This window comes from Triticum aestivum, chromosome 1A, assembly GCF_018294505.1.
Source record: "Triticum aestivum cultivar Chinese Spring chromosome 1A, IWGSC CS RefSeq v2.1, whole genome shotgun sequence".
NCBI classification, from domain to species: Eukaryota; Viridiplantae; Streptophyta; class Magnoliopsida; order Poales; family Poaceae; genus Triticum; species Triticum aestivum.
Window position 1 is genome coordinate 32,135,509 of NC_057794.1, and position 72,089 is coordinate 32,207,597.

A 72,089-nucleotide genomic window follows, 5' to 3' on the forward strand; every position below is an offset into this window, starting at 1 on the left:
CATGATGTAAGAAATTATATTGCATCCATGGATTATAATAAGTCCATTGAGGATAACCAATCATACCTGATGACGAATTTCATGGCATAGGCATCAATGACATAGTTGAAGAACATGGATAATGTGTGGAACGAAGATGTTGAAACCTTCGGCTTGGTCCTTCATAGTTTTCACTCTTTTCCTTCTTCATCTTTGCCGCACGTCGTGTAATGGATGCTTTCACATAATTCTTATTTTGAGCACTTCCTTTGGGAACCCATGCCATGTTCCTTTCTTCAAGTTCATGTGCACTAAGTTTTTGTAGTTCCCTCTTTTGCCAATAGGATAAGACGAGTGAGCATCTCGGCTGTGATTCTGTTTTGACCAATGGCAATTCCTTTTTGGCCTTGTGCACTCTCAACTTCTTTTCTTCAGATTTGGCACTTCGACTCTCAATAATTGGTTGCTTTGTCTCATTGTCTTTAGTAGCCAATGTCAACACATTAATTGGCTCTTTTTCATTTGAGATCAAATATGAAGTTGCACTCTTACGACCATCTCTTTTAACACGGTAAACTTGCTTGACCACCTCTTTCTTCTTTCTTGAGCTCTGGACCAATTTCTTATGACTGAAGCGGTCTTTAACATGTGATTGTTCAAATGTTGATCTTCTCGGAGCTGCATAATATTGGTGATATGATCTAAAATAAGATGGAGAATGTGCCCTTGTATCATACCTGTCCCATGATGGATATGGATCTATATGAGCATAGGGAGGCATCCACGACATTGGCATTGATGGCTTAAAATAAGGATATGAATATGTTGCATTAAAATTCTCACTTTGCCAATACCAATCCTCATATTTGCGCCTTGGGGGTGATCTTGGTTTCTTTGCCTGATTGGGCCGATAAGCATTCTTCTCTTCACTCTTCTTTTGATATTTCTCCAATAGTTCAGCGAAGGTGATTTTTGATCTTTTACACTTGCGCTTATTTCGGCCTTTGTTTTCTTTGGTTTGCTTTCATCGATCGTTGGATTTCTTGTTGCCCCCCAGTCCTTGGCGTCTTCATTGTAGCTTCGATGGAATTCTCGCCCTCAAGATTATGTTCATTATGCTCTTCAATAACTTCTTTACTTGAAAGCTTGATCCCATCACCTGCAGTTTTTACCTTCTCTTTAAATGGATCGGCTTGAAGCAGCCGATGCAAAAACTTTTTACCATCGGGACCAATTGGAATAGAATCATCATCTTTTGGTGTCTCAACAAATGTCAATCGTCCTTTATCAATGGCCGATTTAACTATTTGACGAAACATGTTGCAATCCTCAATACTATGCTCGAATGAATCATGCAACTTACAATAAATTCGTCCTTGGATAGATGGCTTGACATGGTGATCAAGAATTCTAATTTAATTATTTTTCAACAATAAATCGAAGATTTGATCACACATGTTTGAATCAAAGGTATACATTTTGTTTTCTAGCCGATCTTGGTGTGCGAACGGCTTTGGAGGTAAGCAAACGAATGATTCAGATTTAGAATCTTCCCATTCGGCTATACATTGTGTTTTGCACTCTATCTCCGATGTCTTTGGATAAGATATAATATTAGCATCGGATTTCTCAAAATAATTTAACCTTGGCTTTATATTTCTGAAACAAAAATAGTTAAAACACACATGTCTCAATTGAGACCATGCGTAAGCCAAGTATGAAGCAAGCAAAGCTACCCAATTAGATATGAACTCTAAATAAAGCAATGGGATAAGCTTTGGCTTCAATAATAAGTCATTATCAGTCTCTTCGAATGGTACAATGTATTGACCGATATGCTTTGTAACAATTTTATTGCTAACAAGTAAATTACCCTTCATCATTGGTCTTTCAAAATTACTTACGAGATTTTTTCTAATAGATGCATCAACAATAAAGCTGTGACCAAATCTGAAAATAGGCAAATCACTTGCTAGACATACCTCTTCATACACGCTGGGAGAGCATGATGGTTGTGATACTTGAATAATAATTTACTCCACTTTTAAATGACTCTCCAATGCCTTGGCGTCCTTTTTTTCTTCAATAAATTCGGTACACATACTATTTGATTCGGCTTTTTTAACAACCGAATTAACTTTGTTATCCGAATCACCACTCTTTCTTTCTTTAATTCGCAAGGTTGCTTGTTCTTGTCTAAATTCAGCAAACATTGTAGCTAGGCTATCTTTAAGCTTTTTTCGACCAATTTCTGCCCAATCTTCATCGGATTGCCCCCCAATACTTTGAGACGCTTTCGACAATGGTGTGTTGCCGAAATTCTGTAATTGTGCGGGGGCAACGTGATATGCTACGTTACTAGGTAAAGACACTTGCGTGGTAGAATTCTCACTTATTCGGCAATGAGCATGAAGGTGCGGAGCCGAATTATGAACATCTACAATTGCGTATGGTGCCGAAAAATTAGTAGCATGAGGTGTAGCATACGATGTTTGAGGGTAATTGGCCGAATAACTAGTAGTAGCATGGCCAATTCCCCTATCCACCGGCATGTTTGGATTAACATGTTGCAAATTAGTTGCCGATGAATAAAAAGATGAATCACTATGTTGCATGCCGTTGAAAGTTCCTACATGGGGTGTTTCAACTTGATTAACCAAACTCATCATGTTGTTCATCGGCATATAGATTTGTGGGGTTGCCGATGCATGGGAGTTGGGATACATATGTTGCATGTTGCTAAAATTATATGAAGTTGAAGCATGAAGATTATTCTGAATCGGCTTTTGCACATAATTAGATGCATGATTGATAAAATTAGGGCTAGCCGATACAATATTCTCATTAGATGATCTAGCAACAACATACGCATTATTTGCATCTACATAAGTAAATTGGGTATTCATATTACCTTTGTAGATTGCAAACCCTAGATGACGATCTCTTCGTAGCAAGAACGGGTCGGAGACCGTTCAAAGCTTCATCCCCAGCGGAGTCGCCAAAAAGTGTGTTCGCACACGAACACGTCACCGTGTACCCTCGACGCCGGGGGTGATGCACCGCAGCTCACGTCGAAGGAGACCTGCCGGAAGCGCGGTACGCAAGACAATCCGGCGGGCACTTTTGAGGACCCGAAACCCCACACGCCCGGGAGGGACCCCGTCAGGGCGCGTAGCAGCTATGGGCTGCCCTAGGTCGACCTGATCGCCCCTAGGGCATCGAAGTTCGCCTCCCTATAATGAAGAAGAACGAACGAAGAACGAGGAAGAAGAAGAACAAGGGAGGGAGATAAAGGTAAAGGTAAAAGATGATAGATTGATGTGTTCGATTGTGTGTTGTTTCAATCGGCCGTCACCCCCAACATATATAAGAGGCGGCTGGACTTCCCGAACAAGAAAAGGACAAAAAATTCTGTCCAAAACATCAAAAACCCTAACCTAACTCGGATAGGAGTCTTTGGCAATTTCGGGATCAATCTCGGTCTCACCGATTGGTTTGCTTCGGTCCCACCGAATGAACGTGGTCAACTTTCTGTAACTTTCTGGATCAATCTCGGTCTTACCAATTAGTTTGCTTCGGTCCTACCGAGTCAACATTGCCAACTCTCTGGTAAATTTTCGGACAAACTCGGTCTCACCGATTAAATCAACTCGGTCGGTCCGAAATGACTCTGCAGCTTTTGTTTCTGACCTTGTTTTGCCTCCACAGGTTGCATACGAACTTGGATTAAGACGAGTTTTATATCAAAATCAATCGTTTCGACGAGACGCACAACTTTCATGTTGAAACAGATTCCACCAGAGGCCATCTTGATTGAGTTTTATGCCTTTCTTTACTCTGGTGTCAACATGAGCATCTCTGAACTTGTCATAACTTTTGAGTCCGAGCTCCGTTTTAGACTATCTTGATATCCATCTTGATCTTCTCGAAGAGAGACATTCCAAGGTGACTTCCAATCATAAGTTTGAATTGTTCTTGATATAACCTATGCTAATTTTATGACTGTGCCAATTTTGAGCGTCAACAGCCCTCCGTATCCAATCATCCTCCCTCACCTCCCGTGCCAGTTCGCTCCCTCGCTACACTCGGGGGCTTAGGGTTTTGTCACCGCGAGGCTTCCGATCTGACCGCGGGACACCAGCTCCCGGATGTCGATTTCATCTGTGATTTAAGCTTGAACGCATGCTGAGGCTTGATGATTCCTCGGGGGATTTCTGTCATCGCGACTTGTGGCTGAAATTGGCGCTTCTTAAGAAGTAGCAGTGGCCATTTCTTCCCGATTTGGGGGTAAAATTGGCCACCTTCTGTCATGGTCGATGATTCCAAAATAAGAGATTGCACCCTACTTTGTGTCAACTTCAGAGATTGCAAAGGAGCTGGACGTGCACGGGCACGGGATCTCGGTGACGGTGGCCAGCACGAGCTACATGGGCATGAACGCGCTCCACACCGCTGGCGGCCGCGGCAGGCTGCCCGCGTACCAGTACCTCGTCGAGGAGGTCAAGAACTCAAGATGGACATCAACAAGCCTGACACCTCCCGGGGTAGGCAATTTGTTCGTTTTCAGTTCACGCTTGTCTGGTTCTAAACCATAGTTTCGTGACACGATCATCATCAGTTATAGCTGGGCTGTCTGCAATGTGCTCGTGTGGATCTTATTGCCAGATTATTCACCCGTGGAGCAGGCCGTTACCTATGGGCTATGGCAACCTTCCTGCCGTCAGGTACCTGCTTGATCATGGCGCCGGTCTGCATCAACAACGTTCAGGAAACATCACTCTTCTTCATTCAGCTGCAGCTCATGGTATAAACACAAGGATCTTCCCTTCGTTGTTACTTTCCTCTGTCGCAAGGCAAGACTATGCCTTGGCTTCATGCTCAGGTTGCCTTGCTCCCTTGTTTTGTGCTGGACCTTTTTATGTTTGAGCATTGTCTTGTGTTATACAGATCATGCATGTAGCATCAGATGTTATGTTGGAGAACCTTTAGCTGAATCTGGAGGGAATGCCATCCCGATAAATATAAGTTGATTTATTTTACCAAGCCCAGCCAACATAATATAAACAATTGTCTTTTTTGGCGAGAAATATAAACAATTTTCTTGTTGCTGTAGATATATTAAAACAAGGCTGATATTATTTGCTTCTCATGTCCATCGGCTTCTGAATAGTGATTAGCTTTATGAAACTCTTGTTAGAGTAGTACATAACTACATATATAGCCATGTAGCCTTTTGTGTTTACCCCATTGTATAAGGGGTTTCTTGCATATGTCCTGCACCTGTACATGTATATATACTGGCATATGGCCCTACGGGAATACAAGTTGCATATTCCTAACAACTCTAAACATAGTTGTCATATTAGTTTGATTTTTCTGCTCATATTGGTGTAAAAAGTCCATGTGGCATCTTGTTGCGACCAATCTATTTTGGCACTGTACTATTTATCCTTATAGTCTGTGGAGCTTCTCTCAGGATATCTATTTCGTATGTTATTTTGTTTTAGCCATTGAAACTAGTTTCCCAAGCAATGCCTGCTTACTTAGATGATATGCAAGTTTCCCGGGTATTTGTTTCATACACTATTTTCCTCACAAATGGTGTTCATTTAGTATGATTACCTGCTTCTTATGGTATCTGTTTATGGCAACTCCTTCCGTGTGTCTGTCAGGGAAATGCGAACCAGCCAAGTTGCTTCCCACCAATAGTAATTGAAACTTTGTTGCACAAAAACGTTTTTGTTCATATACTCTTCATAGTGTTATGACCTTCATTTTCTTTTCTTTTTTCAGGGCACTCTGAAATAGTAAAGTATCTTCTCTCTAGAGGAGTGGATATTGATGCACAATCAATTCTTGGGACACCACTCTCTTTTGCTGCTTAGAAAGGATATGCTACTGTTGTGAAGATACTTTTGCAGCACAAAGGACACCATAAATATAACTCTAACACCCCCCTCAAACTCATGGTGGATCCACAACACTGAGTTTGGAGAGATAAAATCCATGTTGCGCTCTAGTCTGGGCCTTCGTGAAGAAGTCCGCCAGCTGTAACTCTGAAGGCACATATTGAAGAGCAATAACATGGTCCTGCACGCCAGCACGCACAAAGAAAGCATCAACACCAATATGCTTGGTAAGCTCATGCTTCACTGGGTCCCACTCAATACTGATAGCACCTGTACTGTCTGACAAGAGTGTAGTAGGTGCGGTAACAGTAACACCAAAATCCTCAAGTAACCAACGTAACCAAGTCACCTCTGCTGTGAGAAGAGCCATAGCTCGCAACTCAGCCTCTGCACTTGAACGGGAAACTGCGGTCTGTTTCTTCGCCTTCCAGGCAATGAGAGAACCACCAAGAAAGACACAGTAAGCAGAAAGTGAACGACGATCCGAAGGATCACTAGCCCAGGTAGCATCCGAATAGGCTTGGAGCTGTAATGAGCTAGAACGAGGAAAGAAGAGACGGTGAGAGATCGTGCCACGAAGATATCGTAGAACACGAAGAAGGTGACTATAGTGAACCGAAGTGGGAGAAGAAACAAACTGACTCAGGATATGGACAGGATAGGAGATATCCGGACGAGTGACAGCGAGATAGACAAGACTCCCAACAAGATGACGATAACGAGTCGGATCAGACAAGGGCTCACCATCAGTAGCACGAAGGTGAACATTAAGCTCCATAGGAGTCTCAACAGTGCGCTCATCACTAAGAGCCGCACGAGCAAGAAGATCCTGGATATACTTTTCTTGGGAAATAAAAAAAGCCATCAGAGATGGAGGAAATCTCAATCCCAAGAAAGTAACGAAGTGGACCAAGATCAGACATAGAAAACTGCTCACTAAGACGAGCCTTGACAAAGGCAATGTACTCAAGATCACCGCCGGTGATGATCATGTCATCAACATATAGAAGAAGAAGAGTGCGACCACGAGCAGAAAGGTGGACAAACAGCGCTGGATCATGAACACTGGGTGAAAAACCAGTTGCCGTGACAACCGAGGCAAAACGCTCAAACCAGGCGCGGGGGGCTTGCTTAAGGCCATAGAGAGAGCGACGAAGACGACAAACCATGCCATCGGGAACTGAATACCCAGGTGGTGGCTGCATATAAACTTCCTCACACAACTCACCATTAAGAAAAGCATTCTTAACGTCAAGCTGAGACACAGACCAGTGGCGAACAGAGGCCACGGCGAGAAGTGTGCGAACAGTGGTCATATGGGCCACAGGAGCAAATGTCTCATCGTAATCACGACCATGCTCCTGCTAAAAGCCACGAGCCACAAGACGAGCTTTATAACGCTCAAGAGAACCATCAGAGCGAATCTTAATCTTATAGACCCACTTACAAGTGATGGGGCGAACACGGGGAGGAAGAGAAACCAGATCCCACGTGCCGGTGCGTTCAAGGGCAGCAATCTCCTCTGCCATGGCAAACTGCCATTCAGGATGAACAATAGCATCTTGATAAGAAGTCGGCTCAACAACGGTCGAAAGACCATAGCGAGAAGGAGAATATCGATCAGGGGGTGGACAAGGCCAAGAACGGAGACCATAAGTCGGCTGAGAGGAGGAAGACGACACGTCAGAAGTAGAGGGCACATCAGTAGACTCATCCACAGCACGGCGACGACGAGTATAATGGAATGGAAAGGAGGGGAGAGGTGGAATCACTGGATGTGGAGACGGGGAATGTATCGGTGATGAAGGTGGAGAAGAGGAAGGTATCGGTGATGAAGGTGGTGAGTCATGCGATGAGGGAGGAGAAGAAACCATAGGAGAGGATTGCGTCAGATCTGCAACAGCGAGACGAGGAGTAGGAATACTATTGGGCACAAAGGAAGGTGTATCCGGAAAGGTAAGAAAGGAGATGTCCTCCGTGGAAAAGGCCGAGGAGGATGGACGAGGGTAGTAGGGACGAGACTCATCAAAGGTGACATCCCGGGAAATACGCACCCGACGACCGGCAGGATCCCAACACCGATAGCCCTTATGCTCATCACTGTATCCGAGAAAGACACACTCAAAAGACTGAGCGGTCAGTTTGGTGCGTTCACGAGGGGCAAGCAAAACATAGCAAACACAACCAAACAAGCGAAGCGCCGAATAATCAGGAGAACGACCAGAAAGACGCTCAAGAGGAATACCACCCTGTAGAGCAGCAGATGGCTGAATGTTGATGAGATAGGTGGAAGTGGTAATAGCCTCAGCCCAGAAGTGTGGCGGGAGAGAGGCAGCGATTATCATCGCACGTGTCGTCTCAAGAAGGTGACGATGCTTGCGCTCGGCCACACCATTCTAAGCATGAGCACCAGGACAAGAGAACTGAGCAAGAGTACCTTGCTCAGCAAGGAATCCCCACAGCGCATGGGAGATATACTCACCAGCCGAATCTGCACGAAAAACACGAATAGGAGTAGAAAACTGGGTATGAACCATGGTAGCAAATTTTTTATATATAGATAAGACCTCACTACGAGAAGACATGAAATAGATCCAAGTGTACCGAGAAAAATCATCTATAAAGATAATATAGTAGCGATGACCCCCTTTCAAAGCGAAGGGAGCCGGACCCCAAACATCAGAGTGAACAAGATCAAAAGGGCACTCGGACACTGACTCACTATGAGGATAAGGTAGTTGAATCTGCTTACCAAGCCTACAACCCAGACAATCCAACGAAGCGTTACCGGAGACAAATCCCAGAACACCAAGGTGAACCAAAGACGAGAGACGAGAACCACACGAATGGCCAAGACGATGATGCCACTACTGAAAAGAGCTGGTAGATGCAGCAACAGGAGCTGCGAGACTGGCGGCGGTGGCAGCGGAGGGAAGACGAAGCCAGTCAAGCTCCCAGAGACCATCAGAGCGTCGAGGGCCAGCACCAAGCAGAGCGCCCGTGCGACGATCCTGAACAGAACATGAATCAAAGTCGAGAATGACCCTACAACTAGAGTCAACAATCTGACCACCAGATATGAGCTGCATAGTAAGTCGAGGAACATGAGCGACAGAAGGAACATGAAATGAAGAAGTGTTAAGAGTGCCTCGACCAGCTACAGGGAGGGGAGTACCATCAGCTGTAAGAACACGAATAGGAGACTCGACGGGTCGAACGAAGGTCAAAGTAGAAGAATCATAAGTCATATGAAAAGATGCTCCAGTATCAAGAATCTATGGGGATGTACCTGAATGAGTAGAAGGTGGTTTCTCAATGCCAGAAGAGTCAGTCACAGAACCTGCAGAACCAGTTGGTGAAGACTCTGAAGCAGCAAGCAGACTTCGGAGCTGCGCAATTTCGCGCGCAGACAGGGACACAGCGAAAGAGGTCGAGGTAGGAACACCGGCCGCTTGTAGAGTCGACCGAGAGTAGCGAGTCGATGTAGAACGACCACCGCCACGCGCGGAGGCCGCGAGAGGAGTCGACGTAGAGCGACCACCGCCACGCGCGGAGGCCGCGAGAGGAGTCGACGTAGCGTGACCACCGCTGCGCGCAGAAGCCGCAAGAGGAGTCGGCGTCGAGCGACCACCGTCGCTCGGAGAAGCCGCGAGAAGAGTCGACGTCGAGCGACCACTGCCGCGCGCGGAAACCGCAAGAGAAGTCGATGTAGAGAGATCACCACCGCGCGCGGAAGCTGCAAGAGTCGACGAAGAGCAGCCACCACGACGTGTAAAAGCCGCAAAGGGAGCCGACGAAGAGTGACCACCACCACCTATGGAAGCGTCGAGAGGAGTCGACACAAAGCGGCCATTGCCATCCAAAAATATGGGAGTGACAGAGTGCAAGGCGTGAGGAGGGGCACCGAGTAAAGATGGAAGGTGCATGTGTGAGCTGATGTTGGATAGACAACCAGCGCCTGAAGACAACGACATAGTACCTTTTCTTTTTCTTTTTCCTTTTTTTCTCTCTTTTTTTAACACAGAAAAACGACCAGCAAAATCATCCAAAATGCAGCTGAAAGGTAGCGCACAGGCACGAGGCAGGAAGCCAGCGGGCCGAAACAGCCCGATCGTAGCCGCCCAGCCAAGCGCCTCGATGGAGGAAGCGGGCGGAAAGCGCCCGATGGGCAGCAGGCGGTGGCCTGATGAATGCCCAATCTGGAGGCGGCCGGCGACAGGAACCGGCGGCGGCGGCGGGAATCAGGTCTGATCTGAGCAGGCGGCGGCCAGATGAGCGCCCTATCTGAAAGTGGCCGGCGACGGGAACCGGCGAACGGCGGCGGGAATCAGGTCGGTGGCGGGCGTCTCGATCGAGTGTGACGAAATCGGGAGCGCGTCCCGATCTGAGCTGCAGCGGGCGGCAGAAAATCGTCTAGGAACGGCGACTTGGGGCGGAACCGTCGCCGGCAGCAGAGAACCGGCGAGCAACCGGCAGCAGAGATGGAATCCGGGTGGGAACGAAGATCGTGACGTCCGATAGCAGCTGCTCCGTTTTCCAGTTCAAGATCGATCTCGCACGGACGGGGACGAGAGTAGAGCAGCGGCAGCAGAGAAAACTGCAGCGCAAAGGCAACGGCCAAGCAGAGGGATGAGAAGATTTGGAGCAGCAGAGCCCAACGGCCAAGCAGAGGGATGAGAAGATTTGGAGCAGCAGAGCCGGAAAAGGATGATCGTCACGACGTGATTGGATCTAGCACGAGTTGCAGCGTGCAAAAAAAGAACCTAAAGCTTTAATACCATGTTAGGAAACATGCAACTTAATATTATCAGGAGGCAAACGCCATCATATATACATATATACAGGGAAGGCCAAAGGCCAGAATGCAAAAGGCCAAAGGACACCATAAATATAACTCTAACAGTAGGAATCTAGATTTCTATAAACTGATGTTTGATTTAGTCATTTTTGTATTAACAACTAAACAAATGATTGGCTTTTCATACTTGCATCTCATAGGGTGGAGCTAATATGAGTGGTGCTGGTCCTTGTTATAATCCCTTGGTAACGGCTGCAGAGAAGGGGTTAACTGAAGCTATCAAGTGCTTGTTGGAAGCTGGTGCAAATCCAAATGTTCTTGACGAGGTCAGAATGCTCATTTTGTCACATATTCGTGTTTTCCTTGGCTCTGTAGTGATATGCAACAACTATACGAGTTATGTGAGTACACCTACATGATGCTATATGTAATGTAAAAATAAAAGGCTGTGCTAAGTTACCTTTCTTACATAAGCGTGCTACTGTTTCGCCTTTCCCACTTTGTGCCATCTTTTTGTTAATTTGGTGGGATAGTGAATCAATAGACTTGTCTTACACTGATATGCAATGACCATAACTATAGGAGTTATGATGCAAGTAGACCTACATGATGCTATCTGTAGTACTATGAAAATAAAAGGCTGTGCTAAGTGAACTTTTCTGAATAACCTTGTTACAGTTTCACCATTTCACCTTTATGCTCTCTTTGTAAATATGTGTCATGAACATTTGCCTATTTCCTAATGTTGAATATTACTTTTTGTAAAGTTTTTGTTGTTTCTCAACAGTTTGGTAGATTGCCAATGGAGTTGGCTGCTGAGTATGGTACACGGGAAGACGTTGAGATGCTCTTTTCTTCCACCTTGCCAATTTCAACTGTGACAAATTGGAGCGTTGACGGAATCATTAGTCATGTGAAGATGGAAATCAAGCAGCTTGAGGTATGTCATGGTAGCAAATTTTCTTTGCACTCATAACAATTTTGTCCCATGTTAACTCTAAGCAATGTTGGCATCAATATTTAGCTAAAACTTCATGGATCAAGAACTGGTCAATGCGCCCATGTTTTCGCTGTGTGCGGTCTAAGATCCGTTCCTGAAAACTCATCTGATGTGAATGATGCTTTATTGGATAACTTATTTTGCTTGCATGTTAATTCATTAGGTGTACTAATTAATTTCACTACAACAGGAACCCCCCTTTAGCAACGCATCGATGCATTGTCGTATGTCCATATATGCGTTGCTAAGGTCTACACCAACGGATTACGATGTGTTGCCGTAGGTGGCGTTGCTAGGGTATACAACAACGTATATGCATCCGTTGGTAAACAACATGTAGAAGCGTTGTAATGTAGCAACGTATAGAGTTAGAGACTAACAACACAACATAAGCGTTGGTGGCTACCCTGTCCAATGACATATCATGGCAACGACTAGAGCCTTCCCTACATAGCATGAATAATTGATGATATTTTATAGATAGCTATCCGGAATTATTAGGTCAATATCGATAGTGTACATGAGCCACAATATTATAATGAACAGGAGGGTCTCATATATTGAATCAAATATGTTGCATTACAAAGAACACGATCCAGAGATTACAAGATGTGAAACTATCTAGTAGTAGCCGAATTCTCGACCTTGCCATCAACTATATATTTGAAATGTTGTCTTGAAAATTACATTCTAATTATCTAGTAGTAGCCCCATTCTCATCCTTGCAATCAACATTGGAGCCATGCATCATCCAGTTTATCTTGGCAATCTACAAAAATAAATAAATGAGATGAGTAACTTACTCTAGAGAAAATCAGGTTCAACATTAACTATGTCAAACATAAAAATATTTTTGGGGATCAACATGTACATCCGATGACATATTTAAATGAAATACAGTCAACATTTTTCTACCCACTATATTCTCCTCATAAATCCAAGCGACAACTATAAAAACAAATGCTGAATTTTGATAAAGTGCCATTTATCAAATGAAGGTACATAACTAAATTTCATCATATGTGATTCAAACCAAACCAATTTCTACGAACAAGTTAAAAAGGAACAATATAGGCATTAAGTATACTCTACTACATACAGTTATACATCTAGATGTCATGTGTCCTAGTGCAATTCTATCATGAATTATGTACTCGCTATGATTTGTGAGTTATGTGAAGGTCACATCTAAGTGCATTTTGAGTTAACTTCTCCTGTCTCACTACTTTTGCTCCATTGGAATTCTTCCTACCCACTCAATGGTTAAATTTTAATACAACAGTATCAAGGCAATTTTAGTAGTATAACAATGCAAAAATTAGTCACAAGATAGTTTAGTAAAACAAGGTAAATTTTAGTACAAAATTGATATACTAAACTTTAGTACAAGAAGTCTAACTATGTTGACCAAATGGGATATTAGCCTCTGTAAGCTAAAAGACCCTTAGCAACTCCGTATTCAACTGTACAAATAAGTTTGTATAATATTTAGATAAACATAAAATTTATAGGGAACGCTAGAAGATATCAGATGTAGCATTGCATCAAAATAGCATTAGTAGTACTGCAGATAGAGAAATTACACACTTCTTTGCTCAAATATCATCAGCACATGCGCTTACAGAACATATTTGAGATATTTGTTATTTCTGCATCAGTGCGCGCGTACGAAAGACGTTAATATTTGAGAGCAAGCCAAAAGAAGTTATACAAAATGTCAGTACAGAGATCACACCACAGTTCACCTCGGCCTCGACCTTTTCTTTTCTATATTGGGAAATCGCATTGTAATCTATAAACCAAACTAGCGTTGTGAAACCATCTTCAATTTATTAAAGATGCTTTGCATTTAAAATAGCTCAATACGGTTTACTATGCAAAGTAGGGTGAATTACCTTGAGCATATTGATGTTTATATCAACTCCTAATCTGGGAAATTGATAGATGAAGAACCAGTGAGACATCAATATTTCATGATCTTGTGAATAATTAGATGTCGATTGAAGAAAAGTTGGGAGCCAGCAACATGTAGAACCACAAGTTCTGATAAGAGTAATTGGAGAAAGGTGAAATCAATCTTACAGGGTTCTGGCTCATGCACTGAAACAATACAAGAAACAACAAAACGTGTTATAGTCATAGTATACCATAGTTCCTACATCAAGTAACAACACCATCTTAAATCCTAGGGGAACACAGAACCTTGCAACCTAAGAAATCTGTACCATAGTTTTCTCTCGCCATGTTGGCACTGATCGAGGGCGCCTCAAGCAGGCCAGTAGCTCCAGCAGGCTGGCGGCTCCACAGCCTGTGAGCACGATGAGAAGAGCTGTGATGTTGCTCGCCATCAATAATTAATTGTGCAGTGCTGCTACGACGCCATTCTGCAAGCACCGTAATGAAAAGGTCAAACCAAAACATCATGCTCATCAACTCAGCTAGCGGATCAACAATTGAAACTGAGTCAGCAATTAGATGATTATAAGGGAGACAATGTTTTGGTAACGCACAACGATCCTGCAGCCTCACGTGGATGTTCATCAACACAACAGATCGAACTACTACTAGAATGACAATGCAATCCAACAAATACGCACATGTTGGCTGAAGCAAGGTCAGTTTCAGAACCTGCAAGTGAAGGTGAAATTAAGGATTATATAGACAATAAAGAGGAATATTAGGACAGATGGACCGATGCGAGACTAATTCCTATAGTATTACACAACATGCAACAGTGAAATTGGCGAGGATTCTTTCAGAATAAAACATATATGGACTCAAACATACATCCAAATAGATCATCCGAACTGGAAACGACTGGCTTGCATGTGCAGAACTAGATAGCAGTGCACACTGAAAAATGCAAGGACGAAACTAAAATACCTAGATTGATGAAGTGAGTAACATTAGGTAGCGCAGATCACGTTTGTGATTTCTGGCAAAGAAGCAAACCATGGACCGATGCCATGTCAGCACAAAGAATCAGAGAGGGATAGAGGGTACGAGCAGAGGAGAGAAGTGCCTTACTAAATTGTCGGTGTCAGAGGCGATGTAGCCGAGGCGGAGCAGCACCGGCGAGCCCAAGCCATCACCTGCGCGTGCGGAGACGCGGGGTAGAGGGCCTACGCGGGAGTCGCACCGGCGGCCCGTGGCGGCTAGGGTTGCTGCAGGGCATGTGCAGCAGCGCGAAGGAAGTTGCGACGGCGGAGGGTCGGAGGAGAGGACTGCGGGCCAGCCGGGCTAGTGAGCGACGCCGTGGAAGAGCGCCCGAGCTAGCTGCAATTGCTGGTGGCGATCAACATCCTGGATTCGTGGTCATGGAGCTTGAGTGAGAGGAATCATGGGGGAGGGGAGATGGGGAAAATTTGGGAGGGCGTGGGTAGGTACGTCCGTATAGGAGGTTAGATTTTCCCTAGGAGAGGAGGTTAGCGCTAAGTATGGGTGGGTGGGATAAGTTCGGGAGGTTGGAGATTAAAACAAACAACACATATTGTTATTTCGTTGGTAGATATGCGTTGGTATAGGTGGGTTTTTGTTGTACTTCATTTCCCATCTGTAGCAAGTGACAATTATCATTGATCAAAACTATCTCTTGTCTTTTTCCTTGAGGTTGAAACTGCTAACCTGTATATTGTACATGTTACATCTGACAGATTCTGTAGGATCGTCTAGGCAAGACTGTTAAGAGCAGATAGGAGGAGTAGGATTAACTACCTTCTCCCTGAGCCGATGAACTCCCTGTTCCGGCCATGGCGGCGAGTGGACGGCAGTGGTGAGGAGACAGAGAGTAGTGGCGGCGGTGGAGCTTCCCGTGAGCACCGCGCTAACCCTAGATCGGTAGGGAGTGTCAGTGGGGATTGTGGCAGCGATTAACCTCGTGAGTCGTGCCCCGGCCCCCATCTCTGTTATATAGCGCGGGTCACAGGGGCCCACCAACCATGGTTTGGTTGGGCGCCCCTGATCAGGGCGCGAGTCATGGGCCCGTTCGACCCGTTGGGTTCGAACGGGAGAGAGACCAACCTAACATTCTCCCCTTTGATCTCAATTTTACTTTTAACTCTATACTTTCTAGTTTATTTGTTTCATCACACTAGTAGAAAACAGGGCTTTGGTCCAGGCCGGGTCAGCCCATTAGTCCCGGTTCAGTCCAGAACCGGGACCAATGGGGCATTGGACCCGGTTCGTGAGCCCAGGGGGCCGGCCGGGCCACGTGGGCCATTGGTCCTGGTTCATCTGGACCTTTTGGTCCCGGTTGATGGGACGAACCGGGACCAATGGGCCTCGCTCCTGGCCCACCACCATTGGTCCCGGTTGGTGGCTTGAACCGGGACCAAAGACTCCCCTTTAGTCTTGGTTCGTGCCACCAACTGGGACCAATGAGGTGCCTATATATACCCCCTCGCGTAAGAGCAGAGCACACTGCTCTGTTTTTTTCTGGCCGAGGGGGAGAGGGCTTGGTGGTGCTCTAGCTCACCTCCTATGCACACAAGGTGTTCGATAGAATGCCCGAGCCACACTACTTAAGCTTTCTCCTCTCCAAGCTCGACCTCCAAGCTCCATTTTCCACAATATTTGTCTAGGTTTAGCGGTCTGTCATGCCCCGTCCCTGTCTTCACCGTCGTCGATTACCCGCGCCTAGCTCATCGCCGGCACCACCGTGGTGAGCCTCTTGTTCTTATCTTCTTTCCGAAAGGAAAAATATTCTTACTTGTATGTTTACATAGATACTTATATTATTTTCTTACTTTTATTATTGCATCTTATATAGTGCGATGGTTTTGGTATCCGCCCCTGTCGGCCCTCGTCCTGTCTATGATTCGGATGTGGTATATATATTATCTTTATAACTATTGGTTCATTTATTGTTTATGAAAATTATGCCGACCAACATGACATAGATTTTATTTATGTAGGATTTATGTGAATCGGAAATGCCAACCGACCCTATTGTCGAGAGGTTAAATTTAGTTGAAGAAGAAAACAATTTGTTGAAGGAAAAAATAAAAAAATTGAGGAGGAGAAGATGATATTGGAGTTGCATGTTGCGGATGTCGTCGATGATCACAAGATCAAGATGGATGCAATGCGCTTGAAGATTAGAAAGATTAGAAAATATGCCATTCATACCGAGGCTTGGTATCATTATGCCGTTGGATCAATTGTTACCTTGGTTGCGATTATGATCGCATTTGTTTTCGCATTGAAATGTTTTACATAGTTTCAATGTATGGTTTAATTAATTAGATGCTCTGGAGAGCTATATGTTGTTAGATGAGAACTATGTATGCACTTTGGTTTTAATGTGATGATGAACTTCTATTAATTTGGACACTTAATTATATATAATGCACGCAGATGAACCGGCAATGGATGTACGGTGACAGACACACCTGCGAGTACATTAAGGGCGTGCATGAGTTTCTCGATGCGGCTGAGGCAAACAAGCAGAATGGTTTTATGTGTTGTCCATGCACTGAATGTGGGAATACGAGGTCTTACTCTAACCGGAAAATCCTTCACTCCCACCTGCTTTACAAGGGTTTCATGCCACACTATAATGTTTGGACGAGGCACGGAGAAATAGGGGTTATGATGGAAGACGGCGAAGAAGAAGAGTACGATGACAACTATGTGCCCCCTGAATACGGTGATGCTGCAACGGGGGGAGCTGGTGAAGATCAAGAGGAACCAGACGATGTGCCCAATGATGCTGCAACGGGTGAAGCTGCTGAAGATCAAGAGGAACCAGACGATGTGCCCGATGATGATGATCTCCGCCGGGTCATTGTCGATGCAAGGACGCAATGCGAAAGTCAAAAGGAGAAGCTGAAGTTCGATCGCATGTTAGAGGATCACAAAAAAGGGTTGTACCCCAATTGCGAAGATGGCAACACAAAGCTCGGTACCGTACTGGAATTGCTGCAGTGGAAGGCAGAGAATGCTGTGGCTGACAAAGGATTTGAGAAGCTACTGAAAATATTGAAGAAGAAGCTTCCAAAGGATAACGAATTGCCCGACAGTACATACGCAGCAAAGAAGGTCGTATGCCCTCTAGGATTGGAGGTGGAGAAGATACATGCATGCCCTAATGACTGCATCCTCTACCGCGGTGCATACAAGGATCTGAACGCATGCCCGGTATGCGGTGCATTGCGGTATAAGATCAGACGAGATGACCCTGGTGATGTTGACGGCGAGCCCCCCAGGAAGAGGGTTCCTGCGAAGGTGATGTGGTATGCTCCTATAATACCACGGTTGAAACGTCTGTTCAGAAACGAAGAGCATGCCAAGTTGATGCGATGGCACAGTGAGAACCGAAAGAAAGATGGGAAGTTGAGAGCACCCGCTGACGGGTCGCAGTGGAGAAAAATCGAGAGAAAGTACTGGGATGAGTTTGCAAAGGACCCAAGGAATGTATGGTTTGCTTTAAGCGCGGATGGCATTAATCCTTTCGGGGAGCAGAGCAGCAATCACAGCACCTGGCCCGTGACTCTATGTATGTATAACCTTCCTCCTTGGATGTGCATGAAGCGGAAGTTCATTATGATGCCAGTTCTCATCCAAGGCCCTAAGCAACCCGGCAACGACATTGATGTGTACCTAAGGCCATTAGTTGAAGAACTTTTACAGCTGTGGAATGGAAACGGTGTACGTACGTGGGATGAGCACAGACAGGAGGAATTTAACCTAAAGGCGTTGCTGTTCGTGACCATCAACGATTGGCCCGCTCTCAGTAACCTTTCAGGACAGACAAACAAAGGATACCACGCATGCACGCACTGTTTAGATGACACTGAAAGTATATACCTGGACAAATGCAGGAAGAATGTGTACCTGGGCCATCGTCGATTTCTTCCGACCAACCATCAATGTCGAAAGAAAGGCAAGCATTTCAAAGGCGAGGCAGATCACCGGAAGAAGCCCGCCATGCGTACCGGTGATCACGTACTTGCTATGGTCAATGATTTACACGTAATCTTTGGAAAGGGTCCCGGCGGACTAGCTGTTCCGAATGACGCTGAGGGACACGCACCCATGTGGAAGAAGAAATCTATATTTTGGGACCTACCCTACTGGAAAGACCTAGAGGTCCGCTCTTCAATCGACGTGATGCACGTGACGAAGAACCTTTGCGTGAACCTGCTAGGCTTCTTGGGCGTGTATGGGAAGACAAAAGATACACCTGAGGCACGGGAGGACCTGCAACGTTTGCACGAAAAAGACGGCATGCCTCCGAAGCAGTATAAAGGTCCTGCCAGCTACGCTCTTACGAAAGAAGAGAAAGAAATCTTCTTTGAATGCCTGCTCAGTATGAAGGTCACGACTGGCTTCTCGTCGAATATAAAGGGAATAATAAATATGCCAGAGAAAAAGTTTCAGAACCTAAAGTCTCATGACTGCCACGTGATTATGACGCAACTGCTTCCGGTTGCATTGAGGGGGCTTCTACCGGAAAACGTCCGATTAGCCATTGTGAAGCTATGTGCATTCCTCAATGCAATCTCTCAGAAGGTGATCGATCCAGAAATCGTACCAAGGCTAAGGAGTGATGTGGCGCAATGTCTTGTCAGTTTCGAGCTGGTGTTCCCACCATCCTTCTTCAATATCATGACGCACGTCCTAGTTCATCTAGTCGACGAGATTGTCATCCTGGGGCCCGTATTTCTACACAATATGTTCCCCTTTGAGAGGTTCATGGGAGTCCTAAAGAAATATGTCCGTAACCGCGCTAGGCCAGAAGGAAGCATCTCCATGGGCCATCAAACAGAGGATGTTATCGGGTTTTGTGTTGACTTCATTCCTGGCCTTAAGAAGATAGGTCTCCCTAAATCGCGGTATGAGGGGAGACTGACTGGAAAAGGCACTCTTGGAAGTGACTCAATAATATGCAGGGACGGATATTCTTGGTCTCAAGCACACTACACAGTTCTACAGAACTCTACCTTGGTGACCCCGTATGTCGATGAACACAAGAACAGTCTGCGCTCCAAACACCCGGAGCAGTGCGACGACTGGATTACATGTGAACACATCAGGACTTTCAGCAGTTGGTTGGAAACACGTCTCAGAGGTGACAACACTGTTTGTGATGAGTTGTACTTGTTGTCCAGGGGACCATCTTTGACTGTATTGACTTACAAAGGATACGAGATAAATGGGAATACATTTTACACGATCGCCCAAGATCAAAAGAGCACCAACCAAAACAGCGGTGTCCGCTTTGATGCAGCAACCGAGAGCGGAAAGGACACATATTATGGTTACATAGTGGACATATGGGAACTTGACTACGGACCTGATTTTAAGGTCCCTTTGTTTAAGTGCAAATGGGTCAATCTGTCAGGCGGCGGGGTACAGGTAGACCCACAGTACGGAATGACAACAGTGGATCTGAAAAATCTTGGGTACACTGACGAACCGTTCGTCCTAGCCAATGATGTGGCACAGGTTATCTATGTGAAGGACATGTCTACCAAACCGAGAAAAAGAAAAGATAAGGAAGCGAATACATCATACGATGAGCCAAAGCGCCACATAGTTCTTTCAGGAAAAAGGGACATCCTGGGAGTGGACGGCAAGACAGACATGTCTGAAGATTATGAAAAGTTTCATGAAATTCCTCCCTTCAATGTCAAGGCTGACCCAAGCATCCTGATAAACGATGAAGATTATCCATGGTTACGGCGCAATAAGCAAATGATACAAGCGAAGAAAAAGTGAAGACTTTCTCCCGCAACTATTATGATGATACCATGCCAACTTTGTAATACACGAGTATGCTATGCCAACTTTTTCAGAGTTCATTTGAAAACTATGAATTTAGGTCGAATTTTCTCTATAGGTGCATCTATGTTCATTTTTTAGTAAAGTTAATCACAAACTTGTGATTCACACAAATTTCAAAGAATTCAAATTTTAACTATTCAAATTTGGAAACTAATGGCACTAACAAAAAGTATATAATTTTTTTAAAACTAATGGCACTAACAGAAAGTTTATAATTTTGCTGACCTAAAAGCAAAAAGAAATAAAAAATAAAGCAAAAAACAAAAGAAAATAAATAATCTAGAAAACAAAACAAAAAATCTGGAAAACAAAAAAATAGCAACAATAAGTATTTTTTTGTAAATAGAAAAAAAAATAAAATAAATTAAGCAACAAAGAAAACAAAAAACTAAAGAAAGTGTTTTCAAATTTGAAAACTAATGGCACTAACAGAAAGTTTATAATTTTTCTAAAACTAAAAGCAAAAAGAACTAAAAAATAAAGCAAAAAACAAAACAAAATAAATAATGCAGAAAACAAAACAAAAAAACTGGAAAAAATAGCAATAATAAGTATTTTGTTGTAAGTAGAAACAAAATAAAATAAATAAAGCAACAAAGAAAACTAAAAAACTAAAAAAGTGTTTTCAAATTTGAAAACTAATGGCACTAACAGAAAGTTCATAATTTTTCTAAAACTAAAAGCAAAAAGAATTAAAAAATAAAGCAAAAAACAAAAGAAAATAAATAATGCAGAAAACAAAACAAAAAAAATGGAAAAAATTAAAAATAGCAACAATAAGTAGAGAAAACAAAAAAAAACAAAAAAAGTGTTTTCAAATTTGAAAACTAATGGCACTAACAGAAAGTTTATAATTTTTCTAAAAACTAAAAGCAAAAAGGAATTAAAAAATAAAGCAAAAAACAAAAGAAAATAAATAATGCAGAAAACAAAACAAAAAAACTGGGAAATTTTTTTTAAAAATAGCAACAATAAGTAAAGAAAACAAAAAAACAAAAAAATGCCTCCTACTGAGCTCCCACGGCCCGAATACGACTAGAAACCCTACCATGGGCCAGGATTCAGGCCCGCAGGAGACCTAGTAGGCCCATAGGCACAGACAGTGGATTTAGGCCTGTAAGCCTGCAGTAGAGAGGAGCTCAAAGTGGTCGGCTCGGCAGAGCTTATAAACCACTCCAAGCCCCTCTCGGCTAGCGAGGTGGGACTAAACATCCCACCGCACTGCGCCAGTTCTAGCATAAGGCCTTTGGTCCCGGTTGGTGCCAGCAACCGGGACTAAAGGGGGCATTGGTCACGGTTCGTGGCACAAACCGTGACCAATGCCCCCCTTTAGTCCCGGTTGGTGCCACCAACCGGGACCAAAGGCCACCGATTCCCGCCCTTTGGGGTGCTGAAAAGAGGCCTTTGGTCCCGGTTGGTGCCACCAACCGGGACCAAAGGCCGCTGGGACTAAAGGGGGGCATTGGTCACGGTTTGTGCCACGAACCGTGACCAATGCCTTTGGTATATAAGCCATCACTTAGGAAATTTTCACATTTCCCTCGCAGTTGCCCCCGACGACGCCGAGCACATCAACACCGCCAGGCTGCCCCAACGTCGCCCGCTGCCCCCGCCGTCGCCGTCGCCCGCACCCCGAGTCGCCGTCGCCCGCACCCCGAGTCGCCGTCGCCCGCGCCGGGACTAAAGGGGGGCATTGGTCACGGTTTGTGCCACGAACCGTGACCAACGCCTTTGGTATATAAGCCAGCACTTAGGAAATTTTCACATTTCCCTCGCAGTTGCCCCCGATGACGCCGAGCACATCAACGCCGCCAGGCTGCCCCAACACCGCCCGCTGCCCCCGCCGTCGCCGTCGCCCGCGCCCCGAGTCGCCGTCGCCCGCGCCCTCACCCGACGCTGTCGCCCTCGCCCTCGCCCGACACCGTCGCCACGCGCCGCCGTCCCCTGCCCCGACGCGCGCCGCCCCTGCCCCGTCGCCGTCGCCGTGCCGCCGTCCCCTGCCTCTATGAGCACCGCACGTCTGCCGCCCCCGCCGCCGCCGTGCAATTTTTTTATTATACATGCTATTTTTTACATGTTTTTAGATTTTCATATATATATGTATGTATGTATTTTTTAGATATATGTATTTTTTGATGTATGTTCATATATGTATGCATGTATTTTTCACATGTTTTTTGTATGTATGTATGTATTTTTTCAATTGTAATGATATTTTAAAAATACATATATGCAAAAGTTAGATTTTTAATTAGAATTTTTTTATCTATATATGTTCTCTGATTTAGTACATTTTAGGTTAGTTTCATTTTAAAAAAAAATTATATATTTAGGAAGAAGGAATAGAAGGAAGAAGAAGGAAGAAAATGTTTTATATATGAGGGTCGAGAGGGGGTCGACGGTCGAGAGGGGGTCGTCGAACATGAGAGGAAGAAAAGGATGACAAAAGAAGAGGAAGAAGAAAAAAAGAGGAGAAGAAAGAATAGAGGAGATCTTCTCCTTTATTCTTTCTTCTCCTCTTTTTTTCCTTCTTCTTCCTCTTTTTTTATGAGGAACGAGGGTCGTCGAGGGTCGCCGAACATGAGAGGAAGAAGAGGGTAAAAAAAGAAGAGGGAAAAGAGAAAAAAGAGGAGAAGAAAGAATAAAGGAGTTCTTCTCCTCTATTCTTTCTTCTCCTCTTTTTTTTCTTCTTCTTCCTCTTTTTTTATCGGGAACGAGGGTCGCCGAGCGGTAGAGGAAACCCTATATAGCAAGTATCGTCGGTGTGAGATACATGTGGCCGTCGGTGTCGGACAGTACATCCACGTCCCACAAGTGACGCGGGCTTCGACGCCCACATCACTTGTGGGACGTGGATGTAGTGTCCGACACCGACGGCCACATGTATCTCACACCCACGATACTTGCTATTTAGGGTTTCCTCTACCGTTCGGCGACCCTCGACGACCCTCGTTTCCGATAAAAAAAGAGGAAGAAGAAGAAAAAAAGTGGAGAAGAAAGATTTCTTCTCCACTTTTTTTCTTCTTCTTCCTCTTTTTTTATCGGAAACGAGGGTCGTCGAGGGTCAGGGTCGCCGAGCGGTAGAGGAAACCCTAAATAGCAAGTATCGTCGATGTGAGATACATGTGGCCGTCGGTGTCGGATAGTACATCCACGTCCCACAAGTGACGCGGGCTTCGACGCCCACGTCATTTGTGGAACGTGGATGTAGTGTCCGACACCGACGGCCACATGTATCTCACACCCATGATACTTGCTATTTAGGGTTTCCTCTACCGCTCGGTGACCCTCGACGACCCTCGTTCCCGATAAAAAAAAGAGGAAGGAGAAGAAAGAATAGAGGAGTTCTTACTCCTCTATTCTTTCTCTTTTTTTTCTTCTTCCTCTTCTTTTTTTATCCTTGAAGCGTTGTCGAGGCCACCCCAAACCCTAGTGAAGCAGCGTCGAGGCCACCCCAAACCCTAGAGAAGCAGCGTCGAGGCCACTAATTAATATTAGTTCTACGTTTGCCACTAATATATCCATCTGTCATGTTTGAATAATAATTGCCGTGTTGTAAATATTTGTAGAAACTATGGACACCGCCCGAGACGAAGTACAAGTAGAGTTGTTGGGGGACATAATCGCACGAGGAAGTGATGCCGTCTGCTCATTGTTTCTCAACGACACCGATGGTCTGGAAGCAGCTGGCTATGATTATGATGGCTCCGGTGACCTAATGCCGGTGCAAGAAGGAGACCGTGAGGACGGCTTCGGTGACCCAATGCCAGTGCAAGAAGGAGACCGTGATGACGTCTCCGGTGACCGAACCGAGTCCGGCCAGGTATTGTTGGGGAACGTAGTAATTTCAAAAAATTTCCTACGCACACGCAAGATCATGGTGATGCATAGCAACGAGAGGGGAGAGTGTTGTCTACGTACCCTCGTAGACCGAAGCGGAAGCGTTGACGCAACATAGAGGAAGTAGTCGTACGTCTTCCCGGTCCAACCGATCCAAGCACCGTTACTCCGGCACCTCCGAGTTCTTGGCACACGTTCAGCTCAATGACGCTCCCCGGGCTCCGATCCAGCAAAGCTTCGGGGAGGAGTTCCGTCAGCACGACGGCGTGGTGACGATCTTGATGTTCAACCATCGCAGGGCTTTGCCTAAGCACCGCTACAATATGACCGAGATGGAATATGGTGGAGGGGGGCACCGCACATGGCTAAGGAACGATCACGAAGATCAAATTGTGTGTCTATGGGGTGCCCCCTGCCCCCGTATATAAAGGAGTGGAGGAGGGGAGGGCCGACCCTCTCTATGGCGTGCCCTAGGGGAGTCCTACTCCCACCGGGAGTAGGATTCCCCCTTTCCTAGTCCAACTAGGAGTCCTTCCAAGTAGTAGGAGTAGGAGACAAGGAAGGGGAAGAGGGAAGAGAAGGAAGGAGGGGGCGCAGCCCCTCCCCCTAGTCCAATTCGGACTAGGCCTTGGGGGGCGCGCGGCCTGCCTCTCCCTCTCCCCTAAAGCCCAATAAGGCCCATATACTTCTTCTCATGTATTCCCGTAACTCCCCGGTACTCCAAAAAATACCCGAACCACTCGGAACCTTTCCGATGTCCGAATATAGTCGTCCAATATATCGATCTTTACATCTCGACCATTTCGAGACTCCTCGTCATGTCCCCGATCTCATCCAGGACTCCGAACTCCTTCTGTACAACAAAACTCATAAACTCATAATATAACTGTCATCGAAACCTTAAGCCTGCGGACCCTACGGGTTTGAGAACAATGTAGACATGACCGAGACATGTCTCCGGTCAATAACCAATAGCGGAACCTAGATGCTCATATTGGCTCCTACAAATTCTACGAAGATCTTTATTGGTCAGACCGCATAACAACATACGTTGTTCCCTTTGTCATCGGTATGTTACTTGCCCGAGATTCGATCGTCGGTATCTCAATACCTAGTTCAATCTCATTATCGGCAAGTCTCTTTACTCGTTCCGTAATACATCATCTCACAACTAACTCATTAGTTGCAATGCTTGCAAGGCTTATGTGATGTGCATTACCGAGAGGGCCCAGAGATACCTCTCCAACAATCGGAGTGACAAAATCCTAATCTCGAAATACGCCAACCCAACATGTACCTTTGGAGACACCTGTAGAGCTCCTTTATAATAACCCAGTTACGTTCTGACGTTTGGTAGCACACAAAGTGTTCCTCCGACAAACGGGAGTTGCATAATCTCATAGTCATAGGAACATGTATAAGTCATGAAGAAAGCAATAGCAACATACTAAATGATTGGGTGCTAAGCTAATGGAATGGGTCATGTCAATCACATCATTCTCCTAATGATGTGATCCCGTTAATCAAATAACAACTCTTTGTCTATGGTTAGGAAACATAACCATCTTTGATTAATGAGCTAGTCTAGTAGAGGCATACTAGTGACACTCTGTTTGTCTATGTATTCACACATGTATTATGTTTCCGGTTAATACAATTCTAGCATGAATAATAAACATTTATCATGAAATAAGGAAATAAATAATAACTTTATTATTGCCTCTAGGGCATATTTCCTTCAGTCTCCCACTTGCACTAGAGTCAATAATCTAGTTCACATTGCTATGTGATTTAACACCAATAGTTCACATCATTATGTGACCAACATTCAAAGGGTTTACTAGAGTCAATAATCTAGTTCACATCGCTATGTGATTAACACCCAAAGAGTACTAAGGTGTGATTATGTTTTGCCTGTGAGAGAAGTTTAGTCAACGGTCTGCCATATTCCGATCCGTATGTATTTTGCAAATTTCTATGTCAACAATGCTCTGCACAGAGCTACTCTAGCTAATTGCTCCCACTTTCAATATGCATCCAGATTGAGACTTAGAATCATCTGGATCAGTGTCATAGTTTGCATCAACGTAACCCTTTATGACGAACCTTTTGTCACCTCCATAATCGAGAAACATATCCTTATTCCACTAAGGATAATTTTGACCGCTGTCTAGTGATCTACTTCCTAGATCACTATTGTATTCCCTCGCTTAACACAGTGTAGGGTATACAACAGATCTGGTACATAGCATGGCATACTTTATAGAATCTATGGCGGAGGCATAGGGAATGACTTTCATTCTCTTTCTATCTTCTGTCGTGGTCGGGCTTTGAGTCTTACTCAATTTCACACCATGCAACACAGGCAAGAACTCTTTCTTTGACTCTTCCATTTTGAACTACTTCAAAATCTTGTCAAGGTATGTACTCATTGAAAAAACTTATCAAGCGTCTTGATCTATCTCTATAGATCTTGATGCTCAATATGTAAGCAGCTTTACCGAGGTCTTTCTTTGAAAAACTCCTTTCAAATATTCCTTTATGCTTTCCAGAAAATTATACATTATTTCCGATCAACAATATGTCGTTCACATATACTTATCAGAAATGCTGTAGTACTCCCACTCACTTTCTTGTAAATACAGGCTTCACCGCAAGTCTGTATAAAACTATATGCTTTGATCAACTTATCAAAGCGTATATTCCAACTCCGAGATTCTTGCACTAGTCCATAGATGAATCGCTGGAGCTTGCATATTTAGTTAACACCTTTAGGATCGACAAAACCTTCTAGTTGCATCGTATACAACTCTTCTTTAGTAAATCCATTAAGGAATGCAGTTTTGTTTATCCATCTGCCAGATTTCATAAAATGCGGCAATTGCTAACATGATTCGGACAGACTTAAGCATAGATACGAGTGAGAAAATCTCATCGTAGTCAACACCTTGAACTTGTCGAAAACCTTTTGCGACAATTCTAGCTTTGTAGACAGTAACACTACTATCAGCATCCGTATTCCTCTTGAAGATCCATTTATTTTCTATGGCTTGCCGATCATCGGGCAAATCCATCAAAGTCCATACTTTGTTCTCATACATGGATCATATCTCAGATTTCATGGCCTCAAACCATTTCGCGGAATTTGGGCTCATCGTCGCTTCCTCATAGTTCGCAAGTTCATCATGGTCTAGTAACATGACTTCCAGAACAGGATTACCGTACCACTCTGGTGCGGATCTCACTCTGGTTTACCTATGAGATTCGGTAGTAACTTGATCTGAAGTTACATGATCATCATCATTAGCTTCCTCACTAATTGGTGTAGTAGTCACAGGAACAGACTTCTGTTATGAACTACTTTCCAATAAGGGAGCAGGTACAGTTACCTCATCAAGTTATACTTTCCTCCCACTCACTTCTTTCGAGAGAAACTCCTTCTCTAGAAAAACTCCGAATTTAGCAACAAAAGTCTTGCCTTCGGATTTGTGATAGAAGGTGTACCCAACAGTCTCCTTTGGGTATCCTATGAAGACATATTTCTTCGATTTGGGTTTGAGCTTATTAGGATGAAACTTTTTCATATAAGCATCACAACCCCAAACTTTAAGAAATGACAACTTTGGTTTCTTGCCAAACCACAGTTCAGATTGTGTCGTCTCAACGGACTTAGATGGTGCCCTATTTAACGTGAATGCAGCTGTCTCTAATGCATAACCCCAAAACGATAGTGGTAGATCGGTAAGAGACATCATAGATCGCACCATATCTAATAAAGTACAGTTATGACGTTCGGACACACCATTATGCTGTGGTGTTCTAGGTGGCGTGAGTAGTGAAACTATTTCACATTGTTTTTAACTGAAGGCCAAACTCGTAACTCAAATATTTTAATTCTGCGATCATATCGTAAAAACTTTCATTTTTGTTACAATGATTCTCCACTTCACTCTGAAATTCTTTGAATTTTTCAACTGTTTCAGACTTGTGTTTCATTAAGTAGATATACCCATATCTGCTCAAATCATCTGTGAAGAAAAATAATGATACCTTCCACGAGCCTTAATATTCATCGGACCACATACATCAGTATGTATGATTTAAAACAAATCTGTCGCTCGCTCCATTGTTCCGGAGAACGGAGTCTTAGTCATCTTGCCCATGAGGCATGGTTCGCAAGCATCAACTGATTCATAATCAAGTGATTCCAAAAGCCCATCAGCATGGAGTTTCTTCATGCGCTTTACACCAATATGACCTAAACGGCAGTGCCACAAATAAGTTGCACTATCATTATTAACTTTGCATCTTTTGGCTTTAATATCATGAATATGTGTATCACTACGATCGAGATCCAACGAACCATTTTCATTGGGTGTGTAACCATATAAGGTTTTATTCATGTAAACAGAACAACAATTTATTCTCTTACTTAAATGAATAACCATATTGCAACAATTTATGCTGAACGCAAACACCAAATAACACTTATTTAGGTTCAACACTAATCCCGAAAGTATAGGGAGTGTGCGATGATGATCATATCAATCTTGAAACCACTTCCAACACACATCGTCACTTCACCCTTAACTAGTCTCTGTTCATTCTGCAACTCCCGTTTCGAGTTACTACTCTTAGCAACTGAACTAGTATCAAATACTGAGGGGTTGCTATAAACACTAGTAAAGTACACATCAATAACATGTATATCAAATATACTTATGTTCACTTTGCCATCCTTCTTATCCGCCAATCACTTGGGGTAGTTCCGCTTCCAGTGACCAGTCCCTTTGCAGTAGAAGCACTTAGTCTGAGCCTTAGGACCAGACTTGGGCTTCTTCACTTGATCAGCAACTTTCTTGTTGTTTTTCTTGAAGTTCCCCTTTTTCCCTTTGCCCTTTTCTTGAAACTAGTGATCTTGTCAACCATCAACACTTGATGCGCTTTCTTGATTTCTACCTTCATCGATTTCATCATCATGAAAAGCGCGGGATTCGTTTTCGTCATCCCTTGAATACTATAGTTCATCACGAAGTTCTACTAACTTGGTGATGGTGACTAGAGAATTCTGTCAATCACTATCTTATCTGGAAGATTAACTCCCACTTGATTCAAGCGACTGTAGTACCCAGACAATCTGAGCACATGCTCACTAGTTGAGGGATTCTCCTCCATCTTTTAGCTATAGAACTTGTTGGAGACTTCATATCTCTCAACTTGGATATTTGCTTGAAATATTAACTTCAACTCCTGGAACATCTCATATGGTCCATGACGTTCAAAACGTCTTTGAAGTCCCAATTCTAAGCCGTTAAGCATGGTGCACTAAACTATCAAGTAGTCATCATATAGAGCTAGCCAAACGTTCATAACGTCTGAATTTGCTCCTGCAATAGGTCTGTCACCTATTGGTGCATCAAGGACATAATTTTTCTGTGCAGCAATGAGGATAAACCTCAGATCACGGATCCAATCCGCATCATTGCTACTAACATCTTTCAACATAGTTTTTCTCTAGGAACATATCAAAACAAACATAGGGAAGCAACAACGCGAGCTATTGATCTACAACATAGATATGCTAATACTATCAGGACTAAGTTCATGATAAATTTAAGTTCAATTAATCATATTACTTAAGAACTCCCACTTAGATAGACATCTCTCTAATCCTCTAAGTAACCACGTGATCCAAATCAACTAAACCATAACCGATCATCACATGAAATGGAGTAGCTTTCAATGGTGAACATCACTATGTTGATCATATCTACTATATGATTCACGCTCGACCTTTCGGTCTCAGTGTCCCGAGGCCATATCTGCATATGCTAGGCTCGTCAAGTTTAACCTGAGTATTCCGTGTGTGCAAAACTGTCTTGCACCCGTTGTAGATGGACGTAGAGCTTATCACACCCGATCATCATGTGGTGTCTGGGCACGACGAACTTTGGCAACGGTGCATACTCAGGAGAACACTTTTATCTTGAAATTTAGTGAGAGATCATCTTATAATGCTACCGTCAATCAAAGCAAAATAAGATGCATAAAAGATAAACATCATATGCAATCAAAATATGTGACATGATATGGCCATCATCATCTTGTGCCTTTGATCTCCATCTCCAAAGTACCGTCATGATCTCTATCGTCACCGACATGACTGTCAGGACCGGATTTTCGGGATATAATTTCTAGAGAATGGACCTTGTGCTCACCAGCCCCAGGATTACTGTTAGCTGATGAGGCACCAACTTGATATAGAAATTCCAAGCAAAAGTACATAATATGTAGTACAAGACCACTCTGGCCTGTGAGTACAACAAAAGGTTTCTAGGGGTTGATGGCGGAAGCGGTTTGTGGTTCACCATGGTCTATGGGACTCCATTTCCCACAGGAATAGCTGACCAGGTTAACTCCTATCTTCGCGAGGCTGCTATCACCGTTGCTTAGGTTCTGAGACTGTCATCACAACGCTCCTCTCCAGGCAAGCAATCTGGCCAAGACAATAGCCAGGGACAAGCCAGTGAGTAATTTTGAATGTACTCGCAAACATTATGAACACGGGTATAATATAGCAACCGATAACCATGCTCTGAAAACACTCTACAATCACGACGTCGGTCATGAAAATGGAATCCCTGATGTATGCAAGTAGGTTATTTATATGCAAGATGTATAGGCAATAATAGAATAGTAATAAAGTGCACCGATCGGATGTCTGATGCGATGTCTCGAAAGGATAGTAAAAGTGAGCACGCCTCAGTCGGGCGTCTCAGCAACACCACATAAAGGGCTTATAAAGTGAATAAAATAACGAGCATGCCACAGTCGGGCGTCTGAGCGACACCACATAAAGGGCTTATAAAGTAAATAAATAACAAGCATGCCACAGTCGGGCGTCTGAGCGACACCACATAAAGGGCTTAGAAAGTGAATAAAATAACAAGCATGCCACAGTCGGGCGTCTGAGCGACACCACATAAAGGGCTTATAAATTAAATAAATAATCACCATGAATATCTGGGAGGTAGAACCGTCCCAGGGATATTCATTACTTCAAACAATATACTTGGTTAGTCCACAACAATAAAAATCATAACAATCATATATCACAAGTAAAAATCCATATGTTCTGGTTTAACAGTTTCACCTCCGAAGATCGACACTAAGACCGACACTTGACCCATCCCAGACTGTAGTCCTTAACCATGGACACGGCTATTCGAATAGGTTTAATACCTCTGCAGAGGGTGTACTCTTTACCCACGAGGAACGGATTTCTTTAGTCCATCGGAACTAATTCCGTCTACGGTCTTTTAGTCGAAAACACGCCTGACTTGCACACACCAGCTTAACTTTACTCGGGTCTGGAATCACCCATGACACCTGTTAAGCAAAACTCTAAGTGGGGAGGCTACAACCTCGCGTAGCATGGGATCAAATTTCTATCGCGCGCTCTAAGGGGTGCCCCCCTCTCGGTCCCAACCGGAAACACCCATGCCCCCGAACCAGGTGGCATGCCTACCGGCTACAACCGGTATCTTCCACCATGGCCTCTCTGTACGGTGTGTGCTAAGACAGGGGTTGACAACTTACTGAACCGTACCCTACCTACGGCAGGGACAAGTGGCAACACGAAACAAGTATGGGGGTTACCGGAACAAGACTCGATCTACGGTCGACTCAGGAGGCTTAAGTATTTCCTGCATGATTAGCTCAAGAATAATATTTCACATCCATCAGACACCACCACCACTCATCATACCTTCCCATGCCCTACCGGTCATAACCGTCTGGACTAGGGATAAGCTCGGGTCTACTCAAGACAGAGGCTTCCCCGGATCCTTCCCGGTAGGCATGAGAGGCATATGGGGGTGATTGCTATCATAAGCATATCCATTTCCAACAGCATGTATTTTCATTATGCACTCAATGCGTATGATCATGTCGTTATAAAAATAATTAATGCTCCATGTCGAGGTGGTATTTAACCGCATCAAACAGTCCCCAAAATATTACGCCAGGGTTCAGAATGCTTGCCTTCAAGTTGTGGAGAGGTGGGGGTGCTCTCCAAAACTTTTTGAAAGTTTTCTTCTCTTCCAAAAATCCTATTTTGAAAATATTGGAATTAACACACAATTTCAAAACAGCAGAAAAAATTTCTTTGAATTTTTTTTCAAATAAATCTTAAAATAAACTAGACAGCATTTGAGAGATGTAGGAAAAAGAATCAATTCATTTGGAGTTATATTTAAAAAGTTATAGCCAGTCAAAGATTTGGTCAAAATCTGTTTTTAAATAAAGATATAAAAGAAAACGCTTCAGATAGGAATACGTTTTCGGAGCGGAGGAAACGTACTGGGGTGGTTTATGTTTTCACTTAAACACGTGGACCGGTGCGGGGGTCACTGACAGTGGGTCCAGGGGGCCCACTAGTCAGGTTTGACCAGGCCCCTTTCCCTCTTCTTCCTTTGACCGAGCTGGAGGCGGGGCTCCGGCGACGCTCGCCGGCGAACGGCGGCACCTCTCGAGAAATGGAGGCCACCCGCGGGCTCAGGGGATCGAGGCGGTCCCTCCGGTGGTCGTCACAGTCCCTGGGGTGGTCGGAGCTGCCGGCGGCGAGCTCCGCAGCGGGTGGTGGCCGTCGGGCAAAGTGAGTTTTCGCCTGCAGCGAGTCCCGAGCAAAATTGAGTAGGGGGTTGGACTCACGAGAGGGAGAGGAAGCTCCTGGTGAAGAGAGTGGAGAGGGGGAGGCCCTGGTGGCGCCGGAGTGGCCGGGGCAGTGGTGGCGGCAGGAGTTGCCGGAGAGGAAGAAGACGACCCCCTGGTCTTACTACTGCTACGGGTGGGTCGGTGAGGGAGTGAGAGAGGCTGCGTGAGGCCTGGACGAGCTTGGGGGTACTATTTATAGTGCATCCATGGCGGTTCCGCGGTCGAGGATAAGGTCGCCGGCGAACTGCCTCTCTGTAGTGGTCAGGGCGACGAGAGCTTGCTGACGAGCGAGGGGATAAGCTTGCGCGGCTTCTAGGGGCAGGTGGTGAGCCGGGGTGGCTCGGGCGGCGCCGACCGGGGCAGGAGCCACTGTGGCCGGCCGCTAGCCGCCGTGGCCGACCTGACGGCGGCCCTGTGTGGCTCCAGGGAAGAGCTTGGGCGTTTCCTGCGAGTGGATGAGGTCGGGGGCGGCTCTGCGGGCGAGCAGGGGTTGGTGGCGCGAAGTGGGCGCGACACGGCGGCTCGGGTGCACGTGCGTGCAAAACGCACGCTCTAGGCACGCCCAGAGCACGCCCGGGATGTGTTCGACGAATTGCCAGTGCATGCTAGAGGTCGCGGGTGAGGCTGGCAAGAAATAGGGCTAGGTTAGAGTTAGCAAGAAGGTAAATGGACATGGTGTTAGGTCAGGTGTTCAAGTTTATAATGCAAATAAAAACTAATGCCAATTTGTCCATGCTCTCAGTGTGTTTGAACAAAATGCCACAGGCACCTAGGCATTTCTTGGTGTGGCCAACTCTTCCAGATTGAGGTCTCTTTGGATGCACAAGAGGGTGGTGAGGTTAGTTTGTAAAAAGCACAAACTTGTTAGCGCAAGTTTTTCAAAACTTCAATTCTGGACAGGAAGTAAATGGTATCATCTCATGAACCAAAATTATTCCAATGGTTGCATGCTCCTGGACTTAGGGGTTTTGTAGGGTGGTCTATGAGAAGGAGAAAGAATCAAGGGAAAAAGAGCAAGCAAAAATATGGTTGCTGTACAAACCATCAAGTTGGACCAGAATGCAAAAGAGGTTGGTTCACTCAAAATTTTCAAAGGACATCACTGGGTTTTTGCATAAAGTTGAATCATATGCTACTACTATCATACCATAATTTTGGTGGAAGCTAGAATGAAATATTTAAGTGGGTTGTAGTGCAAAATTGCCCACTAGACCAGGGAAGAAAATTTGGTGTAGAGCTCAAAATATTTCATGAAATAAAGATGTTTTTGCACAAAAGTGATTTAAAAACATCACCTGACATTTCCAAATTTTTGGTTGAAATCTTGAATGAATTTATCAATTGGTTGTAGTTCAAATATGGCCATAAAACCATGGAAAAATTCCATTTTTCAGGAAAATAAAGATTAAGCAAATTAATTATGTAATTAGCTCTACTGATAAAAGAAAAGTTTTTCTTGAGAGGTTAAACAAGTCCAATAACATATTTGAAAAAAATTCACTTAGGGGGAAACTCCATAATAACAAGGGAGAAAATGGTTCAAAAATCAAAAGGGAGCCCAGAAAATAAAAGTTTTTAATTCCTGGCAAAATTTTAATTAATAAAACAAGGTCAAAATTTTGGGGTGTCACAACACTACCCCCCTTAAGAAAAATCTCGTCCTCGAGATTTGATAAGGGTTGTTTTTCGAAAAAATCTTCCCTGTTAGTTGGAATCAAAAAGCTTACTCATAGCACAAACTTTGTGTGGCCGGGGTTGGTTTTTGGTAGCTACGCTCGAAGTAAAATGCAACCGTTCACCGACGTACTCAAGCATGGTTATAATTAAAAATCGGGGCGCTCAACCAAACAACATTCATTCATGGCGACACCAGATCACACAATTACAGGGCGTGGCCGTACTAAGGCTCGGTACTACTCGAGTAGATTAGTCTACCTCGTTCATATCCAAGCGGGCGTGCCTTGTGGACGCCGAGGCTTGTCCATTGGCTTCACCGTCGGGGTTAGCCGGAGGGGGTTGAGGAACTACAGGGTCGGGGTAGCGATGATGACCATCGCGGGGATTGTTGGCCACAGTCCCGTTGGAGTGGGTTCCCAAAAGGCGACGAAGCACTTCTGGGGTCATCAAGGCACCTTGGTTGATGGCTGGGGCTAACCTTAGGGTCTCGATTGGTTGTCCGAACAGCACGACAGGGTTGTCGGTGTCGGGCTCATCTTCTCTTCTTGCTAGGGCTCGGCGGATCAATTCTCCACGAGCTGCGATCAGATCAAGGGTGATTTGATCGAACAGTCCCTCTAGTGTACTTACATAGCGCACCAGATGCAATAACGCTGGATCCGTCTCGTGGTCTCCGTTGGCGACTTGTGGTGGTCTACCATACCCGTCACGACTGGGGTAGTAGTAGAAGGAGAGACAGTTAACTCGGGGCGACAAGTGCCGGAGTTGAACTATGGCTTCTCGAGCAGCTAGTTGGATGGCTTGTGGCTCAAAGGAAGTTGTCCTTCCAGTGAACCTGTAGGGGCTTCTGGTGATAGACCCCTACCATAGACGTGCACAGTGGCCCAAAATTGACGGCTTTCACCGCTCATGGACCCTTGGTACACGACATATTTTGTGGCTCTTCTAATGCAAGGGCACGGCGGGTGAGGTTTGCTAGCACGGTCACAAAACCTCCAAGGTTAGTCGCTGTGGTCTCATTGTGAACAATGGGTCCTGGCATTTTAGCTGGGTTTGGGGCTAGAGGCTGTGCTGTGCCGGGATGAGGCTAGTGTGCCCTTTTATAGAAAAAGGGACGGAGTCTTCCTTCGCATGCTTGCGAAAAAGACTATTCAGGGGCCGGACACTGGAGGGTGATCGACAGGGTAGGCTGATAGGTTGGGCACCGACTGCCACAAGGTGTCGGGTTACTGTGTGGCTATCTTGCATGGGAAGCTTGGCCGGGGTTTGGTTAATGTCTGGTGGGTTGGTATACCTAGGTTTTTCGACCCGGCTAAGATAGGATTAGCCAATGGTTAGCTGGCTCTGATACCAAGTTTGTCAGGACCGGATTTTCGGGATATAATTTCCAGAAAATGGCCCTTGTGCTCACCAGCCCCAGGATTACTGTTAGCTGATGAGGCACCAACTTGATACAGAAATTCCAAGCAAAAGTACATAATATGTAGTACAAGACCACTCTGGCCTGTGAGTACAACAAAAGGTTTCTAGGGGTTGATGGCGAAAGCGGTTTGTGGTTCACCACGGTCTATGGGACTCCATTTCCCACAGGAACAGCTGACCAGGTTAACTCATATCTTCGCGAGGCTGCTATCACCATTGCTTAGGTTCTGAGACTGTCATCGCAACGCTCCTCTCCAAGCAAGCAATCTGGCCAAGACAATAGCCAGGGACAAGCCAGTGAGTACTTTTGAATGTACTCGCAAACATTATGAACACGGGTATAATATAGCAACCGATAATCATGCTCTGAAAACACTCTACAATCACGATGTCAGTCATGAAAATGGAATCCCTGATGTATGCAAGCAGGTTATTTATATGCAACATGTATAGGCAATAATAGAATAGTAATAAAGTGCACCGATCGGATGTCTGATGCGACGTCTCGAAAGGATAGTAAAAGTGAGCATGCCTCAGTCGGGCGTCTCAGCGACACCACATAAAGGGCTTATAAAGTGAATAAAATAACAAGCATGCCACAGTCGGGCGTCTGAGCGACACCACATAAAGGGCTTATAAAGTAAATAAATAACAAGCATGCCACAGTCGGGCGTCTGAGCGACACCACATAAAGGGCTTATAAAGTGAATAAAATAACAAGCATGCCACAGTCGGGCGTCTGAGCGACACCACATAAAGGGCTTATAAATTAAATAAATAATCACCGTGAATATCCGGGAGGTAGAACCGTCCCAGGGATATTTATTACTTCAAACAATATACTTGGTTACTCCACAACAATAAAAATCATAACAATCATATATCACAAGTAAAAATCCATATGTTCTAGTTTAACAGTTTCACCTCCGAAGATCGACACTAAGACCGACACTTGACCCATCCCAGACTGTAGTCCTTAACCATGGACACGGCTATTCGAATAGGTTTAATACCTCTGCAGAGGGTGTACTCTTTACCCACGAGTAACGGAATTCTTTAGTCCATCAGAACTAATTCCGTCTACGGTCTTTTAGTCGAAAACACGCCTGACTTGCACACACCAGCTTAACTTTACTCGTGTTTGGAATCACCCATGACACTTGTTAAGCAAAACTCTAAGTGGGGAGGCTACAACCTCGCGTAGCATGGGATCAAATTTCTATCGCATGCTCTAAGGGGTGCCCCCCTCTCGGTCCCAACCGGAAACACCCATGCCCCAAGACCAGGTGGCATGCCTACCGGCTACAACCGGTATCTTCCACCATGGCCTCTCTGTATGGTGTGTGCTAAGACAGGGGTTGACAACTTACTGAACCGTACCCTACCTGTTGGAAATATGCCCTAGAGGCAATAATAAATTGGTTATTATTATATTTCCTAGTTCATGATAATTGTTTATTATCCATGCTGGAATTGTATTGATAGGAAACTCAGATACATGTGTGGATACATAGACAACAGCATGTCCCTAGTAAGCCGCTAGTTGACTAGCTCGTTGATCAATAGATGGTTACGGTTTCCTGACCATGGACATTGTATGTCGTTGATAACGGGATCACATCATTAGGAGAATGATGTGATGGACAAGACCCAATCCTAAGCATAGCAAAGATCGCGTAGTTCGTATGCTGAAGCTTTTCTAATGTCAAGTATCATTTCCTTAGACCATGAGATTGTGCAACTCCCGGATACCGTAGGAGTGCTTTGGGTGTGCCAAACGTCACAATGTAACTGGGTGGCTATAAAGGTACACTACGGGTATCTCCGAAAGTGTCTGTTGGGTTGGCACGAATCAAGACTGGGATTTGTCACTCCGTGTGACGGAGAGGTATCTCTGGGCCCACTCGGTAGGACATCATCATAAATGTGCACAATGTGACCAAGGAGTTGATCACGTGGATGATGTGTTACGAAATGAGTAAAGAGACTTGCCGGTAACGAGATTGAACAAGGTATCGGGATACCGACGATCGAATCTCGGGCAAGTATCGTACCGATAGACAAAGGGAATTGTATACGGGATTGATTAAGTCCTTGACATCGTGGTTCATCCGATGAGATCATTGTGGAACATGTAGGAGCCAACATGGGTATCCAGATCCTGCTGTTGGTTATTGACCGGAGAACGTCTCGGTCATGTCTGCATGGTTCCCGAACCCGTAGGGTCTACACACTTAAGGTTCGATGACGCTAGGGTTATAAAGGAAGTTTGTATGTGGTTACCGAATGTTGTTCGGAGTCCCGGATGAGATCCCGGAAGTCACGAGGAGTTCCGGAATGGTCCGGAGGTAAAGATTTATATATAGGAAATCCTGTTTCGGCCATCGGGACAAGTTTCGGGGTCATCGGTATTGTACTGGGACCACCGGAAGGGTCCCGGGGGTCCACCTGCCCCGGGGGGCCACATGGGCTGTAGGGGGTGCGCCTTGGCCTACATGGGCCAAGGGCACCAGGCCCAAGGGGCCCATGCGCCTAGGGTTTCCAAAGGGGAAGAGTCCCACTAGTGGAAGGCACCCCCTAGGTGCCTTGGGGGGGGGGGGAGGGAAACCTCCCTTGGCCGCCGCCCCCCTAGGAGATTGGATCTCCTAGGGCCAGCGCCCTCCCCCCCCTAGGCCCTCCTATATATAGTGGGGGAAGGAGGGCTTTTTCATCCATGCCTTTGGTTGCCTCCTTCTCCCTTCTCCAACACCTCCTCCTCTCCCGCGGTGCTTGGCGAAGCCCTGCAGGATAGCCACGCTCCTCCATCACCACCACGCCGTTGTGCTGCTGCTGGATGGAGTCTTCCTCAACCTCTCCCTCTCTCCTTGCTGGATCAAGGCGTGGGAGACATCGTCGGGCTGTACGTGTGTTGAACGCGGAGGTGTCGTCCGTTCGGCACTAGGATCTCCGGTGATTTGAATCACGACGAGTACGACTCCATCAACCCCGTTCACTTGAACGCTTCCGCTTAGCGATCTACAAGGGTATGTAGATGCACTCTCCTTCCCCTCGTTGTTGGTCTCTCCATAGATAGATCTTGGTGACACGTAGGAAATTTTTTGAATTCTGCTACGTTCCCCAACACTACCTACAGCAGGGACAAGTGGCAGCACGAAACAAGTATGGGGGTTACCGGAACAAGACTCGATCTACGGCCGACTCAGGAGGCTTAAGTATTTCCTGCATCATTAGCTCAAGAATAATATTTCACATCCATCAGACACCACCACCACTCATCATACCTTCCCCTGCCCTACCGGTCATAACCGTCTCGACTAGGGACAAGCTCGGGTCTACCCAAGACAGAGGCTTTCCCGGATCCTTCCCGCCACAAGTCGCCGCCACCGCGCCACCCCACACCCGCGCCGCCGCACCTTGCCCACGCCACCGCCGCACCTTGCCCACGCCGCCGCCGCCCTACGCCACGCCGCCGGAGCCTCTCGCCGGAGACCTCGCCAGAGGTTGCCCCGCGTCTCTTTTCCTCGGATCGTTTTCTTCTAATCGTTCCGATTCTTTTCTTCTCTTCCGATTCGTTTTCTTTCCGGTTCTTTTCTAAACCGTTCCTGTTTTCTAGATCGGTTTTTCGTTTCTTTTTCGATTTCTTTTCCGAAAAAAAAACCTAGATCGGTTTTCGTTTTTCTTTCGGACCGTTCGTCTCAATGAACGTGATCACCGGATTATTCTAGGTTAACGAACGTCCGTTCGTATAACCGTTCATCTTTTTCTTCTCGTCGGATTTATTTCGCGAATGCGATCTCAGATCCGACCTTCGTTCTAGTCTTTCTTCTCGCTCGTTTATCGGAATCAGGTGATTCAAACGCCTGGAGTTTCATTTCAAAACCGCCGTTCCGTCTAATCAACTTAAACAAGCTTTTGCCCCGTTAAAATTTGACCTAGTTTCAACTTGCTAGAACCGAGTTGTTTTCTTCCGCCGTTTGTTTTCCGTTCCTTTGTTCGGTTCGTTCTTTCTTTGAAACCGGAGTTCTTAAGTTGAACTTTCTGGTTCGATCTCTTGTTCGAGTTTTACCTGTGCATTAGATGAGTACTTATTGTGTGCTTGTTGTTGTCTGCGATAGATCACCCGGATTGCGCCGCTTGTTACTTCGAAACCCTAGGTCTCGCGGATCATCAGCAAGGCAAGTTCACACTTTGATCATACTTTTCTACAACCCAGTTTTATTGCATTAGATCAATCCTCACACGTTGCATGATTAGGATCTAATTAAACTGTGGGATGGGAAGTAGATGAGGTAGTACCTATTACCTGTTTATTATCAAACCTTTGGGAGTTACTTCTACGTTTGCTTATTATGCCATGCTATGCCAGTAGACGTGGATTGGGTGAGTGATATCCATGACAGATGTGAGATTGATACTTAAGGGTTTATCTAAGGTGGCAACCTAACACACATCTGGGTGGATTGAGGCACCTGGGGATTCCAGGACTTGCCTGTTTTTATTTTGGACCGCCACCCAGGCTCAAAGGGATCATGAGATTATTCATACTAGAAACTTCCGTGTGCAGCCACAAGCCATTATGGGCTCTGGCATAGTTGACTAAGTTGTGCGAACTCTTACAGGGTAGACTAGCGGATGTAGGGGAAAGTAGGTGTACCGGTCTATCCGTCGTAAGGTGCTAGCGCTTCTGAAAGACTGTGTCTCGGTCATCCGTTTCTCAAACACCATGTAGTGCGAGAAATCCAACGGAGGCGATCGAGTCTTGTGGGGAAAAGTGCGCAAACCTCTGCAGAGTGTATAAACTAATCATGATTAGCCGTGTCCCCGGTTATGGACATCTTGAGTATCTAGTACCTGGATTATTATGTGAATCTCAACATGTTACCCTAAATTAATTTTGTGGGATTTTAATGATGTTACTTAATTGGGATTGAGAATGCTGTCAACCATTCTCAATGTTCAACAACCACCATGATAGTTAAATAAAATTTATTCCTTTGCAGTAGGGAAAAAATGGCTTTACGCAAAACTATAACCATAGAGCTTTTCCATCAGCCAAATATGCGTGTAGTTATAGCCATTGTTCATCATTATCTATGGTGTGAATTTGCCAGTACATTCAATGTACTGACCCGTTTCAGGCTGCAACGTCTCATGTTGCAGGTTTCTTACGACGAGTAAATGATACGTTAGGGTTACGATTTCTACACTCAACTTTGCCGTTGGTGTTGATGGGAATCCACAACCTTGTTTCTTCCGCTATTTTGGATTGAGGTAATAGTATTTACGTTACTTTTACATGTGATTTACCTTTGTTATAAATCCTCGAGTACTGTGTGTGTCAGCATACCAATCCAGGGATGACACTTAAGCACAGAGACTTGATCCATTCGGGTCAGGTCGCTACACTAGGGTTATAAAGGAAGTTTGTATGTGGTTACCAAATGTTGTTCGGAGTCCCGGATGAGATCCCGGACGTCACGAGGAGTTCCGGAATGGTCCGGAGGTAAAGATTTATATATAGGAAATCCTGTTTCGGCCATCGGGACAAGTTTCGGGGTCATCGGTATTGTACCGGGACCACCGGAAGGGTCCCGGGGGTCCACCGGGTGGGTCCACCTGCCCCGGGGGGCCACATGGTCTGTAGGGGGTGCGCCTTGGCCTACATGGGCCAAGGGGACCAGCCCCAAGGGGCCCATGCGCCTAGGGTTTCCAAAGGGGAAGAGTCCCACTAGTGGAAGGCACCCCCTAGGTGCCTTGGGGGGAGGGAAACCTCCCTTGGCCGCCGCCCCCTAGGAGATTGGATCTCCTAGGGCCGGCGCCCGCCCCTAGGCCCTCCTATAATATGGTATTAGAGCACATGTTGACTGTAGGACGTGACCCTAGAAACTGGCAAGCCCATAGCAAAGACTTTTCTCTACAACTTTCCCTTTCAAAAAGATCTTTTACCTCTCTTCTCTTCTGAGCTTATTCAAAAATTCCTTTTTTAGTGAGACCATACCCCTTTTCCCTTTTGACCACGAAGATTCGACTGATGAGACCACACCAAGAAGTACAGGATATCAGACTAGTAAGACCATTCGGAATGAAGAGGATTTTACCATACAATATGATAATGGAAACTACAGCTGTTGAAGACTCTGAAGACTAGGAGAATTTGAAGGCTCTGAAGAATTCCCGGATTTATAAGACCTAGGAAGGCTACCCTTATGGAACTTGGCAGACTATGGAAGTTGTCAATACCCGAGATCAAGGTGTATCGGAGAAAGACCAAAACATGGAGAGTTGAGAACTCAAAGTTTTGTCAAGAAAACCCTAAGGCAGGAGATATCAACTATGGAGAGATAGCTCATGGAAATGACAAGAGCAGAAACACGGTTATCCGTGATGTCATCACCCGCTAATGATGTGGTCACCGAGCTGAGCTAAGCATGCATTCCTTCGGAAGGATTGGATGGTAGAAGGCTGATGGAGCATCTATCAGCAAAGGATGCAGTTTTAAACTTAGCTAGTGTATCACCAGGATCTGGAGTAGTACATCAAGAAGTTTAAAATGGAGCTCCAGGAAGTCGTATTAGACAAGGAAGTATTTCATGAGGAACTCAGGATCCAAAAGCTGAAAGTAGCCCAGCTGGAGGAGCAAAACCTTGAGATACAGGAGATTCATCAGGAACTGAAGGGCAGTAGTACCATGGTTCATGCCAATGTTGAAACCCAGAAGTTTGGAATGCCACTCCAGAAATATTAAAGGACGTCCCGAGAAACTTTTTGTCAATAGAGGATCTGGCAGAAGAAATTGAGAAGGACAAACACGATCGGAAGAAGCCATTGGAGGCATGAACAAGGCTTGAAGAGTTTGGAGACGTTGAAGATTTATTGACCTTAGAAGACCAAACCCCTGTTATATACCTATGTTAGATGCGACGATTGTGAGCTGTCATTTGTTTGATGTTTTTCGACAGCCACAACAAAAATCTGTCTTTTTCAAAACTTTTGTTTGTATTGTGTGCATCCCCCTCTATCTCTCTTATCTTACCCCAAACCCACATGGACCCAATAGAGGATGAATGGAGATGAGCTTGTATTTTCTGGACCGATGAGTCAGTTGGAGGCAGACCAATGGATTCAGAACATGGAGGATCATATGGAGAACAACCCTATAGTCGGAAAGGATATGGCCCAGCATGCTCTACAATGCTTTGAAAGAGGTGCTGCTACTTGGTGGAGGATGTATCAAACCATCAATGGATGGCAAGGAGTAACCACTTGGAAAGAATTTAAGTTGACTTTGCCAAAGTCTCGACTTGTGTCCCAGAAGTTGAAGCCTTATGGAAAGGATATGAAGAAATCTTGTGCATGCAAGATTTGTGGAGAAATAGGACACACCCATAAAGAACACAAGGATGAATGCCTTAATTGTGAAGGAAGTCACCCAGTTGAAGAATGCCCAACTAGGCAGATTTCTTGTTTCTTGTGTGAAGGGACTACCCACTATCCTGCTCAGTGTCACATTTACCCCATGGTACAACGAACCATCCAGCAGAAGAAAGAAGTAATGAAAGGAGCCCTCATGGAAATTTTAGAAGAAACTGTGATGAAGGAAGAGGTGGAGGACACGCCCAAAGAAGAACCATTTAAACCCTACACCAAGTCATGCTATTCATGTGGAGTAGAAGGTCACATCTCCCAGAATTGCATGAATGGGGATCTAGTAGAATTCCCGACAGAGGAAGTAGAATATGACCCACAGGAAATAGAAGCCCTGATTGGAATGGAAAAAGTCCAGGAAGAGAAACCGATTGGAGCCCAAGAGGAACCTGAGTCATATCACCTGTTATAGGTGCAAGGAGTCAGGGCACTACCACAACAATTGCCCAAAAAGGAAGCCAAGGACCCAAGTAGGCTATATAATCACAAGGAAACCTCGAATCTTCCCAGAAGTAATATGTTTCCGTTGTAATGAAGCAGGGCACTTTGCTAGAGAATGCCCCAAGGAGAAGGAAACATGTGCTAGATAGTTGAGTTTGCAACAAAAGAAATGGAGTAGTAGAAGTGAGAACATTTTTCTTTTATATTGAGGTGTCGAGTTGAGACATGTAATGGAGAAGAGAGAGATTGTAATTAATTGAGAGTGAATAAAGTTAGCATCATTGGTACTGGTATGGATTTCATGAGTTGTTACTCTATGAAGAAGGATTTTGACCATTTTGAGGATAAAAGAAATATGGTCTATGGAAGATTTATGCATTTTAAGGGTGGTAGTACCCTGTAATGGATTTTGGACAAAATAAATACGAGTTTTGTCTCGATATGTGTGATGCCCCAAGAGTATGTGGGATGAAGTTGGAGACCGACAGTTTTTTGGACCAAATGTGATCAAGGAGTCAGAAGAGAATGTTAAGTTGATTCGAGATAGACTGAAGGTAGCTCAGTCCAGGCAGAAGAGTTATGTAGACTCAAGGAGGTAGTCTATGAAATTGGAGACAGAGCATGTCTTCGTGTGACCCCTCTGCGACGAGTTAAACGATTTGGAGTTAAGGGACAGTTAGCCCCGAGATTTGTAGGACCATACCGAGTTTTGGAGCGTATGAGAGAAGTGACCTACAAGTTGGAATTACCCGATGTACTGTCAGGAGTTCAGGATGTGTTTCACGTTTCCCAATTGAAGAAATGCCATGCAGAGATGGCCAATATTCCCCTGTAAGCACGCGTGACCATGGAAAGGATAATGATGTACCACGAAGTGGAATATAGACTTCATAAGTATAAGTTTTTATCTCGGTATGAGGGATACCCCACGCGGATGAAGAGATGAGTTACCATTGGATATAAAGGAGGTATGATGTTGGAAATATGGATCAATGGAAATTCCATGATGAGTCTGAGTAATCATGTCCTAGTTTGGTGCCAATAGAAGGAAGGAAGACAATACAATTGGATGGATTTAAGAATACTAGGAAGTTGGAAGTTGGAATAATGATCCATTGCCCGATGATAAGTTCAAGGACTACAAGTGATGAGATGGGCCATAACCCACAGGCCCCAGGACCTGCCAAGAAGCAAGCACACTCTTGCTAAAGGAAAAAACCTAGAAGTGGATATACCTTTGTCGACAGACGATTTTATAGGAGTAACGCAAAACCTGAGAGTTGTGAAGGAACGATAGATGTTTGTTTGGCTTGCAGAATCCATGGAATTATCCGAACTTAGTTCGTCGACAAGAGAAATTCGGCAATGCTTGTGAGGATGACCGAGTGTTACAATGCGAGATTCGCTAAACCATATACAAGGTAATGATTTGGGTGCAGGATGGATTGATCACCATACCGACTTACTCTTATTATTCGCCTTGCTATATGGGATGGTAAATCTGAGTGACTTACCTATAGTAGAGAGACGGCGATATTAAACCTTGTTTAAACCTTAGAATGGTATAGGTATTTTTCCCTTGTACAAGGCAGCTTTTGCCAACCGTAGGTTATACGGTGAGGATCAACCCAGACTCATTTCCTACAGGAGAAGCCATAAATTGTTAACCACCATGAGATATCGATAGTTATTTAGAATTGGCGCCAGACCGTCAGCTAAGAAGACCCAGTCTCGGAATAACCTTACCAGGATGAAAGTACAGAAGAATTGAGTAAAAGGTTATGCCACTACCTGAAGCGCCTAGAGAAGGAATTATCCTTACGATCTGAGAAGACGACACTGTCAAGAATAAGGATGGAGTATATGAGTTTTGATGGAACCGTAACAATGATTCTAAGGGTGGTAGCACCCTAGACACCGTGTGATGATCGATGGATTTTGAGAAGACCCCCAAACCCTAACCTTTTCTTGCTAGCCTCTCCGAATCTCGAGGACGAGATTCCTTTTAAGGGTGGTAGGTTTGTAACATCCCAAATTTTCAATTTGGAATGTTATACATTAGATCATCATGCATATCTTATTTTCTTGCATTTTGGTCGATCCTAGAAATTTCACGCAACTCAAGGACCTTCGAAGAGAGTTGGAGATTTCGTTATTTTCATATTTGAGAGTTTTCTCGAATTTGAAAAAGAGGATCATTTGATTTATTTATTTCATCTTCAATAATTTTTCCGATATCAAAAATATAAGAGAGGGAATAATATGACTTTCCCAAAATTGAGGAAAATGAAGATTTAATAAATAGATCAAATTTTTGTTTGCCGGAGTTTTATTTGCATTTTATTTGGATAGGGAAAAATGCGTGTTTTAAAAATTGCATTTTAGGTCCGGAGAAAAGTTCATTTTGTTCGGCTCATTTTTAGGAGTCGGGAAAGTTTACTTTAGAAATTTTGGAGCCCGTTTAGATTTTCTTTTCTGTGTTTTTCTGCGCGTGAAACCGTTTAAAAAAATTCAGCAGGCCAGCCGGGCCAAGGCCCAGCCAGCCGACCAGGTCCCAGCCTCCCCGTCGCACGCGCCAGGCAAGGCAGGCGCCAGCCGCCGCCGCCTCTTGCTCAAGACGAGTCCTAAAAGGACTCTGGCCGGTTAGCCCCCTCCCCTTTCCTTTGTTTCGTTTTCCTTTTTCCTTTCTTTTTCTTGTCCCCTACCCCAAGTCTCCTCTCCCCTCACCTATATAAATACCCCAACACCCCCCCTCTAAACCCATCAAATCAAACCCCAAGCCCTCCACCGCACCCCACACCCGCGCCGCGCCCCAAGTCGCCGCCACCGCACCACCCCACACCCGCGCCGCCGCACCTTGCCCACGCCACCGCCGCACCTTGCCCACGCCGCCGCCGCCCTACGCCACGCCGCCGGAGACCTCGCCGGAGGTTGCCCCGCGTCTCTTTTCCTCAGATCATTTTCTTCTAATCGTTCCGATTCTTTTCTTCTCTTCCGATTCGTTTTCTTTCCGGTTCTTTTCTAAACCGTTCCTGTTTTCTAGATCGGTTTTTTGTTTCTTTTTCGGTTTCTTTTCCGAAAAAAAACCTAGATCGGTTTTCGTTTTTCTTTCGGACCGTTCGTCTCAACGAACGTGATCACCGGATTCTTCTAGGTTAACGAACGTCCGTTCGTATAACTGTTCATCTTTTTCTTCTTGTCGGATTTATTTCGTGAACGCGATCTCAGATCCGACCTTCGTTCTAGTCTTTCTTCTCGCTCGTTTATCGGAATCAGGTGATTCAAATGCCTGGAGTTTCGTTTCGAAACCGCCGTTCCGTCTAATCAACTTAAACAAGCTTTTGCCCCGATAAAATTTGACCTAGTTTCAACTTGCTAGAATCGAGTTGTTTTCTTCCGCCGTTTGTTTTCTGTTCCTTTGTTCGGTTCGTTCTTTCTTTGCAACCGGAGTTCTTAAGTTGAACTTTCTGGTTCGATCTCTTGTTCGAGTTTTACCTGTGCATTAGATGAGTACTTATTGTGTGCTTGTTGTTGTCTGCGATAGATCACCCGGATTGCGCCGCTTGTTACTTCGAAACCCTAGGTCTCGCGGATCATCAGCAAGGCAAGTTCACACTTTGATCATACTTTTCTACAACCCAGTTTTATTGCATTAGATCAATCCTGACACATTGCATGATTAGGATCTAATTAAACTGTGGGATGGGAAGTAGATGAGGTAGTACCTATTACCTCTTTGTTATCAAACCTTTGGGAGTTACTTCTACGTTTGCTTATTATGCCATGCTATGCCAGTAGACGTGGATTGGGTGAGTGATATCCATGACAGATGTGAGATTGATAATTAAGGGTTTATCTAAGGTGGCAACCTAACACACATCTGGGTGGACTGAGGCACCTGGGGATTCCAGGACTTGCCTGTTTTTATTTTGGACCGCCACCCAGGCTCAAAGGGATCATGAGATTATTCATACTAGAAACTTCCGTGTGCAGCCACAAGCCATTATGGGCTCTGGCATAGTTGACTAAGTTGTGCGAACTCTTACAGGGTAGACTAGCGGATGTAGGGGAAAGTAGGTGTACCGGTCTATCCGTCGTAAGGTGCTAGCGCTTCTGAAAGACTGTGTCTCGGTCATCCGTTTCTCAAACACCATGTAGTGCGAGAAATCCAACGGAGGCGATCGAGTCTTGTGGGGAAAAGTGTGCAAACCTCTGCAGAGTGTATAAACTAATCATGATTAGCCGTGTCCCCGGTTATGGACATCTTGAGTATCTAGTACCTGGATTATTATGTGAATCTCAACATGTTACCCTAAATTAATTTTGTGGGATTTTAATGATGTTACTTAATTGGGATTGAGAATGCTGTCAACCATTCTCAATGTTCAACAACCACCATGATAGTTAAATAAAATTTATTCCTTTGCAGTAGGGAAAAAATGGCTTTACGCAAAACTATAACCATAGAGCTTTTCCATCAGCCAAATATGCATGTAGTTATAGCCATTGTTCATCATTCTCTATGGTGTGAATTTGCCAGTACATTCAATGTACTGACCCATTTCAGGCTGCAACGTCTCATGTTGCAGGTTTCATACGACGAGTAAGTGATACGTTAGGGTTACGATTTCTACACTCAACTTTGCCGTTGGTGTTGATGGGAATCCACAACCTTGTTTCTTCCGCTATTTTGGATTGAGGTAATAGTATTTACGTTACTTTTACATGTGATTTACCTTTGTTATAAATCCTCGAGTAATGTGTGTGTCAGCATACCGATCCAGGGATGACACTTAAGCACAGAGACTTGATCCATTCGGGTCAGGTCGCTACACTAGGGTTATAAAGGAAGTTTGTATGTGGTTACCAAATGTTGTTCGGAGTCCCGGATGAGATCCCGGACGTCACGAGGAGTTCCGGAATGGTCTGGAGGTAAAGATTTATATATAGGAAATCCTGTTTCGGCCATCGGGACAAGTTTCGGGGTCATCGGTATTGTACCGGGACCACCGGAAGGGTCCCGGGGGTCCACCGGGTGGGTCCACCTGCCCCGGGGGGCCACATGGTCTGTAGGGGGTGCGCCTTGGCCTACATGGGCCAAGGGGACCAGCCCCAAGGGGCCCATGCGCCTAGGGTTTCCAAAGGGGAAGAGTCCCACTAGTGGAAGGCACCCCCTAGGTGCCTTGGGGGGAGGGAAACCTCCCTTGGCCGCCACCCCCTAGGAGATTGGATCTCCTAGGGCCGGCGCCCGCCCCTAGGCCCTCCTATATATAGTGGGGGAAGGAGGGCTTTTTCATCCATGCCTTTGGTTACCTCCTTCTCCCTTCTCTAACACCTCCTCCTCTCCCGCGGTGCTTGGCGAAGCCCTGCAGGATAGCCACGCTCCTCCATCACCACCACGCCGTTGTGCTGCTGCTGGATGGAGTCTTCCTCAACCTCTCCCTCTCTCCTTGCTGGATCAAGGCGTGGGAGACATCGTCGGGCTGTACATGTGTTGAACGCGGAGGTGTCGTCCGTTCGGCACTAGGATCTCCGGTGATTTGAATCACGATGAGTACGACTCCATCAACCCCGTTCACTTGAACGCTTCCGCTTAGCGATCTACAAGGGTATGTAGATGCACTCTCCTTCCCCTCGTTGCTGGTCTCTCCATAGATAGATCTTGGTGACACGTAGGAAAATTTTTGAATTCTGCTACGTTCCCCAACAGTGGCATCATGAGCTAGGTCTATTGCGTAGATTCTATGCATGAGTAGAACACAAAGTAGTTGTGGGCGTTGATTTTGTTCAATATGCTTACCGTTACTAGTCCAATCTTGATTCGGCGGCATTCTGGGATGAAGCGGCCCGGACCAACCTTACACGTACGCTTATGTGAGACCGGTTCCACCGACTAACATGCACTAGTTGCATAAGGTGGCTAGCGGGTGTCTGTCTCTCCCACTTTAGTCGGATCAGATTCGATGAAAAGGGTCCTTATGAAGGGTAAATAGCAATTGGCATATCACGTTGTGGTTTTTGCGTAGGTAAGAAACGTTCTTGCTAGAAACCCATAGCAGCCATGTAAAACATGCAAACAACAATTAGAGGACGTCTAACTTGTTTTTGCAGGGTATGCTATGTGATGTGATATGGCCAAAGGATGTGATGAATGATATATGTGATGTATGAGATTGATCATGTTCTTGTAATAGGAATCACGACTTGCATGTCGATGAGTATGACAACCAGCAGGAGCCATAGGAGTTGTCTTAATTTATTTATGACCTGCGTGTCAACATAAACGTCATGTAATTACTTTACTTTATTGCTAACCGTTAGTTGTAGTAGTAGAAGTAATAGTTGGCGAGACAACTTCATGAAGACACGATGATGGAGATCATGATGATGGAGATTATGGTGTCATGCCGGTGACGATGATGATCATGGAGCCCCGAAGATGGAGATCAAAAGGAGCAATCTGATATTGGCCATATCATGTCACTATTTGATTGCATGTGATGTTTATCATGTTTATACATCTTATTTTCTTAGAACTACGGTAGTAAATAAGATGATCCCTCATTAAAATTTCAAGAAAGTGTTCCCCCTAACTGTACACCGTTGTGACAGTTCGTTGTTTCAATGCACCACGAGATGATCGGGTGTTTGATCCAAACGTTCACATACAACGGGTGTAAGACAGATTTACACGTGCAAACACTTAGGTTGACTTGACGAGCCTAGCATGTGTACAGACATGGCCTCGGAACACAGAAGACCGAAAGGTCGAGCATGAGTTGTATGGTAAATACGATCAGCATGAAGATGTTCATCGATGTTGACTAGTCCGTCTCACGTGATGATCGGACACGGCCTAGTTGACTTGGATCATGTAATCACTTAGATGACTAGAGGGATGTCTATCTGAGTGGGAGTTCATAAGATGAACTTAATTATCCTGAACATAGTCAAAAGGATTTTGCAAATTATGTCGTAGCTCACGCTATAGTTCTACTGTTTAGATATGTTCCTAGAGAAAAATTAGTTGAAAGTTGATAGTAGCAATTATGCGGACTAGGTCTGTAAACTGAGGATTGTCCTCATTGCTTCATAGAAGGCTTATGTCCTTAATGCACCGCTCAGTGTGCTGAACCTCAAACGGCGTCTGTGGATGTTGCGAACATTTGACATACACGTTTTGATAACTACGTGATAGTTCAGTTAAACGGTTTAGAGTTGAGGCACCAAAGACGTTCTGAAACGTCACAAAACATATGAGATGTTTCGAGGGCTGAAATTGGGATTTTAGGCTCGTGCCCACGTCAAGAGGTATAAGACCTCTGACGATTTTCTTAACCTACAAACTAAGGGAGAAAAGCTCAATTGTTGAGCTTGTGCTCAGATTATCTGAGTACAACAATCATTTGAATCAAGTGGGAGTTGATCTTCCAGATGAGATAGTGATGTTTCTCCAAAGTCATTACCACCAAGATGCTAGAGCTTCGTGATGAACTGTAAAATGTCGGGGACATATATGATGATCCTTGAGATATTTGCGATGTTTGACACCACAAAAGTAGAAATCAAGAAGGAGCATCAATTGTTGATGGTTGGTGAAACCACTAGTTTCAAGAAGGGCAAGGGCAAGAAGGGATACTTCATGAAACGGCAAATCAGCTGCTGCTCTAGTGAAGAAACCCAAGGTTGAACCCAAACCCGAGACTAAGTGCTTCTGTAATAAGGGGAACAGCCACTGGAGCAGGATTACCCTAGATACTTGGTAGATTAGAAGGCTGGCAAGGTCGATAGAAGTATATTGGATATACATTGTGTTGATGTGTACTTTACGAGTACTCCTAGTAGCACCAGGGTATTAGATACCGGTTCGGTTGCTAAGTGTTAGTAACTCGAAATAAAAGCTACGGAATAAACGGAGACTAGCTAAAGGTGAGCTGGCGATATGTGTTGGAAGTGTTTCCAATGTTGATATGATCAAGCATCGCACGCTCCCTCTACCATCGAGATTGGTGTTTGCGTTGAGCATAGACATGATTGGATTATGCCTATCGCAATACGGTTATTCATTTAAGGAGAATAATGGTTACTCTGTTTATTTGAATAATACCTTCAATGGTCTTGCACCTAAGATGAATGGTTTATTGAATCTCGATCGTAGTGATACACATGTTCATGCCAAAAGATAGTAATGATAGAACCACCTACTTGTGGCACTGCCACGTAAGTCATATCGGTATAAAACGCATGAAGAAGCTCCATGTTGATGGATCTTTGGGCTCACTCATTTTTGAAAAGTTTGAGACATGCGAACCGTGTCTATTGGTGTATATGCATGAAGAAACTCCATGCAAATGGACCGTTTGGACTCACTTGGTTTTGAATCACTTGAGACATGCAAATCATACCACATGGGCAAGATGACTGAAAGCCTCGTTTTCAGTAAAATGGAACCAGAAAGCAACTTGTTGGAAGTAATACATTTTGATGTGTGCAGTCCAATGAGTGCTGAGGCATGTAGTGGATATCGTTATGTTCTTACTTACCAGGTGATTTGAGTAGATGTTGAGTATATTTACTTGATGAATCACGAGTCTGAATTATTGAAAGGTTCAAATAACTTCAGGGTGAAGTTGAAAGATCGTCGTGACAAGAGGATAAAGTATCTATGATATGATCATAGAGATGAATATCTGAATTACGAGTTTGGCACAGAATTAAGACATTGTGGAAATTGTTTCACAACTAATACAGCCTGGAACACCATAATGTGATGGTGTGTCCGAACATCATAACTGCACCCTATTGGATATGATGCATGCCATGATGTCTCTTATCGAATTACCACGATAGTTTATGGGTTAGGCATTAGAGACAACCACATTCACTTTAAATAGGGCACCACATAATTCCGATGAGATGACATCATATGAACTATGGTTTAGAGAAACCTAAGCTGTCATTTCTTAAAAGTTTGGGGCTGCGACGCTTATGTGAAAAAGTTTCAGGCTGATAAGCTCGAACCCAAAGCGGATAAATGCATCTTCATAGGACACCCAAAACAGTTGGGTATACCTCATGTCTCAGATCCGAAAGCAATAGGGATTGTTTCTAGAATCGGGTCCTTTCTCGAGGAAAAGTTTGTCTCGAGAATTGAGTGGGAGGATGGTGGAGACTTGATGAGGTTATTGAACCGTCACTACAACTGGTGTGTAGCAGGGCACGGGAAGTTGTTCCTATGGCACCTACACCAATTGAAGTAGAAGCTTATGATAGTGATCATGAAACTTCGGATCAAGTCACTACCGTACTTCGTAGGGTGACAAGGATGCGTACTGCTTCAGAGTGGTACAGTAATCCTGTCTTAGAAGTCATGTTGCTAGACAACAATGAACCTATGAGCTATGGAGAAGCGGTGGTGGGCCTGGATTCCGATAAATGGCTCGAGGCCATATAATCCGAGGGAGGATCCATATATGAAAATAAAGTGTAGACTTTGGAAGAACTACTTGATGGTCGTAAGGCTGTTGAGTACAGATGGATTTTAAAAGGAAGACGGACAATGATGGTAAATGTCACCATTAAGAAAGCTCGACTTGTCGTTAAGAAGTTTCCCGACAAGTTCAAGGAGTTGACTACAGTGAGACTTTCTCATTCGTAGCGATGCTAAGAGTCTGTTGGAATTATATTAGCGATTACTGCATTATTTATGAAATCTTGCAGATAGGATGTCAAAACATTGTTTCCTCGACGATTTTTCTTGAGGAAAGGTTGTATGTAATACAACCGGAAGGTTTTGTCAATCCTGAAAGATGCTAATAAGTATGCAAAGCTCCAGCAATCCTTCTAAGGACTGGAGTAAGCATCTCGGAGTTGGAATGTATGCTTTGATGAGATGATCAAAGATTTTGGTGTATACAAAGTTTATGAGAAACTTGTATTTCCAAAGAAGTGAGTGGGAGCACTATAGAATTTCTGATGAATATATGTTGTTGACATATTGTTGATCAGAATGACGTAGAATTTCTGGAAAGCATATAGGGTTATTTGGAAAGTGTTTTTCAATGGAAAGCCTGGATTAAGCTACTTGAACATTGAGCATCAAGATCTATAAGGATAGATCAAAACACTTAATGGTACTTTCAAATGAGCACATACCTTGACATGATCTTGAAGGTGTTCAAGATGGATCAGTCAAAGAAGGAGTTCTTGCCTGAGTTGTAAGGTATGAAGTTAAGACTTAAAAGCTCGACCATGGCAGAATAGAGAGAAATGATGAAGGTCGTCCCCTATACTTAAGACGTAGGCTCTATAGTATGTTATGCTGTGTACCGCACCTGAAGTGTGCCTTGCCATGAGTCAGTCAAGGGGTACAAGAGTGATCCAAGAATGGATCACAGGACAGCGGTCAAAGTCATCCTTAGTAACTAGTGGACTAAGGAATTTTCTCGATTATGGAGGTGGTAAAAGAGTTCGTCGTAAAGGGTTACGTCGATGCAAGCTTAACACCTATCTGGATAGCTCTGAGTAGAGATACCGGATACGTATAATGGAGCAACAATTTAGAATAGCTCCAAGTAGAACAGTTATTTGGAATAGCTCCAAATAGAACATGGTAGCTACATCTAGGAGATGACATAGAGATTTGCGAAGTACATACGAATCTGAATGTTGCAGACCCGTTGACTAAAACCTCTCTCACAAGCAACATGATCAAACCCAAAACTCATTGAGTGTTAATCTCATAGTGATGTGAACTAGATTATTGACTCTAGTAAACTCTTTGGATGTTGGTTACATGGCGACGTGACCTGTGAGTGTTAATCACATGGCGATGTGAACTAGATTATTGACTCTAGTGCAAGTGGGAGACTGTTGGAAATATGCCCTAGAGGCAATAATAAATTGGTTATTATTATATTTCCTAGTTCATGATAATTGTTTATTATCCATGCTGGAATTGTATTGATAGGAAACTCAGATACATGTGCGGATACATAGACAACACCATGTCCCTAGTAAGCCTCTAGTTGACTAGCTCGTTGATCAATAGATGGTTACGGTTTCCTAACCATGGACATTGGATGTCGTTGATAACGGGATCACATCATGAGGAGAATGATGTGATGGACAAGACCCAATCCTAAGCATAGCAAAGATCGTGTAGTTCGTATGTTGAAGCTTTTCTAATGTCAAGTATCATTTCCTTAGACCATGAGATTGTGCAACTCCCGGATACCGTAGGAGTGCTTTGGGTGTGCCAAACGTCACAACGTAACTGGGTGGCTATAAAGGTACACTACGGGTATCTCCGAAAGTGTCTGTTGGGTTGGCACGAATCGAGACTGGGATTTGTCACTCCGTGTGACGGAGAGGTATCTCTGGGCCCACTCGGTAGGACATCATCATAAATGTGCACAATGTGACCAAGGAGTTGATCACGGGATGATGTGTTACGGAATGAGTAAAGAGACTTGCCGGTAACGAGATTGCACAAGGTATCGGGATACCGACGATCGAATCTCGGGCAAGTATCGTACCGATAGACAAAGGGAATTGTATACGGGATTGATTAAGTCCTTGACATCGTGGTTCATCCGATGAGATCATCGTGGAACATGTAGGAGCCAACATGGGTATCCAGATCCCGCTATTGGTTATTGACCGGAGAACGTCTCGGTCATGTCTGCATGGTTCCCGAACCCGTAGGGTCTACACACTTAAGGTTCGATGACGCTAGGGTTATAAAGGAAGTTTGTATGTGGTTACCGAATGTTGTTCGGAGTCCCGGATGAGATCCCGGACGTCACGAGGAGTTCCGGAATGGTCCGGAGGTAAAGATTTATATATAGGAAATCCTATTTCGGCCATTGGGACAAGTTTCGGGGTCATCGATATTGTACCGGGACCACCGGAAGGGTCCCGGGGGTCCACCGGGTGGGTCCACCTGCCCCGGGGCGCCACATGGGCTGTAGGGGGTGCACCTTGGCCTACATGGGCCAAGGGCACCAGCCCCAAGGGGCCCATGCGCCTAGGGTTTCCAAAGGGGAAGAGTCCCACTAGTGGAAGGCACCCCCTAGGTGCCTTGGGGGGGGAGGGAAACCTCCCTTGGCTGCCGCCCCCCTAGGAGATTGGATCTCCTAGGGCCGGCGCCCCCCCTAGGCCCTCCTATATATAGTGGGGGAAGGAGTGCTTTTTCATCCATGCCTTTGGTTGCCTCCTTCTCCCTTCTCCAACACCTCCTCTCCCGTGGTGCTTGGCGAAGCCCTGCAGGATAGCCATGCTCCTCCATCACCACCACGCTGTTCTGCTGCTGCTGGATGGAGTCTTCCTCAACCTCTCCCTCTCTCCTTGCTGGATCAAGGCATGGGAGACATCGTCGGGCTGTACGTGTGTTGAACGCGGAGGTGCCGTCCGTTCGGCACTAGGATCTCCGGTGATTTGAATCACGACGAGTACGACTCCATCAACCCCGTTCACTTGAACGTTTCCGCTTAGCGATCTACAAGGGTATGTAGATGCACTCTCCTTCCCCTCGTTGCTGGTCTCTCCATAGATAGATCTTGGTGACACGTAGGAAATTTTTGAATTCTGCTACGTTCCCCAACACTACCTACGGCAGGGACAAGTGGCAGCACGAAACAAGTATGGGGGTTACCGGAACAAGACTCGATCTACGGCCGACTCAGGAGGCTTAAGTATTTCCTGCATGATTAGCTCAAGAATAATATTTCACATCCATCAGACACCACCACCACTCATCATAGCTTCCCCTGCCCTACCGGTCATAACCGTCTCGACTAGGGACAAGCTCGGGTCTACCCAAGACAAAGGCTTTCCCGGATCCTTCCCGGTAGGCATGAGAGGCATATGGGGGTGATTGCTATCATAAGCATATCCATTTCCAACAGCAAGTATTTTCATTATGCACTCAATGCGTATGATCATGTCGTTATAAAAATAATTAATGCTCCATGTCGAGGTGGTATTTAACCACATCAAACAGTCCCCAAAATATTACGCCAGGGTTCAGAATGCTTGCCTTCAAGTTGTTGAGAGGTGGGGGTGCTCTCCAAAACTTTTTGAAAGTTTTCTTCTCTTCCAAAAATCCTATTTTGAAAATATTGGAATTAACACACAATTTCAAAACAGCAGAAAAAAGTTGTTTGAAATTTTTTTCAAATAAATCTTAAAATAAACTAGACAGCATTTGAGAGATGTAGGAAAAAGAATCAATTCATTTGGAGTTATATTTAAAAAGTTATAGCCAGTCAAAGATTTGGTCAAAATCTGTTTTTAAATAAAGATATAAAAGAAAACGCTTCAGACAGGAATACGTTTTCGGAGCGGAGGAAACGTACTGGGGTGGTTTACGTTTTCACTTAAACACGTGGACCGGTGCGGGGGTCACTGACAGTGGGTCTAGGGGGCCCACTGGTCAGGTTTGACCAGGCCCCTTTCCCTCTTCTTCCTTTGCCCGAGCGGGAGGTGGGGCTCCGGCGATGCTCGCCGGCGAACGGCGGCACCTCTCGAGAAACGGAGGCCACCCGCGGGCTCAGGGGGTCGAGGCGGTCCCTCCGATGGTCGTCACGGTCCCTGGGGTGGTCGGAGCTGCCGGCGGCGAGCTCCGCAGCGGGTGGTGGCCGTCGGGCAAAGTGAGTTTTCGCCTGCAGCGAGTCCCAAGCAAAATTGAGTAGGGGGTTGGACTCACGAGAGGGAGAGGAAGCTCCTGGTGAAGAGAGTGGAGAGGGGGAGGCCCTGGTGGCGCCGGAATGGCCGGGGCAGTGGCGGCGGCAGGAGTTGCCGGAGAGGAAGAAGACGACCCCCTGGTCTTCCTACTGCTACGAGTGGGTCGGTGAGGGAGTGAGAGAGGCTGCCTGAGGCCTGGACGAGCTCGGGGGTACTATTTATAGTGCCTCCATGGTGGTTCTGCGGTCGAGGATAAGGTCGCCGGCGAACTGCCTCTCTGTAGTGGTCAGGGCGACGTGGCGGCGACGAGAGCTTGCTGACGAGCGAGGGGATAAGCTTGCACGGCTCCCGGGGGCAGGTGGCGAGCCGGGGTGGCTCAGGCGGCGCCGACCGGGGCAGGAGCCACTGTGGCCGGCCGCTAGCCGCCGTGGCTGACCTGACGGTGGCCCTGTGCGGCTCCAGGGAAGAGCTTGGGCGTTTCCTGCGAGTGGATGAGGTCGGGGGCGGCTCTGCAGGCGAGCAGGGGTTGGTGGCGTGAAGTGGGCACGACGCGGCGGCTCGGGTGCACGTGCGTGCAAAACGCACGCTCTGGGCGCGCCCAGAGCACGCCCGGGATGTGTTCGACGAATTGCCAGTGCATGCTAGAGGTCGCGGTTGAGGCTGGCAAGAAACAGGGCTAGGTTAGAGTTAGCAAGAAGGTAAATGGACATGGTGGTTAGGTCAGGTGTTCAAGTTTATAATGCAAATAAAAACTGATGCCAATTCTGTCCATGCTCTCAGGGTGTTTGACAAAATGCCACAGATACCTAGGCATTTGGTGGTGTAGCCAACTCTTCCAGATTGAGGTCTCTTTGGATGCACAAGAGGGTGGTGAGGTTAGTTTGTAAAAAGCACAAACTTGTTAGCGCAAGTTTTTCAAAACTTCAATTCTGGACAGGAGGTAAATGGTATCATCTCATGAACCAAAATTATTTCAATGGTTGCATGCTCCTGGACTTAGGGGTTTTGTAGGGTGGTCTGTGAGAAGGAGAAAGAATCAAAGGCAAAAGAGCAAGCAAAAATATGGTTGTTGTACAAACCATCAAGTTGGACTAGAATGCAAAATAGGTTGATTCACTCAAATTTTTCAAAGGACATCACTGGGTTTTTGCATAAAGTTGAATCATATGCTACTACTATCATACCATAATTTTGGTGGAAGCTAGAATGAAATATTTAAGTGGGTTGTAGTGCAAAATTGCCCACTGGACCAGGGAAGAATATTTGGTGTAGAGCTCAAAATATTTCATGAAATATAGATGTTTTTGCACAAAAGTGATTTAAAAACATCACCTGACATTTCCAAATTTTTGGTTGAAATCCTGAATGAATTTATCAATTGGTTGTAGTTCTAATATGGCCATAAAACCATGGAAAAAAATCCATTTTTCAAGAAAATAAAGATTAAGCAAATTAATTATGTAATTAGCTCTACTGATAAAAGAAAAGTTTTTCTTGAGAGGTTAAACAAGTCCAATAACATATTTGAAAAGTTTTCACTTAGGGGAAAGCTCCATAATAACAAGGGAGAAAATGGTTCAAAAATCAAAAGGGGGCCCAGAAAATAAAAGTTTTTAATTCCTGGCAAAATTTTAATTAATAAAACAAGGTCAAAATTTTGGGGTGTCACAATGACACCATGATCTCCATCATCTTGATCTATATCAATGTGTCGTCACGTGGACATCTCGCCAACTATTGCTCTTGCAACTATTGCTATCGCATAGCGATAAAGTAAAGCAATTATTTGGCGCTTGCATGTTATGCAATAAAGAGACGACCATAAGGCTTTTGCCAGTTGCCGATAACTTCAGCAAAACATGATCATCTCATACAACAACTTATATCTCATCACGTCTTGACCATATCACATCACAACATGCCCTGTAAAAACAAGTTAGATGTCCTCTACTTTGTTGTTGCAAGTTTTACATGGCTGCTATGGGCTAAGCAAGAACCAATCTTACCTACGCATCAAAACCAGAACGATAGTTTGTCAAGTTGGTGATGTTTTAACCTTCGCAAGGACCGGGCATATCCACACTCGGTTCAACTAAAGTTGGAGAAACTGACACCTGCCTGCCACCTGTGTGCAAAGCACGTCGGTAGAACCAGTCTCGCGTAAGCATACGCATAATGTCGGTCCGGGCCGCTTCATCCAACAATACCGCCGAACCAATGTATGACATGCTGGTAAGCAGTATGACCTATATCGCCCACAACTCACTTGTGTTCTACTCGTGCATATAACATCAACACATAAAACCTAGGCTCGGATGCCACTGTTGGGGAACGTAGTAATTTCAAAAAAATTCCTACGCACACGCAAGATCATGGTGATTCATAGCAACGAGAGGGGAGAGTGTTGTCTACGTACCCTTGTAGACCTAAGCGGAAGCGTTGACGCAATGTAGAGGAAGTAGTCGTACGTCTTCCCGGTCCAACCGATCCAAGCACCGTTACTCCGGCACCTCCGAGTTCTTGGCACACGTTTAGCTCGATGACGCTCCCCGGGCTCCACCACAGCAAAGCTTCAGGGAGGAGTTCCGTCAGCACGACGGCGTGGTGACGATCTTGATGTTCAACCGTCGCAGGGCTTTGCCTAAGCACCGCTACAATATGACCGAGGTGGAATATGGTGGAGGGGGGCACCGCAGACGGCTAAGGAACGATCACGAAGATCAACTTGTGTGTCTATGGGGTGCCCCCTGCCCCCGTATATAAAGGAGTGGAGGAGGGGAGGGCCGGCCCTCTCTATGGCGTGCCCTAGGGGAGTCCTACTCCCACAGGGAGTAGGATTCCCCCTTTCCTGGTCCAACTAGGAGTCCTTCCAAGTAGTAGGAGTAGGAGACAAGGAGGGGAAGAGGGAAGAGAAGGAAGGAGGGGGCGCAACCCCTCCCCCTAGTCCAATTCGGACTACGCCTTGGGGGCACTGAAGGAAATATGCCCTAGAGGCAATAATAAAGTTATTATTTATTTCCTTATATCATGATAAATGTTTATTATTCATGCTAGAATTGTATTAACCGGAAACATAATACATGTGTGAATACATAGACAAACAGAGTGTCACTAGTATGCCTCTACTTGACTAGCTCGTTAATTAAAGATGGTTATGTTTCCTAACCATGAACAAAGAGTTGTTATTTGATTAATGGGATCACATCATTAGTTGAATGATCTGATTGACATGACCCATTCCATTAGCTTAGCACCCGGTCGTTTAGTATGTTGCTATTGCTTTCTTCATGACTTATACATGTTCCTATGACTATGAGATTATGCAACTCCCGTTTGCCGGAGGAACACTTTGGGTACTACCAAACGTCACAACGTAACTGGGTGATTATAAAGGAGTACTATAGGTGTCTCCAAAGGTAGATGTTGGGTTGGCATATTTCGAGATTAGGATTTGTCACTCCGATTGTCGGAGAGGTATTTCTGGGCCCTCTCGGTAATGCACATCACATAAGCCTTGCAAGCACTGCAACTAATATGTTAGTTGTGAGATGATGTATTACGGAACGAGTAAAGAGACTTGCCGGTAACGAGATTGAACTAGGTATTGGATACCGACGATCGAATCTCGGGCAAGTAACATACCGATGACAAAGGGAACAACGTATGTTGTTATGCGGTCTGACCGATAAAGATCTTCGTAGAATATGTAGGAGCCAATATGGGCATCCCAGTCCCGCTATTAGTTATTGACCAGAGACGTGTCTCAGTCATGTCTACATTGTTCTCGAACCGTAGGGTCCGCACGCTTAACGTTACAATGACTGTTGTTATGAGTTTATGCATTTTGATGTACCGAAGGTTGTTTTGAGTCCCGGATGTGATCACGGACATGACGAGGAGTCTCGAAGTGGTCGAGACATAAAGATTGATATATTGGAAGCCTATGTTTGGATATCGGAAGTGTTCCGGGTGAAATCGGGATTTTACCGGAGTACCGGGAGGTTACCGGAACCCCCCGGGAACTATATGGGCCTTAGTGGGCTTTAGTGGAAAGGAGAAAGGGGCAGCCCAAGGTGGCCGCGCGCCTCCCCCCTCCCCTAGTCCTATTAGGACTAGGAGAGGTGGTCGGCCCCCCTCTCTCTCTTCCCCCCCCTCGAGGAATCCTATTCCAACTAGGATTGGGGGGGGGGAATCCTACTCCCAGAGGGAGTAGGACTCTCCTGGAGCGCCCTCCTTGGCCGGCCAGCCCCTCCCCCTTGGATCCTTTATATACTGAGGCAAGGGGCACCCTAGGACACACAAGTTGATCATTGAGATCGGTCCTTAGCCGTGTGCGGTGCCCCCTGCCACCATATTCCACCTCGATCATATCGTTGTAGTGCTTAGGCGAAGCCCTGCGTTGGTAGAACATCAAGATCGTCACCACGCCGTCATGCTGACGAAATTCCTCCCCGAAGCTTTGCTGGATCGGAGCCCGGGGATCGTCATCGAGCTGTACGTGTGCTAAGAACTCGGAGGTGCCGGAGTAATGGTGCTTGGATCGGTTGGATTGGGAAGAAGATGTACGACTACTTCCTCTACGTTGTGTCAATGCTTCCGTTGCAATCTACAAGGGTACATAGATCATACTGTCCCCCTCGTTGCTATGCATCACCATGATCTTGCGTGTGCGTAGGAAATTTTTTGAAATTACTACGAAACCCAACAGTGGCATCCGAGCCTAGGTTTTATGGTTTGATGTTATTTGCATGAGTAGAACACAAGTGAGTTGTGGGCGATATAAGTCATACTACCTACCAGCATGTCATACTTTGGTTCGGCGGTATTGTTGGACGAGACGACCCGGACCAACATTATGCGTACGCTTACGCGAGACCGGTTCCCCCGACATGCTTTGCACACAGGTGGCTTGCGGGCGACTGTCTCTCCATCTTTAGTTGAACCAAGTGTGGCTATGCCCGGTCCTTGCGAAGGTTAAAACGGAGTCTATTTGACAAACTATCGTTGTGGTTTTGATGCGTAGGTGAGATTGGTTCTTGCTTAAGCCCGTAGCAGCCACGTAAAATTTGCAACAACAAAGTAGAGGACGTCTAACTTGTTTTTGCAGGGCATGTTGTGATGTGATATGGTCAAGGCATGATGCTGAATTTTATTGTATGAGATGATCATGTTTTGTAACCGAGTTATCGGCAACTGGCAGGAGCCATATGGTTGTCGCTTTATTGTATGCAATGCAATCGCGATGTAATGCTTTACTTTATTACTAAGCGGTAGTGATAGTCGTGGAAGCATAAGATTGGCGAGACGACAACGATGCTACGATGGAGATCAAGGTGTCACGCTGGTGACGATGGTGATCACGACGGTGCTTCGGAGATGGAGATCACAAGCACAAGATGATGATGGCCATATCATATCACTTACATTGATTGCATGTGATATTTATCTTTTATGCATCTTATCTTGCTTTGATTGACGGTAGCATTATAAGATGATCTCTCACTAAATTATCAAGAAGTGTTCTCCCTGAGTATGCACCGTTGCGAAAGTTCTTCGTGCTGAGACACCACGTGATGATCGGGTGCGATAGGCTCTACGTTCAAATACAACGGGTGCAAAACAGTTGCACACGCGGAATACTCAGGTTATACTTGACGAGCCAAGCATATACAGATATGGCCTCGGAACACGGAGACCGAAAGGTCGAGCGTGAATCATAAAGTAGATAGGATCAACATAATGATGTTCACCGATGAAACTACTCCATCTCACCTTATGATCGGACATGGTTTAGTTGATTTGGATCACGTGATCACTTAGAGGATTAGAGGGATGTCTATCTAAGTGGGAGTTCTTAAGTAATATGATTAATTGAACTTAAATTTATCATGAACTTAGTACATGATAGTATCTTGCTTGTTTATGTTTGATTGTAGATAGATGGCTCGTGATGTTGTTCCGTTGAATTTTAATGTGTTCCTTGAGAAAGCAAAGTTGAAAGATGATGGTAGCAATTACACGGACTAGGTCCGTAACTTGAGGATTATCCTCATTGCTGCATAGAAGAATTACGTCCTGGAAGCACCGCTGGGTGCCAGGCCTGCTGCTGGAGCAACACCAGATGTTATGAACGTCTGGCAGAGCAAAGCTGATGACTACTCGATAGTTCAGTGTGCCATGCTTTATGGCTTAGAATCGGGACTTCAACAATGTTTTGAACGTCATGGAGCATATGAGATGTTCCAGGAGTTGAAGTTAATATTTCAAGCAAATGCCCGGATTGAGAGATATGAAGTCTCCAATAAGTTCTATAGCTGCAAGATGGAGGAGAACAGTTCTGTCAGTGAGCATATACTCAAAATATCTGGGTATAATAATCACTTGATTCAATTGGGAGTTAATCTTCCGGATGATTGCCTCATTGACAGAATTCTCCAATCACTGCCACCAAGCTACAAGAGCTTCGTGATGAACTATAATATGCAAGGGATGAACAAGACTATTCCCGAGCTCTTCGCAATGCTGAAAGCTGCGGAGGTAGAAATCAAGAAGGAGCATCAAGTGTTGATGGTCAACAAGACCACTAGTTTCAAAAACAAGGGCAAAGGGAAAAAGAAGGGGAACTTCAAGAAGAACGGCAAGCAAGTTGCTGCTCAAGAGAAGAAACCCAAGTCTGGACCTAAGCCTGAAACTGAGTGCTTCTGCTGCAAGCAGACTGGTCACTGGAAGCGGAACTACCCCAAGTATTTGGCGGATAAGAAGGATGGCAAGGTGAACAAAGGTATATGTGATATACATGTTATTGATGTGTACCTTACTAATGCTCGCAGTAGCACCTGGGTATTTGATACTGGTTATGTTGCTAATATTTGCAACTCGAAACAGGGACTACGAATTAAGCGAAGATTGGCTAAGGACGAGGTGACGATGCGCGTGGGAAATGGTTCCAAAGTCGATGTGATCACGGTCGGCACGCTACCTCTACATCTACCTTCGGGATTAGTATTAGACCTAAATAATTGTTATTTGGTGCCAGCGTTGAGCATGAACATTATATCTGGATCTTGTTTAATGCGAGATGGTTATTCATTTAAATCAAAGAATAATGGTTGTTCTATTTATATGAGTAATATCTTTTATGGTCATGCACCCTTGAAGAGTGGTCTATTCTTATTAAATCTCGAGAGTAGTAATACACATATTCATAATGTTGAAGCCAAAAGATGCAGAGTTGATAATGATGGTGCAACTTATTTGTGGCACTGCCGTTTAGGTCATATCGGTATAAAGCGCATGAAGAAACTCCATACTGATGGGCTTTTGGAACCACTTGATTATGAATCGCTTGGTACTTGCGAACCGTGCCACACGGGCAAGATGACTAAAACACCGTTCTCCGGTACTATGGAGAGAGCAACAGGTTTGTTGGAGATCATACATACAGATGTATGTGGTCCAATGAATATTGAGGCTCGTGGCGGATATCGTTATTTTCTCACCTTCACAGATGACTTAAGCAGATATGGGTATATCTACTTAATGAAACATAAGTCTAAAACATTTGAAAAGTTCAAAGAATTTTAGAGTGAAGTTGAAAATCATCGTAATAAGAAAATAAAGTTTCTACGATCTGATCGTGGAGGAGAATATTTGAGTTACGAGTTTGGTGTACATTTGAAAAATTGTGGAATAGTTTCGCAACTCACGCCACCCGGAACACCACAGCGTAATGGTGTGTCCGAACGTCGTAATCGTACTTTACTAGATATGGTGCGATCTATGATGTCTCTTACTGATTTACCACTATCGTTTTGGGGATACGCTCTAGAGACGGCCGCATTCACGTTAAATAGGGCACCATCAAAATCCGTTGAGACGACGCCTTATGAACTGTGGTTTGGCAAGAAACCAAAGTTGTCGTTTCTGAAAGTTTGGGGCTGCGATGCTTATGTGAAAAAGCTTCAACCTGATAAGCTCGAACCCAAATCAGAGAAATGTGTCTTCATAGGATATCCAAAGGAAACTATTGGATACACCTTCTATCATAGATCCGAAGGCAAGACTTCTGTTGCTAAATTTGGAAACTTTCTGGAGAAGGAGTTTCTCTCGAAAGAAGTGAGTGGGAGGAAAGTAGAACTTGATGAGGTAACTGTACCTACTCCCTTATTGGAAAGTAGTACATCACAGAAAACTGTTTCTGCGACACCTACACCAATAAGTGAGGAAGCTAATGATGATGATCATGAAACTTTAGATCAAGATACTACTGAACCTCGTAGATCAACCAGAGTGAGATCCGCACCAGAGTGGTACGGTAATCCTGTTCTGGAAGTCATGCTACTAGATCATGATGAACCTACGAACTATGAAGAAGCGATGGTGAGCCCAGATTCCGCAAAATGGCTTGAAGCCATGAAATCTGAGATGGGATCCATGTATGAGAACAAAGTATGGACTTTGGTTGACTTGCCCGATGATCGGCAAGCAATTGAGAATAAATGGATCTTCAAGAATACTGACGCTGATGGTAATGTTACTGTCTACAAAGCTTGACTTGTCGCGAAAGGTTTTCGACAAGTTCAAGGGGTTGACTATGATGAGACCTTCTCACCCGTAGCGATGCTTAAGTCTGTCCGAATCATGTTAGCAATTGCCGCATTTTATGATTATGAAATTTGGCAGATGGATGTCAAAACTGCATTCCTGAATGGATTTCTGGAAGAAGAGTTGTATATGATGCAACCAGAAGGTTTTGTCGATCCAAAGGGAGCTAACAAAGTGTGCAAGCTCCAGCGATCCATTTATGGACTGGTGCAAGCCTCTCGGAGTTGGAATAAATGCTTTGATAGTGTGATCAAAGCATTTGGTTTTATACAGACTTTTGGAGAAGCCTATATTTACAAGAAAGTGAGTGGGAGCTCTGTAGCATTTCTGATATTATATGTGGATGACATATTACTGATTGGAAATAATATAGAATTTCTGGATAGCATAAAGGGATACTTGAATAAGAGTTTTTCAATGAAAGACCTCGGTGAAGCTGCTAACATATTGGGCATTAAGATCTATAGAGATAGATCGAGACGCTTAATTGGACTTTCACAAAGCACATACCTTGACAAAGTTTTGAAAAAGTTCAAAATGGATCAAGCAAAGAAAGGGTTCTTGCCTGTGTTACAAGGTGTAAGATTGAGTAAGACTCAAAGCCCGACCACTGCAGAAGATAGAGAGAAAATGAAAGATGTTCCCTATGCTTCAGCCATAGGCTCTATCATGTATGCAATGTTGTGTACCAGACCTGATGTGTGCCTTGCTATAAGTCTGGCAGGGAGGTACCAAAGTAATCCAGGAGTGGATCACTGGACAGCAGTCAAGAACATCCTGAAATACCTGAAAAGGACTAAGGATATGTTTCTCATATATGGAGGTGACAAAGAGCTCATCGTAAAAGGTTACGTTGATGCAAGCTTTGACACTGATCCGGACGATTCTAAATCGCAAACCGGATACGTGTTTACATTAAACGATGGAGCTGTCAGTTGGTGCAGTTCGAAACAAAGCGTCGTAGCGGGATCTACATGTGAAGCGGAGTACATAGCTGCTTCGGAAGCAGCAAATGAAGGAGTCTGGATGAAGGAGTTCATATCTGATCTAGGTGTCATACCTAGTGCATCGGGTCCAATGAAAATCTTTTGTGACAATACTGGTGCAATTGCCTTGGCAAAGGAATCCAGATTTCACAAGAGAACCAAGCACATCAAGAGACGCTTCAATTCCATCCAGGATCTAGTCCAGGTGGGAGACATAGAGATTTGCAAGATACATACGGATCTGAATGTTGCAGACCCGTTGACTAAGCCTCTTCCACGAGCAAAACATGATCAGCACCAAGACTCCATGGGTGTAAGAATCATTACTGTGTAAACTAGATTATTGACTCTAGTGCAAGTGGGAGACTGAAGGAAATATGCCCTAGAGGCAATAATAAAGTTATTATTTATTTCCTTATATCATGATAAATGTTTATTATTCATGCTAGGATTGTATTAACCGGAAACATAATACATGTGTGAATACATAGACAAACGGAGTGTCACTAGTATGCCTCTACTTGACTAGCTCGTTAATCAAAGATGGTTATGTTTCCTAACCATGAACAAAGAGTTGTTATTTGATTAACAGGATCACATCATTAGTTGAATGATCTGATTGACATGACCCATTCCATTAGCTTAGCACCCGATCGTTTAGTATGTTGCTATTGCTTTCTTCATGACTTATACATGTTCCTATGACTATGAGATTATGCAACTCCCATTTGCCGGAGGAACACTTTGGGTACTACCAAACGTCACAACGTAACTGGGTGATTATAAATGAGTACTACAGGTATCTCCAAAGGTAGATGCTGGGTTGGCGTATTTCGAGATGAGGATTTGTCACTCCGATTGTCGGAGAGGTATCTCTGGGCCCTCTCGGTAATGCACATCACATAAGCCTTGCAAGCACTGCAACTAATATGTTAGTTGTGATATGATGTATTACGGAACGAGTAAAGAGACTTGCCGGTAACGAGATTGAACTAGGTATTGGATACCGACGATCGAATCTCGGGCAAGTAACATACCGATGACAAAGGGAACAACGTATGTTGTTATGCGGTCTGACCGATAAAGATCTTCGTAGAATATGTAGGAGACAATATGAGCATCCAGGTCCCGCTATTGGTTATTGACCAGAGACGTGTCTCGGTCATGTCTACATTGTTCTCGAACCGTAGGGTCCGCACGCTTAACGTTACGATGACTGTTGTTATGAGTTTATGCATTTTGATGTACCTAAGGTTGTTCGGAGTCCCGGATGTGATCACGGACATGACGAGGAGTCTCGAAATGGTCGAGACATAAAGATTGATATATTGGAAGCCTATGTTTGGATATCGGAAGTGTTCCGGGTGAAATCGGGATTTTACCGGAGTACCGGGAGGTTACCAGAACCCCCCGGGAACTATATGGGCCTTAGTGGGCTTTAGTGGAAAGGAGAAAGGGGCAGCCCAAGGTGGCCACGCGCCTCCCCCCTCCCCTAGTCCTATTAGGACTAGGAGAGGTGGCCGGCCCCCCTCTCTCTCCCCCCCCCCCTCGAGGAATCCTATTCCAACTAGGATTGGGGAGGGGGGAATCCTACTCCCAGAGGGAGTAGGACTCTCCTGGCGCGCCCTCCTTGGCCGGCCAGCCCCTCCCCCTTGGATCCTTTATATACTGAGGCAAGGGGCACCCTAGGACACACAAGTTGATCATTGAGATCGTTCCTTAGCCGTGTGCGGTGCCCCCTGCCACCATATTCCACCTCGATCATATCGTTGTAGTGCTTAGGCGAAGCCCTGCGTCGGTAGAACATCAAGATCGTCACCACGCCGTTGTGCTGACGGAACTCCTCCCCGAAGCTTTGCTGGATCGGAGCCCGGGGATCGTCATCGAGCTGTACGTGTGCTAAGAACCCGGAGGTGCCGGAGTAACGGTGCTTGGATCGGTTGGATTGGGAAGAATACGTACGACTACTTCCTCTATGTTGTGTCAACGCTTCCGTTGCGATCTACTAGGGTACATAGATCATACTCTCCCCCTCGTTGCTATGCATCACCATGATCTTGCGTGTGCGTAGGAAATTTTTTGAAATTACTACGAAACCCAACACGCGCGGCCTGCCTCTCCCTCTCCCCTAAAGCCCAATAAGGCCCATATACTTCTTCTCCTGTATTCCCGTAACTCCCCGGTACTCCGAAAAATACCCGAACCACTCAGAACCTTTCCGATGTCTGAATATAGTCGTCCAATATATCGATCTTTACGTCTCGACCATTTCGAGACTCCTCGTCATGTCCCCGATCTCATCCGGGACTCCGAACTCCTTCGGTACATCAAAACTCATAAACTCATAATATAACTATCATCGAAACCTTAAGCGTGCGGACCCTACGGGTTCGAGAACAATGTAGACATGACAGAGACATGTCTCCGATCAATAACCAATAGCGGAACCTGGATGCTCATATTGGCTCCTACATATTCTACGAAGATATTTATCGGTCAGACCGCATAACAACATACGTTGTTCCCTTTGTCATTGGTATGTTACTTGCCCGAGATTCGATCGTCGGTATCTCAATACCTAGTTCAATCTCGTTACCGGCAAGTCTCTTTGCTCGTTCCGTAATACATCATCTCGCAACTAACTCATTAGTTGCAATGCTTGCAAGGCTTATGTGATGTGCATTACCGAGAGGGCCCAGAGATACCTCTCCGACAATCGGAGTGACTAATCCTAATCTCGAAATACACCAACCCAACATGTACCTTTGGAGACACCTGTAGAGCTCCTTTATAATCACCCAGTTACGTTGTGATGTTTGGTAGCACACAAAGTGTTCCTCCGGCAAACGGGAGTTGCATAATCTCATAGTCATAGGAACATGTATAAGTCATGAAGAAAGCAATAGCAACATACTAAACGATCGGGTGCTGAGCTAATGGAATGGGTCATGTCAATCACATCATTCTCCTAATGATGTGATCCCGTTAATCAAATAACAACTCTTTGTCTATGGTTAGGAAACATAACCATCTTTGATTAACGAGCTAGTCTAGTAGAGGCATACTAGTGACACTCTGTTTGTCTATGTATTCACACATGTATTATGTTTCTGGTTAATACAATTCTAGCATGAATAATAAACATTTATCATGAAATAAGGAAATAAATAATAACTTTATTATTGCCTCTAGGGCATATTTCCTTCAGGTATATATATTAGTTAAGCTTCTGCTGACTAGCTAATTGATGCATTCATTGTTTTGGTATGTACACATATTAATTAAGTCTTTGTTCTTTTTTCTAGCCCTCCGGATCCAGCACAACTTCGGTAAAGAGACGAGGCCCGAAGAAAAATTTGAGCTCGGATGAAAAGTTTGAGATCATAGCAATCGCGCCCGACGGCCAACCGATTGAACCCCTCCGGACAAAGAGCGCATTTGTTGCTAAGTGCGGGGTTTTGGTTAGGGACAAGATCCCGATCAGCATCCAGCAATGGTTAAAGCCGGCTACAGAAGACCCTGAGGTGTCTTATGTCAATGATATGCAGAAAAATGATCTTTGGACTGAGCTGAAGTCAAATTTCACCCTACCGCAAGAGGATGATCCGGAGAAGCCAGTTAAAGAGCAATTAATCAAGTCTTTTGCTCTTAAGAGGATGGCAGAACTATTCAGGAGGTGGAAGAAAGAGCTGAATAAGTTTGTCGAAAATAAAGAGACACCAGAATTCAAGGGCAGATATGAGAAGATCAGAGATCACTGGCCCGCATTTGTGGCCCACAAGACATCGGAAAAGAGTAAGAAGATGTCGGCGACAAACAAGCAAAATGCTGCGAAGAAGAAGCATCACCATCGCACGGGGTCAGGTGGCTACCTCGTAGCCCGGCCTAAGTGGGCCAAGACTGAGAATGATCTGGCTGATAAAGGGATCGAACCAGAGACAATTAACTGGCCAGACCGTTGCCGGACTTGGTTCTTCGGGGCTGGCGGAACCTTGGACCCTGTATCAGGGAAGTGCATTTGGACGAACGATCAAATGGACATACCAGTCAAGAAGCTTCAGCAGTATATCGAAGCAGCGCAGCAAGGGACGTTCGTTCCAGACAGAGAGAACGACGAGCTCACAATGGCCCTCGGGAATCCTGAGCACCCTGGACGGACACGAGGCACGCCAGGCTCCATTCCGTGGAAGGTTGGGTTTCCGGACGCAGGCGGTTACAAATGCCAGGAGAGGAGGAAAAAAGTGCAGCAGACCCAAATGCAGGCGCTGCAAGCAAGGGTACAAGCGATAGAGGAACGAGAAGCAAATCGCAGCAAACGAACTGCCGAAGCTTCCCCCGAAGCTACCCCGCCATCTCAGCGGAGAAGCAGCGTGGCTTCCACCGAGCTGCTTCAGCCGGAGCATGTCTTGACGGCTCCTGCCAGCTATCCCGTGGATGCTATCACGGAGTCTCAAAATTGCCACCTTATGATGCAATGGATGAATTTGAAGGTCAAGGCGGCTGTTGGCTCTGTTTATCCTACTGAACCCGGCGCAACTTTTCACTGCCGGCCGATTCCAGAAGGATATGCTAGGGTGATGGTGGATGAAATAATGGAGGGATTTGAGGACCTCCAGCTTGACCACCCTACCGGTGAAGGGGAGACTAGGCTGGGTTCTGCTCTGAAGACTCCATGCCTATGGCGGAAGGAGCTCATCAACCTTCCGAACTGGACGCCTCCGCCTCCTCCTCCTCCTCCGGCGAGTCAGGGAACTCCACCTCCTCCACCACCTCCTCCTCCGGCGAGTGACGATCAGGGCACTCGGCCGGCTCCTTCTCCG

At 45.1% G+C, this 72,089-nt stretch overlaps 1 long non-coding RNA gene across 2 annotated transcripts; it reads right to left on the reverse strand.

Annotated features, from left to right (window-relative positions):
- Nucleotides 1-12,225: 12,225 nt before the first annotated feature.
- Nucleotides 12,226-15,104, reverse strand: LOC123081478 (uncharacterized). Of its 2 annotated transcripts, XR_006438734.1 has the most exons (6): nucleotides 14,714-15,104; nucleotides 14,570-14,621; nucleotides 14,197-14,314; nucleotides 13,912-14,070; nucleotides 13,582-13,786; nucleotides 12,226-12,455 (listed from the first exon to the last, which is right to left on the reverse strand). It is a non-coding gene; the product is annotated as an uncharacterized lncRNA (long non-coding RNA). The 2 variants fall into 2 exon arrangements; XR_006438737.1 differs by lacking the exon at nucleotides 14,570-14,621 and having other exon boundaries at nucleotides 13,582-14,070.
- Nucleotides 15,105-72,089: the final 56,985 nt, after the last annotated feature.